This window comes from Enhydra lutris, unplaced genomic scaffold (assembly GCF_002288905.1).
Source record: "Enhydra lutris kenyoni isolate GAN:26980312 unplaced genomic scaffold, ASM228890v2 scaffoldscaffold66, whole genome shotgun sequence".
NCBI classification, from domain to species: Eukaryota; Metazoa; Chordata; class Mammalia; order Carnivora; family Mustelidae; genus Enhydra; species Enhydra lutris.
Genome location: NW_019154150.1, coordinates 3,378,111 through 3,439,058, shown reverse-complemented (window position 1 = coordinate 3,439,058; position 60,948 = coordinate 3,378,111). Strand labels below are relative to the sequence as shown.

Here is a 60,948-nt window from a genome sequence, read left to right as displayed (position 1 = left end):
CATCTAGGATTTAGATGGCACTCACTGATCCATTGTACAGGGAATTGGGGCACAGAGAGCTTAGGCAAATTTCCTGATTTCACACAATGGTTAGGTGGCACCTGCCAGGTTTGGAATCGGATTTTTCAAGAGCTACTATAAAACTGTAGTTCACTGCAGCAGCACCCTTTCCCACACACTCACACCGCTAAGTGTTCACGCAGGTGCAGATGCACACACACCTGCATATGGTATCAGCTGCACCCTTGGTTCCCTGTTAGCCCGACTTCTGGGCAGCAAGGCACTAGGGTCAGGCCTGATCCCTGGTCTCCCCACCCCACAGGGCTAGCTGGATGTTCATCGTTCAAATGTGGGACTTCACTCTCATCCCCACACACACAGGAGTCCTCAGCAAGCTGAGTGCGCTTCTGGAGTGCGGATTCCTTGCTGGGACCAGGTGAAGCACAAGAGCCCCAACCCCCAGCAGGGCGTGAACTGAGAACTCCCACCTCTCCTCCCAGAGCTGGCCAGGACCTACTTAAGCCAGAATTCAGGCGGGACCTGGAGACACCTGTGGAAAACAAGGCTACAGGGGGAAGTAAGAGGCATTTAGGCCTGGTACTGGGGACGGAAGATCGGGGCGGGGTGGGGGGAGGGTTATGTACAGAGGGCTTTTCCCCATACCAGCCCTTAGCCAGCCCCCTGGCATGCGAGGCCGCGAAAACACACCGAGGACACAGGGCTCTTCCGACCCACCCACCGATCTGCTACTTGGATGTCAAGGCTTCTTGGCCTCGGGTGGAGGATGGTACCCCAGGGCAAACTGAAGGGGGCGGAGCTTCACCGGCGAAAGGGCTCTTTCCACCCGGTCTCCACCCTTTGCGCCCTGGACCGCTGCCCCACTTGATGGGGTGTGTGGCGTGGAGGCCGAACGAGAGAGGCTCGCCACCCGCCGTCGCGCACCTCCGCAGTCCCCAGCGGTCTGCCGCCGCGCCACCCTGCCCCCCGCGAGCAGGGCCCTCGCACCCCCGTGCGGTGCCTTGGTACGCGCCGCCGGGCTGGCGGGACCCGGCGGGGCGGCTCCCGGGGCGGGTCCCGGGCCGGGCACTGTTGTCCCTGCCGGACAGGGCGGACTGCAGCCCCGCGGGCCCTGCACAGCATGGGGAGGCGCTGCTGGCCGCGGCGCGCCCTGGCCGCTGCGTGTCTGGGTGCCGCGCTCCTACTCCTGGGCGCCGCGCCCCGCGCCCTGAGCCCGGGTGAGTGCCCGTCGGGCCCCTACACGGGGGGCACCCGCTGTGTCCTCCCGGTCTTGGGGTGGGGGGGGCGGGCGAAGTGGGGGTGGGCGAGGTGGGGGTGGGTGGGTGCAGAAAGGCACTAGGCGCCCCCGTCCATGGCCCAGCTCCCCGCAAGGGTGTTGGGCCCCTCGGGAGTTGGTCTCTCAATGACCAAGAGATGTGATCCTTTGGGGCCTCATAGCCTGTGCGCAGGGACTGGGGTCAGTTGTGGGTGGCCGAGGGCATTGGGCCCACCCAGGAACGAAGCCTCATTTACCTTGCCCCAACACCCCTTGGCGCCCGGAAGTCCCTTGGCATAAGCTTGGGTGGGTTGGAGAAGCTTGGCGCTGCCTGGTCTTGAAGGTGGTCCCTCTGTGCCACAGTCACGGCTGCCTGGAGCACCCTGCTCCGCCCCCAAGTCCACAGGGGTAAGGACTTGGGGCTCCTCCGCACACATTGCATGGTCTGGTTGGAGAAACTGAGGCAGCTCGTCATGAGTCTGCAGTGCAAAGTAGCTGCTCTGGGCCAGGCGTGCGCTGAGTCTTACTTCACTTTGTCTCCTCCCCACTTAAAAGTGGGAAACTAAGGCCAGAGAGAGTGAGGGACAGGTGTGGATGGCTAACCCGCAGGCTACACAGTCTGCCTGGGGGCTGAGATGCCTAGTCAGCAGTGTGTTCCAGTCTCTGGCTCTGTTTGCCTTTTCTGGGTGTGAGTGTGTTGGGGTAGGGAGCAGGGACGGGTGGGTAGGGGGTCAGTCTCTACTCCCCGCCTCTACCCTGTGTGGGCTGTGAGAATCCTCAGAGCCCCATCTTTGGTGACTCCCAGACAGGGTCCCAGGAAGTAGATAACCATGACTCCCAGGGTGGGCAGGGACTGTGAGCCATGGGGTCAAGGTGGCCCAAGAGATGAGGCTGAGGAATCTATTTTTGGGGGACACTCACCCCCCTGGCTGGGTCTAGATTAGTGAATAAAGGTCATGCCACAGCCTTACCAGCTGGATGACCTATTCCCTCTCTTCCCAGGTCCTCAGTACTCCCATCTATCACATGGAGTGCTCAAGTTCTTCCTTATGGGGCTTCTGGGGAGATGAAGTTAAAGGAGTTAGGGAGACAGCACACAGAAAGTGGCTGGTCATGTTTAGGACTCATGATTAGTGTCAGCTGTCATGATTAGGGGTAACATTGTGCTCCCTTCATCCTGGGGTGAGGGGCTTCCTTCTCCTGCTTTCCCTCAAACCCCCATGCCTGCCTCCAGGCTGGAGGCCAGGGTATAGCTGGGGTCCAGGTGAGCACCCCTTGGAGAGGCCTCCCTAGTGTTCACCCAGTCACCCTGCTACTCGCACTGTTTCCCCCATGTCTGGACTCAGCCGCCCAGATCTGGAGCCCTCTCTAAGCCCGTGGAAGGGAGCTCTGGACAGTTTCTACCACCACCCCTTTCTGTGAGCAGGCTGGCCATCTGAGAGTGGTGCTCTAGGTTCGCGGCAGATGCTCCTGTGTCCTAGCTGAGCAGCGTGTCCCCTAGCACGGTGTGGGCTGTGATCCCAGGGTCTGTGACCGTAGGACAGTTTCTGTCCACCCAGTCATTCAGGGACGAATGTTTACTCAGGGCCTGGACTCCCAGCCCCCAGAGCTCAGCCCCTGGGGTGGGGTGTGAGAGAGAGAAAAGGCCAGAGCGTCTGGGTCCTGGTGTGGGGGGTGTGTCTCAGGGGTATCTACAAAGGAGTAGGTACGATTCAGTAGGCATCTGCATGTCTGTATCTCTGGGGTTGTATGGGTCTCCCCTCCTGGGACATATCTCTCCTGCTACCTCCTCTACCCAGGTTTGAAAAAAGAGAAATGAGCCAAGGCACTGGTCACTCTCTGCGCTTTGTTCCTTCTCCTTCTAACCCTTTCCTGCAAGACCCAGGAGAGCAGGAGCTAGAGAGAGGGACTTAACCAACCCCCCTCCAGTCTTTGCTTGGGCCATGTGCCCCGCTGGGCTTCCCTATTATTTGAACACCTTGACACCTTGGCCGTGACAAAAAGAAGGTTAATCAAACCAACCTACCCAACCACCCCTGCTGTCTCCCCCCACCCCCAGCCATGCTAAACCCCCTGAGCTCAGAAGCCAGTGAGGGTGTGCTAATGTTGAGCCCACAGGCACCAGGCAGATGCCAAGGGCAGACTGCTGGGTGGAAAGGCCTTCTGCCAACCAGCTGGAGGTGGATCCTTCTGTCCAGGGACTCTGAAAATGGCCTCAGTAGGATCCTCGGCATTTCTAAGCATGTCCCTAAAGCTGTGTTCCAAGTTGGAAGGGGTTGAAGGCAGGGTGGGGAGCGGGGTGGGAGGGAGTGAGTCTCTGGCCTGGGGATAGGGCTCCAAGGCACAGGGAGAGTGTCAGCACCTTACTCCAGGCAGGCAGGTCTGTTGCGGTCCCCTCCTTCTCCAAAGCAGAAGGTGTTGCCCCACATTGGACAGGGGACCCCTGAGGGGCTGCCACTATAGGCCTGGGGCCCATTTACTAGAGCAGAAGTCTGGAGCAGCCCACCCTGGTACCCCCTCGGCCCCCAGGATTCTACCAATGCTGATCTAGTGCCCAGTCACAGGGTCCTGGGGAATGAGGAAGATGCTGGGGGCAAGGTGGGACAGCTGCCCAGGATGCCACTGCCCTCAACACCCACCCTCACGCCAGGGTCCTAGGGGCACCTCCACTGTCCCCTCTTGTCCCCTTCTACCCCTTACTTCCTCTGTGTCCCTGCCTGGGCATGGCGATGTAACTCTGTCGACCACATATTTGCTGGGCACGTGCTCATGCGAGGTGCCTTTCTAAGGCTGGGAGCCAAACTTATTAATACCCCTGCCTGTGCAGACCTTACATTTTTTATATTAAAAATCCAAATTGCCAGTTTGCATCCTCTGTCCCCAGAGGCACCCACAGGGAGAGTCTCCATGCACCCCCTTAAATCTCCTACCTCTGGTTCACAGCGGTGGCACGGGGAGGGGCTGGACCCACTTTCTAGGTTTGCAGGAGTTGAGCATCTTCCCTGATGTTGTGAGGAGACTCTCTGTCCACTTCCGGGAGACCTGGGGTTGGGGGCAGGGAAGGGAGAGTACCAAAGAGGTTGGGGGGGGTGCTTATTCCCAGTGGAGCCCGCCCTTCCTTCCAGGCTGGACTGCGGCCTTCCTTTCTTCCAGCCACAAGCTCTTCTCTTGGGGTCCAGTGCTCCCTGTCTGAGGTCCAAGGGTGATGTGTGCTCACAGAGTTCTTCTCCCCTACCATCCTTCCTGTAAAGTCTCCAGATGGGGAAGGACTCAGGAAGCTCAGGTGGGGACCTTGGCTCTCCCTCCTACTCCCTCTCCATGCCCTTCCTTCTCTGGCACCACAGCACCTGGGGACTTGGGCCACAGAGACAACTGTACAGTCTAAATGCAGCGTGTCTGATAGGGTGCCCCTGCGGCCAGGCAACATAGTAGTCCCAAGGCAGCCATTGCTTTTAATGAAAAAAACGGTATTTTGGTTCTACACAGAATAAATGCAGAAATGCCCAATGACTACTGGGGAGTCAGGGAGCTGGGGTGCCAGGACTCAGGTGGGTCAGTGAGGCTTGGAGCTGAGCAGTGTCCCTCGAGGACCCGGCAGTGGCCCCTCAGTGCAAAAGCCAGGGATCTCTGCGGGGTAGCCAGAGGAGGCTGGAGCAGGCATCTTGCCCTCTACACCACCCCCACCCGCCTGGTGCCCCATGTCCCCTGCCTCTCACTGAGCCCCCTGCAGGACCCCATCCCATAGACTCTCCCTCCTCTCCCTTGCACAGCGGGGCCCCAGTCCGGGACTCTGCATGCTCCTTTCTCAGTCATGGCTCTTCGGCCCTCAACAGCAAGTGAGGAACCAGAGACTGGGAGCCACCCAGAGGACAGTGTCTCAGGGCGGACATCTCAACTCCTGCCCACTTAAGCCAGATGTGGCTGCCTTCAAAAATGGGTGGATCCAGGGGCTGAAACCATGTCTCCAGCTCTGGGTTTGGCTTTTCTCTATGGTTGCCTCACTTTTAGCTCCCTCAGTCCAAAGGAAGGGCTCTTTTACTGATAATGCCAGGCAGGGTCTCAAGGATGTGTCATATTGGCTGGAATTGGGTCACCTGGTGTCGACCTCTGAGCCAGTTGTTGTGGCAGAAGGGGATGGGATGCTCCGATTGGCTAGGCCTGGTCACATGTCTATCCCAGCCGCTGTGGGAGAAGGATGCTTATCAGAAACATGTGGATGGAAGGTAAGCAGGTTCCTTCCTGGAGGGAAATCACGTGGGCTAGCCAAAGGAGGGGAGTGGCTGCTGGCAGCCAAATAAATAGATGCTCACCAAACTGCTGTCCGTTCTCAGAGACTGCTAGAGTGCCCAGGGCTCAGAGGCACCTGTCAGGCCTCCAGAGAGTGCCATGAGAAAAGGCTAGCTGGCAAGACGGATGGCCCACTAGAGTAAGCATTAGTAATCCCATTTTGCAGAGAAAGAGACTAAGATCAGGAGCAGGGAAGTAACTTGCTCAAGGTCACCCAGCTAGGAAGTGTGGGGGACAGGATTTAAATCCTAGTCTAAATCCCTAACGTTTATGCTTCCTATTCTGCAGGACAGGAATATTTGGGTTGGGCTTTGAAGGCTGCATAGGAGTTCACCAGGTTGGAAAATGAAGAAGGGGAATTTTGGGCAGAGAGAATGGCACAGACAAAAGCATGGAGGAGTGAAAAGTCCTGCTGTGCTAAGGGCTGTGCTGTGGGTGGAGCTCTGGGTTCATGAGAAGAGGTGGTGGGGTGGAAGCCAGAAAGGTACTATAAATTGGGTGTTAATGGGTGGCCTTGAATGGCATACCAGGAAATGGGGTACTCTCCCTATGGCCATAAGCGGCTATCAGTCTTTAAGTAAATATTCACTGACCTTAGGTGAGCTGCAGGGGTTACAAGAATTACAAGAAATCAAGACAGTCCCCATACAGAGCTGACCTTCTGAAGAGGCAGCCAGAAATAACCACATTATTTCAGTGGTAATAAGTGCCATGAATAAATTAAAAGGAGAAATGGAAAGATCCTGGTGTGGAGTACGGCTCACTGGAGAGACCCTCTTTCCAGAGACTTCAGAGTTGAAATCTAAACATGAAGTGTTTACTCTAAAGTATAAGGGCTCCTGGAGGAGCATCCCAGCCAAGGAACAGTGCAAAGGTCCTGAGGTGGGAGCTTACCTAATGTATTCATTGCTTGGCAGAAAGACCAGTGTGGCTGGAGCTGGGGGTAAGTGGAAGGTGGGAGGTGCACCAGGAGGGCCTCTGGGAAGGAACAGGAATTTATTGTTAACAAGTAGGAAGCCATGTGGGTTTTAATATAACCAAAGTAGAAGGAAGAGAAATAAGAAGCTGAATGAGGAGACTCTAGTGATTGTCCTTGACATAGCCAAAGGGGCTTGCTGCCCTGAGCTGACTACAATGGAGGGGTTGGGGGACTGGGGAGGTTCCTGATCATTCTGGAGGCAGAGGTGATGAGATTATACCCAAGATCATCTGGCCAGATCAGGGGTTCCATTCCAGGTGGTTTATGGAGTTCAAAAAATTGAGTCTGAATTTTAAATACAAGTGAAGAAATCTCTACTTTTCTTCCGGGGGGTTGGGGGGGATGGGATTGTTTTTTTATTTTTGAAGGTCTTGTTAATGTGTTCCTCCATGGGCCTGATTACCAGAGGGAATGTCCCTGACCCGGAGACATGCAGGTCAGCCCTGAAGTCCCAGGTCACCCAGGGGACCGAATGGGCTGGGGAAACCCTCCCTCCCACTCCCCCAGCAAGGTCCCCAGGGCCTGTCGGTGCTGTTTGGGCCTGGCTGTCCCTGCCTGTCTGGTCTTGCAACACTATGCCCAGCTAGAACTTATTAACCAGAAACCACATGTTGTAATCTTTGCTCACTGGACTGGGAATCACCAAACAGTATTTTCCCCCCACAAGAGTGAAGTTTCAAGTTGCCCACAGAACGACTTGCACCCTGCCCGGCTCCAAGGGGCAGCCAAAGCCTTTCCTTAGGGGTGGGTGTGCAAAGGGCCATGTATTGGGTTTCTGCTTTCTGTTTCCCTGTGTGGTGGCTCTGCCACTTACCTGTAGGTTTTGTGAGGATGGACCAGGCTGTGCACTGGGCAGAATGGGTGCCCAAGAGATATGCCCTCTGATGTGTACATGTGCTCTGGTCTGGGGTGAGATCCTGTTCCTGGGCTTTACTTGCTCTGAGGCCTCAGGCATGTTTCTTTTCCTCTTTGAGCCTCAGTTTCCCTATCTGTCAAGCGCAGATAATAATAGTTTCTACCTGATAGGAGTAAGTGTGTCAATGTCTACAAAGTGCTGAGCACAGTGCCAGCTGCTGGCTGAGCCCAGGGCTGTGCCCCAGCTGCCTCTTTCCTGGCTCCCCGACCCTGCCAAAACACTGCCTCTTTTGCCAGCTGCCATGCTCTCTTAGGGGCTTCCTGCCCACATGCAGTGGGCCCTGCAGGGTGTTGGGTTGGTCTTCGCACTGGTCTCCTGGACTGGGACTGTGGTCTGCTCATGAGGCTGGGGTTGCCTGGTTTCCATGGCCTGGAGCCCTCTGGGCATGGGCACTGGGCTTTCCCAGACTGTGGGCAGCTCACCCCACATCGCTTCCTCCCCTTCAGCCCCAGCTGGTTCGCTTTGAGCTGTTCTACTACTATGATCTCCTTGTTTCTCCTTCTGCCAGCCTCTGTCCCCATCACTGTGTGTAGCTCTGTCTCTTTCTCTGCATCTTTGGCACCCCCTAGTCCCTCCCACCTCCCTTCCACCACCCTCTCCCCGCACCCAGCCCCTTCCATAACCTTCTCTATTTTTGTTTCCTTTTTCAAAGCAGAACCCCATAGAACCCCATTGCGGTTTTGCCTGTGGCTGCCCTGGGCGGGCCCAGGCTCCTCCCTGGCTGTGAGACTGGGCCTGCTGCCTGGCTCTCCCTGGCTTGTCTGCTCATTGGTGCCCTTGGCAGGGAGCCTGGGACCTGAAGCCTCATGGAGGGGCTGCAGGGTGGAGGACACAGGCCAAGAGAGGCTAGGGGCAACCAGAGTAGAGGTTGGGGAATGCCTCTTTGGGGCCACCCTGCCCTCAGATCCAAACCCCCAGCTTCCCAGAGTGGAGGGCTGGCTCCAGGGAACTTCAAGACAATCCCCTTCTGACCCTCCTAGACCCATCTGTCCCCTTCCATGGCCACCCTGCCCATCCCACTAGACTGTAGGTTCTTCTGATCTGTGTGGTAGAAAGGGTGGAGTGGGTGGTGTGGCCCAGCCCTGTAATCACTGGCCATAGCTACTCTATAAATAGGGCCTCCCTCTTGTGCCTGTTCCCTCTGACCCTCCACCCACTGGCCCCTGAGGTCTGGTATGGGATCCATTTTCCTGCAGGCTGTAGCTTGAGCAGGAAATGAGAGTCCCCACACAAGGGCTGGTGTTTCTGAAGGCTGGCTGCCTCCCTCCGAGTTGGGGGGTGCGGGGCTTGAGGCTGCCAGAGGCATTGCCAGGAGTCCCTAGACAGTAGGCTTCAGATGCACACAGAAGGTTCTGGAGGCCAAGGCGAGGCCAATCCATCCGTCACTTATTCATTCCTTTGACCAGCCTCTGCCAGGCCTGGCTCCAATACAGTGGTTCTAGAAGTGCGATCCTGGGCCAACAGTATGAGCATGACCTGGGAGCTGTTAGAAATGCAGATTCTTGGGCCCCACTCCAGCCCTACCGGGCTAGAACCTCTGCGTGTGGGGCCAGGTAATTATGTTTTCATTCATGCATGCCAAAATCTGAGAACCACTACTCATGGTCAGTTTGCCAACAGTTAACCAAATTTTCAGCTTATCAAATTTTCCAGGTTTATTTCTTCGTCAAAAACACATCTTAAAGAAAACGCCTGAATCTTTTTGATGAATATATTCTTGGCAGTGTTTTGAAGACTCTTCATTTTGTTGAAAGCCAAAGTTCATGGATATGTTCATCCATCTTATGAATATAGTCTCTTCCCATATGATCCTGAATTCTTGAAGATAGTCTTGTGAATAAGCCATAGTCTTATGAACTCAGGAATATATTATGCTAGCCATTGACTGAATTTGTAAGCTAGACTTACATAAAACGTCCTTGCATATATTCTTTTTTTATGACCAGTATTTTTATTTATTTTCATTGAGATCTAATTCTCATTCCATGAAATTTCACTTTTTTAAAGTACACAATTCAGTGGTATTCACTGTCTGTAAAAGTTGTGCGATATGACTTCTATATAATTCCAGAATATTAGCCATTAGCAGTCACTCCCCACTTTCCCAGGGACTCCGCTGCCGTGTCCCTCAGCCTCAGGCAACCACTAGTTTCTGTCTCTATGGATTTGCCCATTTTGGCTGTTTCATGTAAATGGCATCAAACAATACGTGGCCTTTTGAGTTTGGTTTCTCTCACTGAGTAATGTTACAAGGTCTAGCCATGTCAGGTACATGTCATGTACATGTCAGTACAACCTGGGTCAGTACTCCTTTCCTTCTTACAGGTGAATAGGTGTACACGTACCACAGTATTTAATCCTTCATCTGCTGATGGACATTTAAGGCTTTGGTTATTAAATATAATGCCAACAGAAACATATGTGCATAAGTTTTTGTGTGAACGTGTTTTCAGTTCTCCTGCGTATGTACCTAGGAGTGGAGTTGCTAGGGCATAGGCTAATTATATGCTTAAATTTTTCCCCCCAATTTTTGTTATTATGGTGAAATACATGTCAGATAAATTTTGCTGTCTTCATTGTTTTTGTATAGTTCAGTGATATCAACGCCTTCACAGTGTTCTGTGACCATCCTCTCCAGAGCTCTTTTTGTCTGGTAGAACTGAAACTCTGCACCTATTAAATGACTCCCCATTCTGCCCTCCGCACCCCGGCGACCATCCCCTGCTTTATAACTCGTTGGTTTTTACTACTCCGGGTACTCTGCAAGTGGAATCATTCATAAGTGGTCCTTTTGTGACTGGCTTCTTTCACTCAGCATAATCTCCTCAGGGCTCACCCATGTTGTAGCCTGTGTCAGAGTTTCCTTTCCTTCCCAGGCTGACTGTATGAATGGACCCCATTTTGCTTATCCATTCTTCTCTTGATGGCCTCTCGGGTTGCTTACACGTTTTAGCTATTGTGGACAATGCTGCTGTGAACATGGGTGTGCAAGTATCTCTTAGACATCCTGCTTTTTCAGCTCCTTGGGGTATATACCCAGAATTGGAATTGCTGGTCATATGGTAATTCCACATTTAATTGCCTGAGGGGCCTCCATCCTATTTTCCTAGAAGCTGCCCCTTGTTATCTCCCCACCAACAGTATACAGGGTTCCAATTTCTCCATATTGACAACACTCGTTTTCTCTCTTTTTTTTGATAGTAGCTATAATAATGGGTGTGAGGTGGTAATCTCATTATCATTTTGATTTGCATTTACCCAATGATTAGTGAAATTGACCATCTTTTCATGTGCTTCTTGGTCATTTGTATATCCTCTTTGGAGAAATGCTATTCAAGTCCTTTGCCCTTTTAAAAAATTTTTTGTTGTTGTTGAATTTTAGGAGCTCTCTATATATCCCTTATCAGATACATAATTTATAAATATTTTCTCCTATTCTTTGCATTGTCTTTGGGTGCACACATTTTTTTAAAATTTAATTTATTTTAATTCAATTAATTCACATGTACTGTACTGTTAGTTTCAGAGGTAGAATTCGGTGATTCACCAGGTGTGTATAACACCCAGTGCTCATTACATTATGTGTCCTTTTAATGTCCATCACCCAGTTACTCCATCCCCCTACTCACCTCCCCTCCAGCAGCCCTCAGTTTGTTTCCTAGAGTTAAGAGTGTCTTATGGTTTGTCTCCCTCTCTGATTCCATCTTACTTTATTTTCCCCTCCTTTCCCCTATGATCCTCTGTTTTGTTTCTTAAATTCCACATATGAGCAAAATCATATAATCATAAAAAAGAAATTTGCCCATTTCTTGACTGGATTATTTGTTTTTTGGGGGTTGAGTTTGATAAATTTTTTATAGATATTGGATACTATGGGTGCACAATCATATAATTATATGATTGACTTATTTCGCTTAGCATAATACCTTCTAGTTCTATCCACATCATTGTAAATGGCAAGATTTCATTCTTTTTGATGGCTGAGTAATAGTCCATTGTATGTAGTATACATATAATATCACATTTATATATATATATCAATTATAAATATATATATATGTGTGTATATATATACATATATATGTGTATATATATATGTATATATATATATATCACACTTTCTTTATCCATTTATAGGTCAATGGATATCTGGGCTCTTCCTGTAGTTTTGGCTGCTGTGGACATTGCTGCTATAAACATTGGGGTGCAGGTGCCCCTTCGGATCACTACATTTATATCTTTGGGGCAAATACCCAGTAGTGCAATTGTTGGGTCATAGAGTAGCTCTATTTTTAACTTCTTGAGGAGACTCCATGGTGTTTTCCAGAGTGGCTACACCAGCTTGCATTCCCACCAACAGTGTAGGAGGGTTCCCCTTTCTCCGTATCCTTACCAGCATCTGTTGTTTCCTTTATTGCTAATTTAAGCCATTCTGACTAGTGTGAGGTGCTATCTGATTGTGGTTTTGATTTGTATTGTCCTGATGTCAAGTGATGTTGAGCATTTTTTCATGTGTCTGTTGGCCATTTGTATGTCTTCTTTGGAGAAATGTCTGTTTATGTCTTTTGACCATTTCTTGACTGGATTATTTGTTTTTGGGGGGTTGAGTTTGATAAATTCTTTATAGATATTGGATACTATGGGTGCACAAAGTTTTTAAATTTCCAGCAAGTCCATTTACCTATTTCTTCTTTTGCTACCTGCGCCTTTGATCCTATCCAAGAAACCATTGCCAAATCCAATATCATGAAGCTATTGTCTTATGTTTTCTTGTTTTAGGTCTTATGTTTAGGTCTTTGACCCATTTTGACTTAAATTTATATATTATGTGAGGTGAGGGTCTGACTTCATTCTTTTGCCTGTGAATATCCAGTTTTCCCAGCACCATTTGTTGAAAAAAGTGTCATTTCCCCTTTGAATGGTTAAAATCATTTGACCATATATGTAAGTGTTTATTTCTGGGCTCTCTATTCTATTCTACTGATTTATATGTCTGTCCTTACACCAACCACTGTTTTGTTACTATAGCTTTGCAGTTAGTTTTGAAATTAGGAAGCATGAGTCCTCCAGTTTTGTTCTTTTTCAAGTTATTTTTGGCTATTTGGGGTCCCATACGAATTTCAGAATGGGTTTTTCTATCTCTGCAAAAAAAGGTCATTGGACTTTTGACAGAGATTTCATTGAATCTGTAGGTTGTTTTGGGTAGTATTGACATTTTAGCAATATTAAGTTTTCTAATCCACGAACATGGGGCATTTTTCCATTTCTTTGTGTCTTATTTATTTCAGCAGTGTTTTGTAGTTTTCACTGTACAAGTCTTTCACCTCGTTGATTAAGTAATTCCTAAGTATTTTCTTCTTTTTTACACTATTGTAAATGGAATTGTTTTTGTGCTTTCTTTTTCATATTGTTCATTGTTTTTGTGTGGAAATGCAACAGAATTTTGTATGTTGATATTGTATCCTGCTACTTTGGTGAACTCATTTATTAGTTCTAACAATTTTTGTGGGTGGAATCTTCAGGGATTTCTGCATCTAAGTACAGATCATCTGCAAACAGAGATAATTTTATTACTTCCTTCCAGTTTAGATATCTTTTCTTTCTTTTTCTTGTCTAATTTCTCTGACTAGAGCTTCCAGCATTATGTTGAATAGAAGTGGCCAAAATGGGTATCCTTGGGGCACCTGGGTGTCTCAGTGGGTTAAAGCCTCTGCCTTCAGCTCAGGTCATGATCTCAGGGTCCTGAGACTGAGCCCTGCATCGGGCTCTCTGCTCTGCAGGGAGCCTGCTTCCCCCTCTCTCTCTGCCTGCCTCTCTGCCTAGTTGTGATCTCTCTCTGTCAAATAAATAAATGAATGAATGAATGAATGAATGAATCTTTTAAAAAAATGGGCATCCTTGCCTCATTCCTGATGTGGAGGAAAAACTTTTGTCTTTCACTACTGGGTATGATGTTCGCTGTGGGTTTTTCATATATGGTTTATATTGTGTTGTAGTACTTTCCTTCTATTCCTTGTTTTTTGAATTTTTTTAATCATGAAAGTATGTTGAATTATGTCAAATGCTTTTTCTGTGTCAAGTGAGATAATCATCTCACTTGTTTTCCCCCCTTCATTCTCTTAATGTGATGTATGACATGATTGGTGTTTGTATGTTGAACTATCCTTGCATTCTAAGAATAAATCCCACTTGGTTATAATGCATAATCTTTTTAATGTGCTGTTGAGTTACATTTTCTAGTATTTTGTGGAGTATTTTTGCATCAATATTCATAAGAGATATTAGTCTGTAGCTTTCATTTCTTGTAGTGCCTTTGTCTGGCTTTTCCCCCCCAATCAGAGTTGTACTGGCCCCATAGAATGAGTTAGGAAGTGCTCCATCTTCTTTGGTTTTTGGAAAAGTTTGAGAAGGACTTGTATTAGTTCTTTAAATGTTTGATTGACTACAGCAGTGAAGCCATCTGTCCATGGATTTTTTTTTTTGTCTAGAAATTTTTGATTACTGATTTGATCTCCTTACTAGTTACAGGTTTTCTCAGATTTTCTAACTACCTATTTATTTAGTCTTAATACATTTTGTGTTTTTTAGAAATTTGTCTATTTCATCAAGGTTATCCAATTTTTTTTTGGCATACAGTTGTTCATAGTACTCTTATTTTTTTTTATTTCTGTAGTCACTAGTAATGTCCCACTTTCACTTCTGATTTTAGTAAGCTGTACCTTCTTTTTTCTTGGTCCATCTAGCTAAAAGTTAGTCAACTTGTGGACCTTTCCAAAGAACCAATGTTTGGTTTTCTTGATTTTCCCTATTTTTCTATTCTCTACTTCATTTATCTCTGCTCTAATCTTTATTATTTCCTTCTTTCTTAAAGCTTTGGGTTTATTTTTTCTTTTTCTAGTTCCTTAAGTTGTAAAGTTAGATTGCTGATTTTAGATCTTTCTTTTATTTTTTGATGTAAGCATATATAGCTATAAATTTTCTCCTAAACACTTTTACTGCATCCCATAAATTTGGTATATTGTTTTCATTTCTGTTTGTCTCCAAGTATTTTCTAATTTCCCTTGTGATTTCTTTGATCCACTGGTTTTTTAGAAGTGTGTTCTTTGATGTCTACAAATTTGTGGATTTTCCAGTTTTCCTTCTGTTACTGATTTCTGACTTCACCCTGCTGTGGTTAGAGAACATACTTTGTATGATATATGTCTTTTAAAATCTATCATGACTTATTTTGTGGCCTAACCTATAGACTATCCTGGGAAATGTTCCATATGCATTAGAGAAGAATGTGTATGCTGTTGTTATTCAATAGAGTGTTTTGTATATGTCCATTAGATCTAGTTGGTTTACTGTGATACATAAGTCCCCTGTTTCCCTCCTCATCTTCTCTCTGGTTGCTTAATTCATTATTATGAGTGGTATATTAAAATCTCCCACCTATTATTTCTCCCTCCTATTCTGTTATTTCTCCCTCCTGTTTCTCCCTTCTATTTCTGCTATTTCTCCCTCCTATTCTGTTAATTTTTGTTTCATATACTTCGATGGCCTACCATTAGGTAAGTAAATGTTTGTAATCATTTTCTCTTCTTGTTGTATTGAAACTTTTATTTATATATAAAGTCCTTCTTTGTCTCCTGTAAACTTTTTTTAAAAATTTTATTTATTTATTTGACAGACAGAGATCACAAGTAGGCAGAGAGGCAGGCAGAGAGAGAGAGGAGGAAGCAGGCTCCCTGCTGAGCAGAGAGCCCGATGCGGGGCTTGATCCCAGGACCCTGAGATCATGACTCGAGCTGAAGGCAGAGGCTTTAAGCCACTGAGCCACCCAGGCGCCCCCTCCTGTAAACTTTTGATTCAAAGTCTATTTTGTCTGGTATGAATATAGTCACATTTACTCTATTTTGTTATTACTTGCTTGGGGTATCTTTTTCCATCCTTTCACTTTCAACCAGTTTGGATCTCAAGTGAGTCTCTTGTAAACAGCATATAGAGTTGGGTCAGATATTTTTATCCGTTCTGCCAATTTCTGCATTCTGACCACAGAGTTTAATCCATTGACATTTAAATTACTGATAAAGAGGAACATCTGTCATTTTGTTATTTGTCTTCTCTATGCTTACAGTTTTTTTATTCCTCATTTCCTGTTATACTGTCTACTTTTGTGCCTAGTCAATTTATTTTTTGTAGTAAAATGTTTCAATTACTTTCTCATTTCTTTTGTGGATACCATGGAGATTACACTGAATATCCTAAAATTATACATTGTATTTTGAATTTATACAAGTTTCTTCATTTGAATTCGCCATACTTTTCCTGTTTCTTTGTATGACTTCTAATTTTTTTGTTGAACACTGAACATCTGAATCAAAATGTAGCTCTGGAAATCAGATTCTCTTTCTCAGCGATTGCTGTTTTTAGTTTCTGTTTTTGTTTTTCTGATTGTTGTAGTCTGTGCTGAGGTTCAGCCCAAGGTATAAATTTAAGGACTTCTTAGGTCTTTTCTGAGCTCTTCCTGGGCATTCAGTCAGTTTCTGTTTTTCCTCACCTATGCAGTTGTTTTGAATGTTTTAGTATGTAATATCTGGCTCCAAAAAGGGAAAAAGAGAAAAATGAAAGGTGGCGAAAAGTAAACCAGCTCTTCAAAGTAAACCAGACTTCTCCTGGAAGCCACTTTATGTGGAGGGGGAGGGGCTTGCAACAATGTTGGGAGGTACAACTAATCAAAGCACAGATCTCTGATATTTGGAGAACAGGTCTCTTTTGCCCATTCTGGCTCTTTTGCATTGTATGTAAACTGCTCCATGAACACATGCACAGCTGCATGCCATGTGGTGGGGGTGGGGGATGGGTAGCTGCCCTGTGCTAAGAGCTGAAACTGACTGAAATTTACCACTATTTACCATTTAAGCCTTCCTCTGGAAGTTGAAAGCCTTCAAAGGACTCCAGAATTCCAATTCTCTCTGATGTATCAGATAGATTCTACTAGTACAATTGTTGCCTAGGTGGAGGGACAGATTCTTGGTGTGCCTAGTCTGTCATCTTTCCAAAATCATCTAGGCTTAGCTTTTTTTTTTTTTTTTTTTAATTTTTGTATTTACTCATTTGAGAGTGAGACAGAGAGAGCACAAGCAGTAGTGGGAGACTCCCTGCTGAGCCAGGAGCCCCACATGGGACTCCATCCCAGGACCTAGAGACCATGACCCAAGCTGAAGGCAGACACTTAACCATCTGAGCCACCCAGGTGCCACTAGGCTTAGCTTTTTTTTTTTTTTTAAGTTTTTTTTTTTCTTTTTTTTGACAGAGAGAGAGATCACAAGTAGGCAGAGAGGCAGGCAGAGAGAGAGGGGGAAGCAGGCGCCCTGCTGAGCAGAGAGCCCGATGCAGGGCTCAGTCTCAGGCCCCTGAGATCATGACCTGAGCTGAAGGCAGAGGCCTAACCCACTGAGCCACTCAGGTGCTCCCCTAGGCTTAGCTTTTAAGGAATTGCCAAACTGTTTTCTGTGGCAAAATATCTCTATTTTTACATTCCCACCATCAAAGTATAAGGGCTCCAATTTTTCCACATCCTAACCAACACTTGTTTTTGTCTTTTTCTATTACAGCCATCTTGGTGGGTGAGAAGTTGTGTCTTAAGGAGGTTTCCTAACAGCTAGAAATGTTGAGCATCTTTTTATCCATTATTGGCAATTTGTATATTACTGGAGAAATGTCCATTCATATCCTTTGCCTACTTGAAAAGTTGGGTCATGTCTTTTATCATTTGGTCATAGACACTCTTTATATATTCTGGATACTAGTCCTTTATCAGTTATATCATTTGAAAATATTTTCTCCAAGTTGGCGGGTGGTCTTTTCACCCTCTTAATGGTGTCCTTGGAAGCAGAAAAGTTTTTAATGTTGTTATAGTCTAGTTTATCTATTTTTTCTTTTGTTGTTTGTGCTTTTGATGCCATATCTATGAAATCACTGCCAACTAAGAGATCATGGAAATATATGTCTATGTTTTCATTATGAGTCTTATATTTTTATCTCTTACATTTAGGCCTATGATCCATTTTGAGTTAGTTTTTGTATATGGTTTGAGGTAGTGGTACAATTTCATTCTTTTACATATGGATATCCAGTTTTCTCAGCAAAGTTTATCATAAAGACTATTTTTTCCCTATTGAATTTTCTTGGCACCCTAATAAAAAAGATCCTTAGATCTTAAATGTAAATGTTTGTTTCTGAATTGTGAATTCTATTTCATCAGTCAGTATCTCTCCTATCCCAGCACCACATAGTCTTAATTACTGTAGCTTCGTAGTAAGTAGGTGAAATTAGGAAGTGTGAGATCTCCAAGTTTGTTCCTTTTCAAGATTATTTTGGATATTCTAAATCCCTTGAATTGTCACATTAAGTTAAGGATCAGCTATCAATTGTCAACAACTGTAAATCTGCAAAAAAAAGACATCTAGGGGGGCGCCTGGGTGGCTCAGTGGGTTAAAGCCTGTGCCTTCGGCTCAGGTCATGATCCCAGTGTCCTGGGATCGAGCCCCGCATCGGCTCTCTGCTCAGTGGGGAGCCTGCTTCTTCCTCTTTCTCTGCCTGCCTCTCTGCCTACTTGTGATCTCTGTCTGTCAAATAAATAAATAAAATCTAAAAAAAAAAAAAAAGGCAGCTAGGGTTTTTATAGCAATAGTATTAGTAATCTGGGGAGGACTGCCACCTTAATGACATTAAGTCTCCTAATCCATGAACATGGGATATTTTTCCATTCATTCAGGTCTTCAATTTCTTTTAGTGATGTCTTGTAGTTTTCAGTGATAAGTCTTGCACTTCATTTGTTAAATTTAATCCTTAATATTTTATTCTTTTTATTCATTGTAAGTGGAGATTTTTTGTAATTTCAATTTCAAAAATATCATTACTAGTATTTAGAAATACAATTGACTACTGAATATTGATCTTTTATTCTACAACCTTGCTGAACTCATTTATTAGCTCTTAGCTATAATAGTTGATGGATTCCATGTATTATAGAATATATATATATATTATGGTGGATTCTATATAATCTATATATATTCATGTTATCTACAAATAGACATAATTTTACTTTTTCTGTTCCAATCTGGATGCCTTTTCTTTCTTTTTCTTTCCCAGTTACCCTGGCTAGAACTTCTAGTACATTGTTGAAAAGAAGTGGTAAAAGTGGGCATCCCTTGTTTTGTTCCTGATCTTAGAGGTAAAACATCTGGTTTTTCACCATAAAATATGTTTTTCCTAGATGGCCTTTACCAATTTGAAGAAGTTCCCTTCAAGTTCTAGGTTGTTTAGTGTTCTTATTATGAAGGGTATTGAATATTGTACTATACTTTTCCTGCATGTATTGATAATTATGTGGGTTTTTTCTTTTACTCTATTAATATGGTAGTGTATTACCTTGATTGATTTTTGTATGTTGAATCACTCTTGCACTCCTGGGGTATATATTACTTGGTTATATATAACCATTTCATATGTTGATGGGTTCAGTCTGCAGTCTGCAGTATTTTTTTTTTTTTATGTTCATAAGAGATACTATTCTGTCATTTTCTTTTCTTGTGATATCTATGTCTGGTTTTGATATCAGGGTAATACTGGGCTCGTATAATGAGTTAGGAGGTATTTTACACCCCAATTCTGTTTTGTTTTTTTGAGAGGGGTAAAGAGTTTGGAAGATATTGGTTTTAATTCTTCTTTAAATACTTGGTAGAATTCACTAGTGAATCATCTGATTCTGGGCTTCTCTCTTTTTTTTTTTTTTTACATTACTACTTCAGTGTATGTATACATATTATCATACATTGCATTATTATATATATTATTTTACACTGCATTACTATACATATTATTATACAGTACATTATTACACATATACATTATATATAAAATGGTTCTATGTCATTGGGATTTTCTATTTTTTTTGAGCCAATTTCAGGAATTCTCATCTTTTTAGGAATTGTTCATGCCTTTCTCATTTCTGTAAGATTCAATTCTAATGGTTTCTCTTTCATTCCTGTTTTTAGTAATTTGAGATTTCATTCTTCTTGGTTGGTCTGTCTAGCTAAAGGTTTGCCAGTTTTGGTGATCTTTTTGAAGACTGCATTATACTGTAGAAAAATGTGATCAAGAAGCAGAAGATCATGAGCCTATGCTTACCTAAATCAACTACATTATGTTAATTGAATATGTAGGAAGATATTCCTTAAAATGCCTTTAGAGTAAAAGAATAAATTTAGTAAGCAGAGTTTTTGGTAGTTTTAGGAAGATTGAAGAGTGCAGCAGTGAGACAGATTGTATACCTGCGCACTGTCTTCCAATCTGGGAGACCGTGAAACCTGCATTTACCACCAAGTGACATACACATTGGCCAGGGAATTACAGGCTGCTGTAGGAGTCCATGGAGGTCATGTGACCTGGTGGGCTGTCACTGGAGAACCTGCAGCTTGGCTGTGCTACCTCTATTGCTACCCAGCCCTTTCTGGCTGCCCACACCCAGGATCTCGGGAGGCTGCAATGCCAGCTAGCTTGGTGAGCCCCTTAGGGCCCCATGGACATGGGGCTGGTAGGCGTGGGGCATGAAATGAAGGCAGATGGAGATCGGTAAGTTTGGGTGGCCAGGTCTTTACCAATGGACCGTGGGCTGAGTTCCACCTTTCTTCTCATCCCTGCCGACCTGGTGTCCTCCAGCTCTGAAGGCGGGGAGCAACATGGGGCAGGAGCAATACCAAGTATCCTGCCCTGGTGGGTTAGGGGGCCTATCAGTGGCCCACACCCCATCAAGCCTCCTGGAGGCAGGTGAGACACAAGAGGGAAACTGAGTCCCAGAGGTAGATCAAACGTGCCTAAGGGAGTTGGCCAAGTTCCCCAAGGGCTACAGCCAGCCCAACTGATGTCTCTTTCATTATGCCCCATAGCATTTGAAAACAGCTTGGGCTCTGGCTGGCTTGGTGGGAAGAGGAGGAGTCCCCTGCAGATGCTTTATGACTTGGACCAGGTAGGTGGACAGACCCCTATCCAGTGATGCCTCCTCCCTCTACCTCCAGCCACAGGAAACTGAGAACTGAGTTTCCAGTGTAGACCTTCCATCTTGGGATTGGAGCCCACAGTTGGACTTAAAGAGGCTTCCTCTGCAAGTCAAGGCCCTGTGAAGAGAGGAAAATGCCTGTGACAAGGGCAAATCTTAGAACAAGCTAAGAGACCTGGTCTCCACCCACCCACCCACCCAGCCGCCTACCCATCCATCATCTACCCAACAACAGGCTGAAGTCACACGTGCCAGGCACTCTGCCATGTGTTGAGGATATAAAAGAATAAAGGACCTTCAGGAAGTTGACAGTCTAGTGGGGAGACAGGAATTAGGTGACCCCCCCCAGATCTTAATACCTGCTGTGATAGGGAAACATGCAGGGAGCCCTTGCCCTCGTGCTGTTCTCAGGCACCGGGACCAGGAGGCTTGCTGTCTCAGGCATTCCACTTCTGCTGTGAACCATGCATAGCCCAAACACACACACAGACCCCACTGAGAGCCACAGGCTCCTGGCTCCCACACACATCAGCAGGAACGAGGAGAGGCACCCATTCAAACAGCATGTATAGAGCACCTACTGTATGCAGGCTGTGCTCGGGATGCTGCTGATCCAGTGGCAAGCAGGTCAGCTGGGTCCCTGACCTGTGTAGCTGACCTTCTCAGGTGAGGAAGACATCATCCCATCATTGCCATCTGCACTAACCTGTGGCTGATTTGCATCTAAAGGGACAGTACAAGGTGCGGCAAGAGATTACTGGGAGGGTCCTAGTTTAGATCAGGGAGAGAGATCCTCTCCGAGTAAGGGACATTGGAGCTGAGACTTGCTGGGAAGGAGTTAAGATGCAAAGAGTAAGGGGGGGCTGCATGCCTGGTGGTGGACAGATGACAGAAGAGGCTGTGTGAGGCCAGGAGTGGGCATCAGTTTGGCAGGGCCTGGCAGGTGGGACAAGGGCCACAGGGAAGTCAGGTTTTGAGCTGGGAAGAATGATCAGACAGTTTGGGCAGGTAGCTGTTCACTGAATCCCAGAGGGCTGAGCCAAGGGGGTCTGTGGAACTTCTCTGACCCACGCCCTTGGATTGCAGGTATGGAGGCCTTGGTTCAGAGAGGGTAACAGGCTTGCCCTGGGCCACACAGCAAGCTGAGGGCAGGCTAGGCTCTCAGCAGGATCCTGGTTCCACTAGTTCCACAGGCTTCTGAGGGGCAGATGGGGCTGGCTCAGCCCCCTCACAGCCTGAGTTCCCACTGATTGTTGGGTGTCAAGGCCCTGGGAGCTTAGTACCTTGCAGCTGGAGAAAAAAAGAGTAATAAAAATAATCTGGCCAACGAGGGCTAACTGTGTACCAGACAGTCTAGTTCAGTGAACTTACTTAGTCCTCATGGCAACCCTATAAAGTGGGGCTGTTGGTATCCCTGTTTACAGATGAGGAAATTGAGGCACAGGGAGGCCAAGGGTACAGAGAAGGCCACAGAGTTCATAAGGATTAGAGCCAGGCTAAGAATCCAGGCAGCCAAGTCCAGTCAGGCGGGGAGAGATGAGGATTGTAGCTGCAGGGTTTATTCCTGTACTGGTGGGCATAGCCCAGCTTCTGAGTCCCAAGGGACCTGCATTGGGAGTCCCAACTCCCCTACTTGAGAGCTATAGGCAACTTATTTCTTCTAAGCCTCAGTTTTTTTCATTTGTATGGAGATAATATTAACTATCTTGGTATTTATGGGGCTTCAAGCAACAGAAAAGCTGACTTTAAGCCATTAGGACAGTCAGTGTTTACTTCCCAAGATGCCCAGAAATCAGCAGCCCTTGGTACAGCAGCAGCATGTTGCCCAATATCACCCTCTGAATGTTGACATATGGTATATCTTGTTGCCTCACAACTCCAAGATGACTGCCAGGGCTCTGGACATCTCACAGGATGGTACCCCAAGCAGAAAGGGAGGGGCTGAGGCAAAGATTTTTTTCCTTCAGGAGCCCTCTCTTTTTGTACTGAAGGTAAGTCTTTCCTGGGAGACTAGCAGACATCCCTGTACATCTCCTTGGCCCAAACCACGCCACATGTCCACCCCTGGACCCATAGCTTTCATGAAGTTGTGTGAGGCTGCTATGACTGGTTCTTCCCCAAGGCTCTGCACATGACCGTAAGTGGGGTCTGCTGGCAAGGAAGGAGGGTGAGTGACAGTTGGGTGGATGGCCAACTTTCCCTGTGACAAGAAATATGTGGGGATGTCTGGAAGCTGAAAGCAGACCTTGGCTGTGGGGCCACTAGATACAGCCTTCCCCTGGCACCCACGTGGAGCCAGGTTTTTGAGGCCAGTCCTGTGAGTCTGCCTTAGAGGGAAGGGAATCCTCCTAGTTCTCTCACACCCCTCACTGCTCTGAGGTTGGCAGCCAGCCCTCAGTAAGATTTTGAAAAAGAAAGATAAGCACATGATAGGGCATCCAACCCTTCAAAAGAGTGCATCCAGAGAAGAGTACCTTCCCTTCCCACCCTGGCCCTGGTTACCCCTGCAGGTGACCAGTTCATTCCCTGTGTGCCTTTCCAGGCATGTGTGTAGTGTCCAATGCTGTCAGGTGCTTAGATACTTTTCCAGCATCATACCTACAGGTATATATGTCCTCTTTTTTTCTGCTTCATGTTCAAACTGAGGCAAATTCAAACACATACAGAAGTAAAATGTACAACGAACCCCCGCATTCCCGTAACCTAGTTTAAACAGTGATCAACTCTTGTCCAATCCTGTTTCATCCAGACCCCTCTCCCTCCCTTCCTACCTGGGCTTATTTGGAAGCAAATCCCAGCCTTGTTCATTACAATATAATTTCAACATCTAAAAGAGAGGCTCCCAGGGCACCTGGGCAGCTCAGTCAGTTAAGTGTCCAACTCATGATTTTGGCTCAGGTCATGATCTTGGGGTTATGAGATGGAGCTGTGCTTTGGGCTCTGATCTCAGCAGGGCACTGCTTGGGATTCTCTCTCTCTCTCCCTCTGCCCCTCCTCACCATGCTCACTCTCTCTTCCCCCCATTCTCTCTCTCTTTCTCTGAAACAAATAAGTCTTAAAAAAAAAATTAAAATACGAGAGGCTCCCTACAACCTATCCTTTCTGAAACATTTTTTTTCTTTCTTTTCTCACCCTTTGTAAACCGAAAGTGTGACATGTCAACTCTTGTTCTGTACTTCAGCTTTTATCACTCGCAGGATCTTGGATTTCTGCAGGATACTTTTAAAGGCATGAGAAGCTCAAGTGAGCACCTCCTCACACACAGACACGTTCTTCCCCTTCCCACCCAGCAACAGCAGATACTCTTACATGGGCACTGGACCAAGTGTCCCACCATTTCAGGTGCTGCTTTGTCCTTCCCTGAAATGGAAACACAAGGCTTTTTTCATAATTAGGATATAACTCACATACTACAAAATTCACTCTTTTAAAGTGTACACTTCAGTGGTGTGTAGTGAACTTACAAAGCCGCATAGCCATCACCACTCTCTAGCTACAGAACACTTTCATCACCCGCAAAAAGAAACCCAGCACCCATTAGCAGTCCCTCCCCCTACCTTCCCACCTGCCCCTGACAACTTCCAGTCTACTTTCTGTCTCTATGGATCTATTCTAGACATTTCATGTAAGCGGAATCCATCATACAACATGTGGCCTTTTGTGTCTGACTTCTTTCACTTGGCAGGCATAATCTTTTTCTTAGGGTGCATCAGAACTTCATACCTTCTATGGGTGGGTAATATTCCCTGTTATGGACAGGCCACATACTATGTATCCAGTCATCATCGATGGACATTTGAGTTGTTTCCACCTTTTGGCTATTATGAATAAGGTTGCTGTGAACATTTATGTACAAGTCTTGGCCTGACATATGTTTCTAGTTATCTTGGGTATATACCTAGATGGATCATCTGTTTGTTTTGTTTTGTTTTGTTTTTTGAGAAGCTGCCAAACTGCTTTCCACAACAGCTGTATCATTTTACATTCTCACCAGCAATGAATGAAGGTCCCATTTTCCCACGTCCTCCACAATGTTTATTATTTTTTTAATTATATCTTGAAGGTTTTTAAGGCAATTTTGAGAAATTAAAAACACTTTTCCTAAGAAGTCTTGGATGAAAATCAGGAAGAGGAGGGGCGGGAGGGGGAGTCTTGGAAGTGGAGACCCTGTTTGGTGCAGAAGGGACTTGAAGGAAAGGAGCCACCATTCTGTAGCTTGGATCTTAGCACAGCTGAGACAGGCTGGGAGGGGCTGGCCCAGGTATACTAATACCACCTAATTTATAGAGTTGTAAAGTGCACAGCGAAGTGCCTGGCATACAGTAGGTGCTAAATAGTGGATGTTAGTATTTCACAGAAGAGAGATAGGCTTCAGAGAGGGCAAGTTTCCTGCCCAACTACTGAGGTTAGAATTTGTTGGTGGGGAAAAAAAAATCAAGATCCAAAGGAACATACCAATTCCTAAATACAGAATTCGCTAATTTTATTATTGAACAAAAAAGTATCTCAGTAGCCTACAGGTGGCTGCATTCCTCAACTCTTTATATGGAATTAACGCTGTTGTTCTTATACACTATCTCGCTTTTAGTAAACAGTAAGCAGATATTCAATTTGTGCCCACGCTCACCACTCTGATGACTTATTAATCAGGCTTACTATGACACAAGCATATGCATTACCAGGACCTCCTTGGTCCTGAGTGTCCAACCCTATTTGTCACATCCTTCCACCTGCCTCAGTGAGGTTAGAGTCACACACACACACACACACACACACACACCCCAATTCTGGTCTACGGCAGATCCCTGGGTCCCAAATCACAATGATGGGTGGCAGTGCCGGGGTTCAAATCCCCTGTTCCTTCTCCACGGGCTGGTGGGCGCAGGTCCCGAAGCAACGACCCACCTCCGCTGTCGCCCGCAGGGCCCGCCCTCTGCCCTGGCCGAAGTGCACCGGCAGCGGCGGGACCTGCTGCGCCGCGCCTGCAGTCGCCACACGCGCCGGCAGCGCCTGCTGGGGCCCGAGGACCTGCGGCACGTGCTGGTGGACGACGCGCACGGCCTTCTCTACTGCTACGTGCCCAAGGTGGCCTGCACTAACTGGAAGCGCGTGCTGCTGGCGCTGAGCGGCCGCGCCCGCGGCGACCCACTCGCCATCCCCGCGCACGAGGCGCATGCGCCGGGCCGCCTGCCCTCGCTGGCCGACTTCAGCCCGGCCGAGATCAACCGGCGGCTGCGCGCCTACCTGGCCGTCCTCTTTGTGCGCGAGCCCTTCGAGCGCCTGGCGTCGGCCTACCGCAACAAGTTCGCGCGGCCCTACAGCGCGGCCTTCCAGCAGCGCTACGGCACGCGCATCGTGCGGCGCCTGAGGCCGCGCGCGCACCCCGACGCGCTGGCGCGCGGCCACGACGTGCGCTTCGCCGAGTTCCTGGCCTACCTGCTGGACCCGCGCACGCGCCGCGAGGAGCCCTTCAACGAGCACTGGGAGCGCGCGCACGCCCTCTGCCACCCGTGCCGCCTGCGCTACGACGTGGTGGGCAAGTTCGAGACGCTGGCGGAGGACGCGGCCTTCGTGCTGGGCCTGGTGGGCGCGTCCGGCTTGCGCTTCCCGGCGCCCCCGCCCCGGGCCAAGGGGGCTGCCGCCCGCGACCTGGCTGAGCGCCTCTTCCGGGACATCAGCCCCTTCTACCAGCGGCGCCTCTTCGACCTCTACAGGATGGACTTCTTGCTCTTCAACTACTCTGCCCCTTCCTACCTGCGGCTCCACTAGGCCATGGAGCCTCCGCGGGGTCCGTCACACTAATCGATGCCCTGGGGTCTCAGGTGGGGCCCGACAGTGCGCGCGTGCTGGGGCTGCCTGCCCGGACTCCACTCTGAGCACCACGGCCCCCCGCGTTTCCCTGCTTGGCCGGCCCACCGGGGCCTCCATCCCATCTGGCCAGGTTTGGGTGCCGCCCATCTCAGGCGGCTGTACACCCGTGCCTGCCGGTCACTTGATGCTTGCTTCCTCTGACTGCGCCATCTGGCAGGCACTCCTCCAGTCCCCTGGGTGGGGAAGCATTGAATTACTAGTATTTTTTTAGCTTGTGAGAGACCGTTTTGGGGGGGGGGGGGGGTGGTCAGCTTTGATCCCAGACCTGTTTGTGGTGCAGCAGAGCAGAATGCTGGTTCAGTGCCATCTGCGGCCTCGCCTAGTGCCCTCTTCACCGCCCCTGCCCTGGCACCGGACAGCCGTAGCCCAGGAGGAAAGCCCTGTGTCTTTGGGCTCAGGCTCTGGCCATCCTGGTCAGTGGGCATGGCCCTGGAGCCCACCCTGAGCTGCCTTCCACTCTGTCACTGAGCGGTGCTGCCTCCCCCCGTGGCTGGCCCCACCTTTGATCTCCATCTGGCCAGATCCTAAGTCTTCCGTGTGTGCCCACAGAGCCCAGAGTGCCCTATGGTGGCAGGTGTTAGAGGACCTTGGTGAGCTGGGGAGCTCATGTTTTTGAAATAAATGTTTTGTTTTGTTTACTTCTGACGTTTTGGACTTTCTCTGCTTTGTTTTGCCATTTGCTCTGCTACTGAGGGTGTCGGATCTTGGGCATCTCAACAAACCTCCGCGCCTCAGTTTTCCTTTGCTGCCAAAGGGCACAAGAATGCGGGGTGGTCGCAAAGATCAGACGAGAGAGGTGGAGAGCCTGGCTTTCCTTCACAGCAGCCCACACAGGTGAAGGGCTCTATGGGGAGTGTGGTAAGGAGCAGGTGCACCATGACAAGGGGTGCTAAATTCTGGCTGGAGGTGCAGTGGTGAAAACTCTGCAGGGAGTGGGGGGGCGGTTGGAATCTGACCTTTCAGTCTGCCTGGGCTAAAGATAAAAGCTGAAACCAGCTCAGTGGAACCCCGGGCCTGGGGCTGCCTCCCACCCTTCTGTGGGTGTGTGAGTGTGTGGGGGTGTGTGTGTGTATTTGCATTGTGTGTCAGGCCGCTTGGCAGTGAGGATACCCCCTTGTGGCTTTGGGAAGACAGCCAGCCCTGGGAGTCCCTTAGGAAGGACTGAATGTCCCCCTAGTGACTGTTTGGATATGTGGTGTCCTTTCTCAGTTTCCCTGAATGTAAATCGAAATGCCAGAACTTTGGGAAGACCAGGGCAGGATATGCCTGAGGCTTTGAGAAACAGAAATCAGAGCACAGCTGAGGAATGGTGGTTTGGCAGGGCAGAGGCCAAACCTGGGTTGTGGTGCCCCCACACCCTGTGGTGAGAGCCCACGAGCCTGGTTACAGGACCCTACTGGCCTGCGGGGGCCAGGCTGGCCAGGGACTGGCAGCTCAGTCCCATTCATGCCTCGGCCTTTGCTGATGTTGTTACCCCTGCCTGCAATGGATGCTTTCCCTTTCCAGGCCAGTTCTAGGGCTCCTCCTTCTCAGAAGCCTGTGGAGGCCTTCACGGACGCCGTGTCCATGGGGCCTGCCAGCAAGGGTCAGTGATGGCTGACCCCTGTGGACCTGGGAAGGGGCTGCCCCTGGGCTCCCCGTGAAGACTCACCCTGCTGGAGAGCGGTGGAAAGCCCAGGAGCCTGAAACAGCACCAGGACGAGGGGGGAGGAGCCAGGCCTGTGACACACCCGGAGGCTTGTTCCCATGCTCCCTCGTATGCCATACCCACAGTGTGTCACGTGCCACCTCACAGTCAGTTGTTCCACACACTTCCATGACACACACCTTTGTTCCAAGCTCCCTCAGTGCCCACGCAACCTTTGATGCGACCTGTTTACTGAAGTTATTGCCCATCCAGTACCCCCCCGCCCCAGGTCGTCACCATCAGAAGTCACCCTCTGGTTCTGCAATCACAGCACCTACTGTCATGTCCTTCAGCGCCTCCTGCATCCTGAAGCTTATCACATCCACGCACACTCCCTCATACTGCACACCCCCCATTGATGGCACTTGATGTCACACCCTCTGTCGTGAGTATGAGGGCCACACGCCAGGCCCGGGGCCTAAAGGCGCCTCTTCTCCCTCGTGTGGGCCGCAGGGAATTCCTCCCACTCTGGTGTCCTCTGACCGGCTTCCTCTCCGGCTGGCGCCGGAATGTGTCTGTCCTCGCAGGCTGACTGCCCGCCCCTCAACAGCAAGGTTCCAGCCAGGTCATCAGATGGCCCGAGGAAGACAGGGTCTCACGTGAACAGCTGGACACGACAAGAGGGGGTCTGGAGGGGTGCCCACTGGGCACCCTTCAGTGATTTATTCTACTAACAGGCTCCCCCAGTTCCTGAAGGAATCAAGAGCGCAAACTGAAGGTCACTTGGCATTTTAGCTTACTGGCAGCTGTCTTCCATTTCGTGGTTTTCCATCTCAGAGCCGAGGGGTGCTGGCCAGCAGCCTCCCCAGCAAGGAAAGGACACTGGTGGATTGGGTTACAAAGACTTGTTTAAAATGTTTCAGTGTTCTTCTGCTGTTTTTGGCTTTGTGAGGAAAATGTTTCCCGGATTTTTGTAGTTATGGTGTTGGTTTTTGTTTTGTTTTGTTTGTTTTTCAGTTTTCTGTGGTGGCTTTGTCATCCAGGCAGCTTCCTGGGAGGCAGAGTTCCATGATTTAAAATTTTGCTAAAATAAACCCCTGGTTCTTTGTCCGAATGCTGCTTCATGCGTTATTCCGCTTGGGGGTCTCAGCCGGCTGCATCTGCCGGCCTCGGCCACTGGCTGCATAGTCTTGGTGGGTGAAGGTGGAGGCGGCCAGGCCTAGAGCTGCTCAGCCTGCCGGGCTGCTACAGCACCCCACGAGGTCCTTGGGCCAGGCGTCGGGGTGCCGGCCTTCCCCGCGGGGCTGGGGAGCTCTTCCTGGGGTGCAGGCGCTGCTGTCTGTGGCAAAGGCTCAGTGACAGTGACAGATCATCTGGGTTCTCTTTGCGCAGGACAGCTCCCCCATGGAGCCATTGGGGGCACAGGTCCCTTCTCTCCCATGGCTCCCCCACCCCTAGGCTGTATGTAGCCCTTCTCCACATGGTCCATGCAAGTGAGCCATTCCCTTCTCGGGCAGCAGAATGTTGAAGACACAGACTGTGGACTGTACATTCCAGAGCCTTCCATTCTGGCGATGCTCCCACCACAAGGGAGACTGGGCATGACACCAACCCCCGCAAGCCACATCCCTGTGGCAGTAAACACTTCCAGGTAGCATTCCTGAAGGCTCCCAGCGGCTCCATCTGCCACCCTCCTAGAGGTTCCCTCTGGCCACCAGACCTGCTTGGCCTGAGCACAGGGATGTTGGGTGTGCAGGGAGTCAGTGTCCCCGAGCAGCCCTCAACCTACATCTGCTAGAAGATGGGGAGAGAAATACTACAGCTTTGGCCCCTCAGGTAGGAAACTATGTGCATCCATATGTTTATCTCCAGGGGAACTCATGATTCCATTGCAGACTTGCTGCTTTTATTTCATTCGTCCCTGAATTATGGGCAATTAGATTACTTTGTGTCCGTTAGTGTTACAGCGCAGCAGTAATATCCCTGCGTACATCCAGTCCTGCCTGGGTGGGGTATGACCGTCGGGTACATTCCTAGAAGACAGAGCCACACCCTGACCACACTGTTCACTGCTCTTGGTCCGCAGGAGGCTTCAAGCATCTGCTCATGTAAGTTTTACTGTCACTGCGCTCAGGGCACGAGGACAGTTGGGGATCAGGATGGCCTCCCTTAAATGCTGGCAGCGTGTCCCAGGTTGCTGTCTGGGCTGCCGTGATATGCTAACTCATCCCTCTGTTATCCAACATTCAGGGGTCGCCCATGTCCCTGTGAGGACTTCTGCAATGCATGTTCCTGAAGGGTTGGTTTTCTTTGAGGCATCATGTACATAGAAACATTCAGGACATAGCAGGACCAACAGATAAACCACCAGAGACCATGCATGTTTTAGGACTCACTCTGGCTGGGTGACTGGTATGAGTTTTACCTACAGGTCCAGCTTTCCCCACATGCATACCCTCCCGCCTACTTACTGAATGCTCAGGGGCCACAGCGAGAGTGGTGCAAGGGGGGACGTAAAGGGGCTCCTTTCTATAAGGGGCTGGTGGCCACAGGCAGTGGGACCCCTCGGGGAAAACAGGGTGGTGCTGGCTGGCATTCAGGAGCCTTCTGGCCAGTGACACCACTCCAGGGGAGAACGTGCGCCCAGGACGGGGCTGCGATGCTCAGAGCAGCTGTATCCACAACAGCAACAACTGGAAACCAAGCATCTGTCAGAAAGAGGATGGACAAGCTTCGTTTAAATGACTAAACGATTAAATGACACGCACCTACCGTCAGGTGACTTGTAGCAACTTGCTGTTGAAGACAAGAAGTTGCATGGAGCATAATACAATCTTACATCACTAAAAAAAAAAGAAAGAGAGAGAAGCAAACAATGTATTGTTTCGAGATACGAGTGTTAGAAGGATAGGAGAGAGCTGTGGTTACCCCGGGGAGAGGAAGGAAGAGGGGGGCGGCTGGAAAAGCAGCTCCTGGGCAGAGGGACGCATCGGTCACGTGTGTCACTGCACTCCTATCCTGCATCACAGGCATACGGTGTTGTATTTTGCAAATATCAAGTAGGACATAGCTGTGAACATTGGAGGAAAAGTCCTGAGACTTAAACACACTCTAAGTGGAGATTAGCCTGCCTCCGACCCCAGTGGGAGGAGATCCTGGGGTGTCTGCTTCCTTCTACCAACAGGCCAATACTGCCCGGTGCACAGTACACCCGGTTTGCTTCCCACCAGAGCCTGGATGGACAAGAGACCCAGGTCCCCCGACCTCCGCTCCCCATCCCCCAGGGGCAGTCCTCTGCCTCGAGCAGGCTTGAAACCACCATCCTGTTCCTCCCCAGGGCTTGGGGAGGGCCTCTTTTCAATTCTCACCAGGTACCTCATTCCACCTTCTTTCCAAGACAATAGGGCCACTTCCCCACCTTACTCAGTGCAGCCCCCTTGGTCATCTTCAGAGCCCCCACACCCTTCTCTCCTAGCAAGGGGGCTATCGTTACCATCCCTGATTGTATTTACCCTCCCAAGGACTCCAAGATGAACTTCTGGTCCCTCTCTCTGTAAAACAGAGAAGTGGGAAACCCTTACATCTCCTGCAGGCACCCTCCTCCAGGGGTGCTGCTGTGACAAATCCCAAAGCAATCCCACCATTCTCTGAATGATTCCATGCTACTTCTCTTTGAAGACTTTGTAATACACCAACAACGTGGTATTAGGCTCCTGTATTAAAATTTCAGAAAATAGGGGCACCTGGGTGGCTCAGTGGGTCAAAACCTCTGCCTTCAGCTCAGGATCGATCGCTGGGATCGAGCCCAGCGTTGGGCTCTCTGCTCAGCAGGGAGCCTGCTTCCCTGCTATTTGCCTGCCTCTCTGCCTGCTTGTGATCTCTGCCTGTCAGATAAATAAATAAAATCTTAAAAAAATTTTTTTTCAGAAAATATTAGGCCTGTCCCCAGGTTCCCCATCTACCCAGAGACACTGATTATTACCTACCACGCACACACAAACACATACACACACATGCACACACGTGCACACACACAATTTCCTAATGTACGTAAGATGGGAGCATATCTGACACACTTCTGTAGTGCTTTAAAAAAATCTGAATACACTTTGTAGATTGTTCCAGACCAGCATGTAAAGAGCTGGTTCTTCATTTCTGTGGCGGCCTGGCAGTTCAGGGTCTAGCCGTGGAAGATCAGTGAACAGCCCCCTAGTAGGGGACATAGGTGGTCTCCGATCCTTTGCTATGGCGCTGTAATGAATACAGTTGTCCACATATCCTTATCAGGTGTGTGAGTGCGCCCTCAGCAGAACTTCAACCTCTGTGAAATGACATTCCTGCTCTCTCTAAACCGCACACCAACCCCTCGAGGTTGAGCCTCACCTCATTTTATAGATGAGAAAATGGATGCTAAGAAAACAAAACACTCAGTCCAGGCGGAAATAGGATTTGAACCTGAAAAGTTTATTCAGACGGTGTGGCTGATGAGGCAATGAAGAGCCCCGTCAGAGCGGTTCCCCTCACTAGAGTTCACCTCTGTCAGTGGCTGCTGCCTGGAGCACCAGGGACCGGGGGCCGAGAGGGAGGCCACTGGGAGCCGGGCCCTGGGAGAGGCTTCTGGAGGGGTGGGTGGCGCGGGCACCTGGCCCGGGGAAGCGGCGGCTCACTAGCTTGAGTTCCCAAAGTTGGCTCTGAGGTGGCGGTGGTGGTGGAGGGTACAAGCAGGACGATGATGTAAAATCTGGGGCCCCAAGTCTAGAAAAGACACACAGAACCCCACGGGTCCAGAGACGTCGGCCAGGGCCACGACCAAGACTCTGCTCCCAGCCCAGACCTGTCCCAGGACCCCACACTGAGCCTCTGCTGCCCTCCTAGCCACCACCACGCCCCACCGATGTCCATGTCAGAACCCCCACAGGGTTCCCATGCGGGGCCTCAGACATGGCCAGGACTTGACCCACGAGGCCTGCACAGACACCGAGTGAGTGTCATCCTCATGCCTTCCAGTAGCTGCACAGCCTTCAGCAGGGGCACAAGCGCTGTATGGCCATTTCCCTAGTGATGTCATTGCTCCTCTCCTAGTCAGTTTTTTCCAACAGCTACATCAGGTCTGGGCATGCCACTGTCCTGATCCCTAGACTTCAGTGGCTCCCTCAGATTAGCATTCTCTGTCACCTGTCCCCTCACCATCCTGAAAAGGAGAACTTCAAGTTCCCTAAAGGGGACATCATTCTATCCCACCTCAGGACATTGGCACTTGCCTCCCACTGCCTGGAGTTTCTCCTCCTACAAGCTCCCTGCTTCTCACCTGGGCCCCCATGCCCTCTCCTGTCCTCTCTCCCCATCCCCTCTCTGCCCTACTTTGGCATCTGCGGAACATGGCCCTCCTGCCCGACCGTTCCTGCTCTGGTTGATTCCCCAACAGAAGGCTGGTGGGAGTTCCAAGGGTGGATGATGAGGTGGGGGATCTCTCCCAGCTCCCCACTACTTTGATACCTTTGGCAGAGGCCCCGCAGCCACAGCCCCCTCCCTGCCCTAGGGCTCTTGGCCCCTGCCCATCTGTCCCACCCAGGGGAGGGATCGGCTCCCCGCCGGTGCTGGGCCCTGGTGGGTCGAGGAGCCCCCCTGCCTCCTGAGCTCCCTGACACATTGCCAACAGCTTCAGTTTGTCCTCCAGTTCTCAGCTCCGTGTCACCCTCCAGAAGTGCTCTTCCCATGACAGTCCCGCCGCGGCAGGCCCCAGCACTGAGTCTGGGCCTGTGCGTATAGTCTGACTGGTCCCCGCCGGACCCCGGGCTGGCAGCTGATCCCATTCTGAAGAAGCAGAAGCTGAGACTCAGCCCTCAGCCTCTGCAGCTCAGCATCCCGTTCCGACATTTGGAGCAAACCCACAGCCAGACGAGGGAGGGAACGTGAGACCCAAGACAAGAGTCAGGGCCAGTGTGGGCAGAGAAGAGGCATGAATCTGTGTTCCTGCACATGTGTGTGTGCGTGTGTGCACACACGCACACAAGTGTGAGTGTTTATGTTGCCTTTCTGGGTCTCAGGTGTGGGTCTTTCCAAAGGTGTTTGGGTGTTTGAGTGTATGTATGCCCATGGTGGGGGGGGCATTTGTGAGGACATGGTCAGTCTAGAAATCGCTAGCATGAGGGTCCCCGTCCGTGCCTCCGCCTCAGAGCAGGCTGCAAGGAGACCAAAAACTTGCTGGCTCTTCCTCTGTTTTGCCTCTGCTGTGTGGAAGGATGGTGGCTAAGCTGCCTCCTCAGGCCTGTTTCCACATGTGTGGAATGTGTACAGGGGCATCTCCAGGTAAGACCCTCTCCGAGGGTCCTGTGCAGCCTCTCCCACAAACTGCCTTGCTGTGGGAGGCACCACTGGAATTTGGTGTCTCTTTTCTGAGCCTCAGTTTCCTCAGCTTGGAAGTGCAGCCTGCCAGGAGAGGCACGTGTGTGTGTCCCTGTGCAGATACGGGGGCAAGGGCCAGCAGCTTGAGTGTGGGCGGTGGGCAGTGGGCTGCAGCGGATGTCGGCATCCCAGCCTGTGACTCACCCTCTGACTGGGATGGATCTCGTTGGCACCAGCGTCTTCTGCAGGGGCAGCTGGTCCCTCAGTGAGGTGGTCATCTTCGTGACCTCCCAGGGCTGCAGGAACTCTGTAGTGGGTTCCGTCAGCCAGGAGAACCTGCAGTGGGCACCTGGCATCTTTAGGGAGCTTGCGGCCACCAGCCGTACAAATAGCTCTTGCTCGTCTGGAACTTTCTACACGCCAGTCATCATTCCAAGTGCTTCATCAGCACTAACCTGACGCCAACTCATAACCATTCATAGATGAGGAAATTAAGGCACAGAGAGGTCAGGTGATTGGCCCAAGTTCACACAGCTAGGAAGCCCTCCAAAGTTGCTACATTTTTTTCAGGACCCATCAGTGCATTGATGCTGCTGGCCGAGGCCCCAGAGCTGCCCAGTCTGGGGTTCTCTGCTGGTTCCCGAGTGCCCTGGGGCTTTACAAGCTACACCCCACTCCAGTCTGACCCCATAACACCTTTGGAGGGGCAGCTGTTCATGAATGTGCTCCTCAGGTGGTCCCGTGAGGCCACTGGCTCAGAGGGAAAGAGCCGGCTAAGCTCTGGAATGGCCCCAGCGGTTCCTGGCACCTATCTAGAAGCCCTCAGCTCAGATTGGGAAGGAGGTGAAGATGAACCCCAGACTGTCACAGAGCTGCTGAGGGAACTCTCTGTGGATGAGAAACCTCCTCCCGGGTCCACTCTTTACACCCCTGGAATGCGCTTTTGGTGTGGTCTTCGGGGGGAGGCAGGACTTGACCCTAGGTGTGTCGGGATCTAGTACCTGTACGGAAACTTCCTGGCAAATTCTTCCTGGGCCTTGTTTCTACTCTTCTTACACTGGGGGCACTTCTTGGGGTCCTTTGAGTTCATCACGGAAGGGGGTTAAGCTGTGGCACACTTTTCAGCCATGGCTGGAAGGCAAGAGGAGGCCCGTCAGAGCAGGGAAGGAGGTGGGAAGAGCCAGGCTGGACCCAGACCCAGCACTCAGCTCCCCCTCAAGACCACAAAGGGAACAGAGGATGGGGCCCCGGCCCACCTCCCAGGGCTGAGGGAGATCTGGGTCATGTTGGCCTGTCACCCATGCCCGACCTCACCCACTGCAGCAGTCATACACGCTCTCACATGTGAGTATGAGTGTGTGTGTGTGTGTGTGTGTGTGTGTGTGAGAGTGTGTGTGTGTGTGTGTGTGTGTGTGCGTAACCACCACTTGGGATGGTTCTCAGCTGAACAGCCCATCTCAAACTCTGGCAACCATGAATCTGTGCTCGTCTCTCTATTGCTGTGACTTTACAAGTGTTAGACCAATGGAACCACCCAGGAGGTATCTTTTAGAGCTGGGCTTCTTTCTCTCAGCATAAGCCCCCCACCCGTGGGAACCCACCCAGCTGTGTGTATCAGCAGGTGGTTCTTTTTCAGGGCTGAGTAGTACTCCACGGTGGGGCTGTGCCACACTTTGTTCAACCCTCAGCTGCTACAGGACATCTGGGTAGCTCCTGGTGTGGGGCTATGGCAAATAAAGTTGCTGGAAAAATTCATGTCCAAGTGTGTGCATGCAAATAAGTATTTGTTTTCTGGAATATAGAAGTGTGCTATCGCTGGGGCATATGGTAAGTCCATTTTTAGTTTCGAAAGGAGCTGCCAAAAAACCTTCCAGAACTGCTGTGCCATTTTCCGTGCCCACCAGCACACACAAGTGACGGTCTTCTTAAAGCAGCTGGTGCAGAGGCAGGCAGGTCAGGGCGAAGAACAGTGGGGTTAAGGCCTGACTGCTGGTGTTTCCTTTGCCATCAAATTGTGCAACCCTCACCCGCCAACGGCTGTGCTAATACATCTTCGCTGTGGTCTAAACAGCCATCGTGTTGTGAACGTGTGACCTCAGAGCCTCTTGTGACAGTGCCAGCCTCCTGCCAGAAATGCCAACAGCTCCTCTTGTGGCCCAGGCCCTCAGGCCCACCAGGGAGCTTCCTGCCCCTCCACGTACTAACCACCTGGCAAAGAGCTTTGCTCACAGTGCAGCCCTCTACACCAGTGCTGGCTAGTGGGGGCCTCTGTGGTCTCTGACCCTGGACCGTCGTGGCTCTTATAAGGACCTTGGGATCCCCTTCAAGGGCCTGGCTCCATAGCCCTTCACTATCAGGAAACCCGGGCAAGTCCCTAACCCCGGCCCTCCTCCTGCTAAGAAGCCAGGAGAGGGTCCTGGTCCAGGACAGGTGCCTGTGTCACAGTGGGACGCACAGGCCCTGGGCTCAGCGAAGTGTCTGCTAAGCTCCATTGCATGACCTCATTTAATGTTCTCCCCCTGATGGAAAACAGATTATGGTCATCCCTGTTTTCTGGGAAAGGAACCTGAGGCTCTGAAAAGTTAGGTGCTTTGCCTATACCCCCACCCACCTGGTGAGTAGGGAATGAGGTGCGGTCCAGAGTGACCATTAGAGCACTGCAGCCTCAAACAGTCCTGAACGGGGCTGGGAGAGGTGACCATACCAGCAACTGACCAGAGGATACGTCACCATTACAGGAACCCAGTGGTCTGGAGGAGGTGGGGAAGGGGCACCCCTCAGTCCCACCCCATACCTACCTGCAGATCCCTAAGCCATGGGCGTGACCCCACAAACTGACATGGCTGAATCTGTCTCCCTCAGGGGCAGAAGGGCCATTGCAGAAGCCAGGGAAGGACTCTGACACCAGGGCCATCTGTCCCTGGTGCCATCTTGCTCCTGCTTCCTAAGCTGATCTGGGACTGTCCTTCCCAGCCACCTAGGCTGCCTCCCCAAATCCTGGTATGACCATTATGGGGGCTTGGCTCAGGGTGTGCTGGCAGTGTCAGGAAGACACCAGATATGAGAGCTGTTATGCCCCTTAACACCCCCCTCCAACGCTGTCCCCCCACCCCCGCCACAGCTACAACACTGTCTTGGTTCAGTGATATAGAGAGGCACAGACCTGGGTATACAGAGCCTCCAGCCAGGAGGGAGTGGGTGAGTGGATCATCCAAGCTGCAGGCTATTTACAGGCTGGCTTATGTGACACCAGAAGGGCAGGAGCTGGCCATGGTCCTGGCTGGCATGCTACCACAGGACTACTGGCCCTAGGGCCCCACTGGGCCAGGCCCACAGGGTCATTGCGACATCAAAAGCCCCTGAAGTCACAATCAGTGACACTGCGGTTGCTGAACCATGTGGCTTAGCCCAGAGTGGCTGTAGAGAGGGGAGGGAGTGCACAGGGCTTACTGGCATTCCCACACCCAGTACCCTGGGCTGAGCATCCACCTGAACACATTCCACAGCAGGGATGGCTCCCATGCAGATTCTGGGAACAGAAGAGATGCCCCAGAAATAGCTAAAACCTTACTTTGGTTGCAGAAAAGTGATCCTGGCCGACTCTGACCTGAGCCCTCGCCACAGCCCAGCAATCATGGGGGTGAGGGTATGAGAGTTTAGGGCAGGACCTCAAAGACCAACTTCCTGTCTCCCAGTCTGGGCCACTGCCTTCTGTGTGGCCTCAGGCAAGCAATTCAGTTTCTCTGTGTCTGTATCCCAGACTACATAGGTGTTTTGAAAAAAATCGCTCTGGTGGCAGTGTGGAGAAAAAAGTGAATGGGGCCAGAAGCAGGTGTGGGTAGACCAGGCGACCACCAAAGGCAGTAACATGGATGAGGGATGGTGGCAACTTGGAATGAGGTGGTGATGGAGATGGAGTGAGGGGCATGGATTTGAGAGATTTCAGGAGACCCAGTTAACACAGACTGGTGGCAGAGGCTGTGGGTGGGCCAACGAGGACTCTGGGTTTCTTTTATTGCCATGGGATGGGACTGGAGTAGGCCTTGGAGGGAGACCACGGGTTCACCCTTGGTCAGGTTGAGTTTGAGAGGCCTTTGAGGCCTCCCTCCACTTAGGCACTTATATATCTGAGTCTGAGCTCCAGAGAGGTGACGTCTGGGCATATAGTATGTTTTGGTGTCACTGATGTATCAGTGGTAACTGAAGACAATCATCTGAATGGGAGGTGGTATGCAAGAAGTGAAGAGGGCATTGGGATGAGTGTTAAGATACCCAATATTTAATGATCAAGTAGATATTCAATGCCTGTGACCCAGACAGAAGCATGGATAGAGAGGACAAAGTCAGTGGTGTCATGAAAGCAAGGGGATGATCCCAGGTGCTATGGGCATTTCATCTGTGCCACATGTCCCCAAGCCACTCTCCATTTTCTCTTTTGCTTTCATTCTACTAATGTGATGCATTACATTGATTGATTACATTGCTTTCTTATTATAAAGCACCCTGGCTTTGTGGGCATAAATCCCACCTGGTCATGACACATAATCATTTTAATATGATGCTGAATTTACTTTGATAGTATTTTGTTGAGGATTTTGGAATCTATATTCATAGTTTTCTTGTCTTGTAGTGTCTTTTTCTGACTTTGCTATCAGGGTACTCACGACCTCATAAAATAAGGTTGGAAGCATTCCCTCCTTTTCAACTTTTTGGGAACTTTGATGAGGACTGATGTTAATTCTTTGTAAAGTTTTGGTAGAATTCACCAGTGAGTCCATCTGGTCCTGACATTTTCTTTGTGTGTGTGTGTGTGTGTGTGTGTGTGTGTGTGTGTGTGTGTGTGATTCTTAGGGGTTTGTCATTGCTCTGGATAGAACTTCCAGTACTATGTTGAATACAAGTGGCAAAAGCAGGCAACCTTGCCTTGTTCCTCATCTTAGTGGGAAAGTTTTCAGTCTTTTTACCACTGAGTTGGACATTAAGTGTGAGGTTTTCATATATGGTTTTTATTATGTTGAGATAGGTTTTTCCTATTACTAGTTTGCTGAGTGGTTTTTTTTTTCAATCAGGGAAGTGTGTTGAATTTTGTCAAATGCTTTTCCGGCATCAGTTGAGGTCATTGTGTGGGGTTTATTTTCATTTTTCTTTGGGGTGGATTTCATTTTTCTTTGGATATATTTGATTGCTTTTCATAAGTTGAACCATCCTTGCATTACAGATGTAATTTTCACATGGTTGTGGTGTATAATCCTCTTATGTTGCTGAATTCAGTTTGCTAGTATTTCACTGAAGATTTTTACATCAATATTCATAAGGGATTATCAGTCATAGCTTTCTTGTAGTGTCTTCTGACTTTGGCATCAGGGAAATGCTGGCCTCATAGAATGAGTTAGGAAATATTTCCCCCTTTATAATTTTTTTGGAAAAGTTTGGAACGGATTGATATTAGATCTTTAAATCTTTGGTAGAATTCAGTGAAATCATCTGTTCCAGGGGTTTTCTTTGTTGGGTGGTTTTTGATTACTGAATTAGTCTACTTACTACTTAAGTCTATTCAGATTTTCTATTTCTTCATGATTCCGTCTTGGTAGGTTGTGTATTTCTGGGAATATGCCCATTTCATCCAGGTTATCCAATTTGTTAGCATATAGTTGTTTATGGTATTCTCTTCTAATCCTTTTAATTCTGCATAATCAGCCATCAGTAGTTAATAGCAGCAACAGGCAGTAAAAAAAACAAAAAAACAAAAAAACAAAAAAAAAACAAAAAAAAACAAAAAAAAAACCTGAGTTTTGAAGGACAAGGTCCTATTGCCTCAGTAAGCCACACCATGAACACAGGCCCCTGTGCCTGTGGCTGCCTGCCATGGTGCTGGAAACATGGAAACATAGAAGTTCACTAAAATTTACAAGCCTCTTCACCAAGCTCTCCCCTAGATGTTGTTGGTGTTTGATTAAATTTTAGAGCTCCCAAACACTTGCTTCAGACCATTCCTGCCAGCTCAGTTATTCTTCCAGTAGAAGGATGGATTCCTGGAGTTCCTACTCTACCATTTCCATAATGCCACTTCTGTTCATGTATCTTTATTGTTGAGTAGCATGCATCACTGTTTAACCATTCACCCATTGTAGGACATTTCAATTGTTTCCATTTGGGGGTTATTATGAATAAAACTGCTATAAACAATCATGTACACACAGAGATGAATACAAGTCTTTGTTTCTCTGGGATGAATGCCCATCCAATGGGTTTTTAATTTCTGCCATCATATTTTGCATTTCTAACAGGTGTGCTATGGTTCTCAGAATGTTACTTCCGAAGGGATGTCCTAGTCTCTGTTCCTGAGTGCAATACGTTATCTTTGAGCATATATGCAATCTCTGTTTCTTTCAAGACCTGTGCTTTGTATGATTTGTATGTTCATGTTAAATGTTGGAGATTAAGAAGACATTTCACGTGGAGGTTGATGAAACTGTTCTTTATCCTGATTCTAACAGTGGTTTTACAAATGCTTGAACCAAAAAAAAAACAAAGAAAGAAAGAAAGAAAGAAAGAAAGAAAGAAAGAAAGCTTCATTTTGTTGTAAGTAAATTATGCTTCAATTAAAAAAATTTTTTTTCAAGTTTGAAAGCCCTGAGCTTGTGTTTATAGCTTACTGAATCTGGACATCACTGTTCAATTTTCTAACTGGGAAGTTCATTTGGGGACCCTTATCAGTATCTTTAGGTCTTTTTCTATGGACTTGTCAGAGTCCCCTGAGAAATCAGACTCTACCAACCTCTGGCCAGAGAAGAGTGAAGAGCTGGTTGCCAGAGTTCTGGCAGCTCAGTGGGCAATGTGTAGGATTCCATATGTATTTGCTAGGATGGCATCCACACCTTCATTTGATCCCAGATGCCCCTAGTCAAGAGGCCTTTGGTCTTAACCACCTCTAGAAAATAACCCTCCAGATACTTGCCAGTGTGTGGAAAATGCTCTGTAGAGTGCCCGGAGGTGAAAGCCTCACTGTTTCTTAAATGGATTTTGGGTCTGCTTGATGTCAGCTGGCCCCCACACCCCCACCAGACAAACATGGTGTCACTAACCTTTGATGACTTTGATGAGAAGCCAAGCTTCTTGACTTTTCCCTTACATGCTTATAATTTTTTTTAAAACCCATCTATGTACTTTTCTTTCCAAAGTTTCATTGTTATTTGCCTCTCCTGCTATTCTGAAGGAAATTAAATAATACCCAAGTAAATGAGGAGACAACCACCCTGTTTCTGGACTGGAAGTTTTTTTAAAAAAGATTTATTTATTTATTTGACTGAGAGAGAGAGAGAAAGAGAGAGAGAGAACACAAGCAGTTGGAGTGGCAGAGAGAGAGGGAGAAACAGGCTCTCCGCTGAGCAGGGAGCCTGATGAGGGGCCCAATCACACAACCCTGTGATTGTGACTTGAGCTGAAGGCAGATGCTTAATGACTGAGCCACCCAGGTGCCCCTAGAATGGAAGATTTAATATTACTAATATGGCAATACTACCTAAAATATTTCACAAGCTCAATGCAACCCCTATCAAAATCTCATCAGATTTGTACAGAAATAAAAAAGCCGATTCACATAGAATTTCAAGGGGCGCCAATTAGCCCAAATAATCTTAAAAAAGTAAAACGCACTTGGAATACTCATAGCTCTTGATTTCGAAACTTTCTACAAAGCTACAGTAATCAAAACAGGTGGTACTGGCCCTGGGAGAGACACAGATCAATGGAATAGAATTGAGAGCCCAGAAACAAACCCACAATTACAGTCCACTGATTTTGACAAGGTGCCAGGACCACTTGGTGGGAAGAGCAGTCTCTTGGACAAACGGTGCTGGGACAACTGGAAGTTCCACATGCAAAGGAATGAAACCGGCCCTCATCTTATATGATATACAAAAATTAACTCAAAGTAAATCCAAAACCTTAATATATCTAAGACTCTTATGAAGTGTCTTCTAGGGACATCTGTGTGGCTCAGTGGGTTAAGCATCTGCCTTTGGCTCAGGTCATGATTCCAAGGTTCTGGGATCAAGCCCTGAGTGGGCTCCTTGCTCGGTGGGGAGTCTGCTTCTCCCTCTACCTCTGCCCCTATACCCCACTCTTGTTCTCTCTCTCTCTCTCATAAATAAATAAAAATTTTAAAAAAATAGTCTAAATTATAAAACTCTGAGAAAGAAACATAGGTTTAGCTCTTTGTCACCATGGATAGGGAAAGGGCTTCTTAAATATGACACCAGTAGAATAAGCAACCAAAGAACACACAATTAAATTGGACCCCATCAAAATTAAGACCTTTTTCTTCAAAGGACACTATCAAAAAATTAAAAAATAACTCATATGAGGGGAGAAAATAGTTGCAAAACAGGTATCTCATGATAGTTTAACATCCAGGATATGTATGGAACTCTTATAATTCAACAACAAGACAAACCATCGGTTTAAAAATGGGTAAAGGACTTAAATAGATGTTTCACCAAGCAGAAGTACAAGTAGGCATCTAGCACCTGAAAAGATGCTCAACACCGCTAGACATCAGGGAAATGCAAAGCCAAACCACATGAGATACCATTTCAGGCCCCTTCGGATGGCTATTACAAGAAAAACAGAGAAAGGAAAACAAGTGTTAGTGAGGATGTGGAAAAATCAGGACCCTTGTGCATTGCTGGCGGGAATGTAAAATGAGGCAGTTAAACATCAAGTTATCATATGACCCAGAGATTCCACTTCTAAGATATACCCCCAAAGAGTTGAAAACAGGGACTCAGAATGATACTCATATGCAAAGGTTAACTGAAGCATTCTTCACAATAACCAAAACGTGGAAATAACTTGTGTCCAACAAGAGATGAATGGGTAAACAAAATGTGGCATATCCATACAATGGAATCTTACTCAGCCTTAAAAGGGAATGAAATTCTGATCCATGCTACCACACAAGCTTTGAAAACATCAGGCTAAACGAAATAAGTCAGTCACAAAAGGGCGAATATTGTGGGATTCCACTTTTTTTTTTAAGAGAGGAAGAGAGTGAGAGTGTGTATGTGCAAGTGGAGGGGCAGAAGGGAGAGAGAGAGAGAGTCCTAAGCAGGCTCCATACCCAGCACAGAGCCTGATGTGGGGCTCGATCTCACAACCTTGAGCTCATGACCTGAGCCAAAATCAAGAGTTGGACTCTCAACTGACTGAGCCACCCAGACACCCCTGTGTGATTTCACTTACAGAATCTATAATAGACAAATGCCTCGAGGCAGAAAGTAGAATAAAGAGTTCCAGGGGCTAGGGAGGGGCTAGGAGTTGGGAGTTACTGTTTCATGTACGACATGCCACTGAACTGCATGCTTTAAGGCGGTTAGTTCATGTTATGTGAATTTATCTTGTTATTAACACACGCACACATACACACACATGCACGAAAGTCTAGAACATCTTGTTTGCCAGAAAGGAAGTGATCAAAGAATGATGAGGAGACATCAAAATGACACAGAACTAGTTCCAACCGGTCAAATCGGAACCACTGTGTTTTATTACTCCGATGGGCTGTCACTCAGCTCCAACAGCCGAGAGCCACAGCAGGAAGAGTCTCACATACAAGGTGTTAGCTCACAAAGTGAGCCGGTGAAGACTAGGTACACTCCGAATCTGTCCGCCAAACTGTTGTGACGGGAACAGGCCAGTTGCTGCTAGGGCTCAGCACTGGGGAGGAGTAGACTGGTTTCAGATGGGCACAGGGAACACTTTAGGACTGTGGAATTATTCTGAATAATGATCACGGTGGCGGCAACCTCGGTGAACCTGATGGTAAAGGAATTTGTTGCTGGTATTTGAAGGAGATTCACTTAGAAACGCAAATTCCTCATTTCTCTTAATTCTTTGTGGGCCGTTGGTGGTGGTGGTGGAGTGGTGGCTTCCCTGCAGGCCAGCAGTACCAGGGTGGCAGTAGTGGGCCAGAGACTGGAACCTGCCTCCGGTGTCTGGGCACTTCCCACTTAGCACCTGGCCCTGAAGACGCACGAGGTTGAGACTCCTGACTTAAAGAGAATTTTGCCTGACTCCTGAGTGGATTACTGGGCAGGACAGAACTGAAGCGGCCCAGGCTCTGAGAGCTGTGTCTTGAGCCGAAGGCCAGGGCAACTTGCGGGAATCTGCAGGAAGAGCACACTCATTACTTAGAACCTCCACCCCTGCACCGGCCTTGCTCAGCCCTTAGCAGGTAGCGGCGAAAGCTGGCTCTCTGGTGCCATCGTGTGGGCACAGGCGGAAGAGCAGCAGTGGCTCCTAGGAGATTTACCACCTCCCTTTGGGACTTTGCCGGCCCTAGAGATTTTGAGCTTCTAGAGAGGGCAATAAGCCTAAGGGTGCATACATCTTTCTGAATTTGTGTTTTCATGTTCTTTGGGCAAATACCCAGCAGTGGAATTACAGATGGCAACTACACGTACTGTGGTGAGCTTTGCAGAGTGTACGGTTGACCCCCTGGACAACACAGGTTTGAACTGCATGGGTCCATTTGTATGTGGGTTAGTATTTTCTCTTCCTCATGATTTTCTTAATATTTTCTTTTCTCCCATTCACTTTATTGTAAGAATACAGTTTATACTACATACAACATACGAAGTACGTGTTAACTGTTCGACTGTCGATGTCAATTGTTGATGTTGTTGGTCAATAGTGGGATATTAGTTGTTAAGTTTTGGGGGAGTCGGAAGTGGGGTTTTGTGCATTTTCAACTGTGCAGGCCATGGGCACCCCAACCCCTGTGTTGTTCTAGAGTCAATTGTATATAATTGTTGAATCCCTATGCTGTGCACCTGAAACTTGTATGATACTGTAGGTCAATGGTACTTCAGTTAGAGGGGAGAGGGGAGAGTCTGCCCCAGTAGCCCGGCAAGCCTGCTTGTCCACAGGCTTGTCTGGGCTGGAGGGATGAGCCGGAGCTGAAACCACATTTGCCCTCAGAGTTTCTGGAGCCAAGAGCTTCTGGATGTTTACATTCCCAGTGTGGACAAAACCCTCTTTGTCCTGTTCAATATCTTTTCCTTTAAAATTCCTTCTTTCTAACATTATGATTGTGACCGAGATTTTGCCTGGGCAATGAGGTTTCTTCCGGGATAATGCAACCATCCTCTCCTTCTCCCACCTCCAAGGCTGCCCGAGGGGCAGGCACACCCAGATCTTGGGACCTTGAATCCTGCTGAAAATTGGGAGTCTGGGGCCTGAGAGTCCATTAAAAAGAAAACCTGGGACACCTGGGTGGCTTAGTGGGTTGGGTGTCTGCCTTCAGCTCAGGTCATGATCTCAGGGTCCTGGGATTAAGCCCTGCATTGGGCTTTCTGCTCAGCAGGGAGCCTGCTTCCCTCTTTCTCTCTGCCTGTCGCTCTGCCAATTTGTGATCTGTCAAATTTTAAAAAAATAAATCTTAAAAAAAAAAAAGAAAGAAAACCCAAACTGCATGTTATTAAACACAGAGACCCAAATTCATCTCTGCAAGTAGAGTGCTGTGTTTGTGGGGTGCGGGGCCTGCAGGGTGAGAGAATGCTTCCCCGCCTGGGGTCTGGCTCGTGACTACTGCCAGAGCAAGGAATTTGATATCGGTGAAATTTCACTAATGTGAAATCTACAAAGCTTGTGTCCTCGCCCTGAGTGCTTGTTGTGGCCAGGGCCTGTGGTGGGAGTTGCAGCAGTGGGGAGGACAGTGGTCCAGAGACTGCATCTTCTCAGGACAGCAGCGATGAGCACTAGGGCCCTGGCACCACAGGTAGCTGTGTGAGAAGCCAGGAGTCTGACGTCTTTCCCCAAACCCCCCAGTCAGGTGGCCCTAGAAGGGGGAGGCATATGCCCACAGGGCTCTCTGTGGGGCCATCTTTGTACCTGGGGCCATGGGGACAGGGAAGCTCGACCAGCAGGGGCAGGTGAAGAGAGGGGCTGTCCTGAAAGCTGGGGTGATGAAGGTACTGGCGAGCTGCTGAAGTAGGAGCACCCCCCACCCTCTCCCCACCCCCACCCCACCCCGCGCCTTGCCCCAACCACAGGCCAGTCCCTCAGGCCACTCGCGGCCGGTCTCTGGGCCTGTCTCTGGGTCTACACACCGTCCTCAGCTATAAAGTGCACAGTGCGCTGCTGAGTCCGACAGCGCACCAATCCTTTCTTCCCTCCCGGGCTCAGGCATCCTGACTCTCTGCTCCAGGGTTTGCAGCGCAAGGTTCCATGCAGGAAGGGAGGCGGGTGCTGATAGTCAGATGCTGGAGAGCAAAGACCTCCCGCCCACCCCGACGCGCTCCAGGCCTGGGCCAAGCTCACAGGGCAGGGCCTGTGCGATGCAGGGATTCCTAAGGCTTGGGGGCAGGTCATCCTCAGTCTCCTCTGAGACTGAGCGACTGTGGCAAGTGGACAAGGGACCCCTCCGCATCACTTGGCCAATATTACAGAAGAACCCAATGTGTGTGGAGAAGATTCCAGAGTGCTCTCTAGAAGGCTCCTTGAAATAAAACGCCCCAAAGCCCCAGGCCCTCCCCTCCCACCACTAGGTTCTGGTAGGAAACAGGAGCTGGCCTGCTCCAAGGGGCTGGGAGAGTCCCAGGGGGAAGGTGCAGGAAGATGCGGTAAGGTGATGGGAACCGAGGGTCACAGTGGGGAGATGTTTGCACCCACAGTGGGAAGGGAGGGGTGCTGCAGCTGTGAGAGGGCCCACGGGTGGGTTCGGGGCTCTCAGCCCCTCTGGTCTCTTCTGAATGCCTCCCATTCTCTGCACCCAGCTAGAGGTGAGGTTGGGGTCCTATCAAAGAGGCCCCCATCACCTCCCAGGACACAGGGCAGGTGGAGAAGGGTCTGGAAGGGCAAACACGATACCCAGCACAATCATTTTGCAGCAGGACTTCCTTTGTGGGGCTCGACCAGGTGCCAGAGCAGCAGAGAGCGGCTAAGTCCTACCCTTTGCTCCATCACACCCACGAAGCAGCAGCGTTCTCCCCGCTAGCTGCCTTCAAAACTAAGCTCCAGACCTTTCTCAGCAGGTGTCATCCTTCAGCCCCTTGGGGTGACAGCCATCCCCTTCCCCCCACTGCCGTGACTGCTGTCTGCTTTAGCTCTCTGTTCCAGCATTTCTACCTCAGCAGGTGGCAAGCCATTTGGGAGCAGTGCTATCTCTGGATTCTTCCATTTCACTGACACTCTGTTGGTGCCTGTGTCGACAGATGAAGGCTCCTCTGTCCCAGATACGCCCCCTCCGTGCTGCTCTTCCCCAAAGTTGTTCCCTGAGAACTTTCTGGTAAATCAAGCTCACTGTCTACATTTCTAAGCTTGAGCAAGTATTATCTTTTCTGATCCTTTCCTTTACTCCAGGGCCAGAATCACTTCTCCAGGCCTTTCCTCCCAGCTGCTCAGGCCCCCAGGAAGGCTTTTTCCAGTCTCCTCGCTGAAGAGGAAAGGCCTGGAGTTGAGCAGCTGAAGAGGGCCTGATGTCAGCCTTGGTCGTTTATTTCTGGACTAGTCTCTCAGTCCCTCCCAGAGGCTGGACCCTAGTCCAGAACCCTTTGTTCCACACTCTCCAGAGAGCACAGGTCGGCACTGATGGGGACCAGCGCTTAACTCCTCATGACAAGGAAGCCAGGGTGTGACTGCTTCTCCACACTTTCCCCAAGTCCCCTTTATGCCCAGTCCCCGTCTCAGCATGACAGTGTCTGGGCCTCTGAGTCCGCATGGCTTCTGTCCCTCAGCTCTCACCTCTGGCCAGGGACTCTGGAGGAAACTCCCCCCCAACACCCCCACCCCCCAAACCAGACGTCCTGGAGTTAGTCACAGCTTGTCCCTCTCAGCCTCTGATGCTCCAGCTCCACAGTCAGGGCCTAGGGCCTCCTGTACCTCCCAACCCCTGGTGAGTCTGCGCTTTAGTGAAACACCCCTTTACTGCAGCTTGAGCAGGCTTTGAGCAGGGAGACAGAGAATATCATTACATTTGTTTTCAAGCCACCATCTTAACCCAGAAGTCATTTTACTTTTATGCTAGAATAGCTTTTCTTTAGTGCTTTGACTATTATAATTACTTCCTGTTTAAGGCAAATAAGACTGGTTTCTATTTGTAGTGGTAATAGGAAGTTTCCTTTTGAAAGACATATACTTAATTACTTATTTATTAAATGTGAGTTGATTTACGAAGATGTTATCAAATAAATAGTACAAGTAAAAAGAGACTATGGCAAAAGTCATGAGTGACAGAAATTCAGAAAACACAGGGCTTAATGAATTTCAAGATTTTTTATATTTCTGAAGTTTAATGATTTTTTTACTGATCAGAAAGATAAAAAACATACTTAGAGGAGGAGTCAAGATGGCGGAGAAGTAGCAGGCTGAGACTACACCAGGTAGCAGGAGATCAGCTAGATAGCTTATCTAAACATTGCAAATACCTACAAATCCAACGGGAGATCGAAGAGAAGAAGAGCAACAATTCTAGAAACAGAAAATCGACCACTTTCTGAAAGGTAGGACCAGCGGAGAAGTAAATCCAAAGCGACGGGAAGATAGACCGCGGGGGGAGGGGCCAGCTCCCGGGAAACGGCGGAGCAACGGAGCACAAAATCAGGGCTTTTAAAAGTCTGCTCCACTGAGGCACATCGCTCCAGAGGCTAAACAGGGGTGAAGCCCACGCGGGGTCAGCATGGCCCCAGGTCCCGCTGGGTCACAGAAGGATCGGGGGTGTCTGAGTGTCAGAGCTCGCAGGTATTAGAGCGGGGAAGCCGGCTACAGAGACAGAGCCGAGGAGTGAGCTCTAAGCTCGGGGTTACCTTGAACCAGTTGCAAGCTGGGTGAGCTCGGAGCGCGGCCGGAGGCCAGGGAGACGGGAGTGATTGGGCTCTTTTCTCTGAGGACGCACTGAGGAGTGGGGCCCCAAGCTCTCGGCTCCTCCGGGCCGGTTGACTGGGAGGCCGCCATTTTCATTCCCGTCCTCCAGAACACTAAGGAAAGCGCCCAGGGAACAAAAGCTCCCGAAAGCAAACCCGAGCAGATTACTCATCCCGGCTCCTGGTAAGGGCGGTGCAACTCCGCCTGGGGCAAAGACACTTGAGAATCACTACAACAGGCCCCTCCCCCAGAAGATCAACAAGAAACCCAGCCAGGACCAAGTTCACCTATCAAGGAGAGCAGCAGAATTCCAGTGGAGGAGTAAACAAAGCACGGAACTCATGGCTTTCTCCCCATGATTCTTTAGTCTTGCAGTTAATTTAATATTTTTTCTTCTGCTAAATTTTTTAAAACTTTTACCCTTTTCTTTTTAAACATTTTCTTAACTAGTTTATCCAATATATATATTTTTTTCTTTTTTATATTTTTTCTTTGTTTTCTTTTTTTAATTTTTTTTTTCCTGAACTTCTTTTTATCCCCTTTCTCCCTCCCACGATTTGGGGTCTCTTCTGATTTGGTTAAAGCTCATTTTCCCAGGGTCTTTGCCACCCTTTCAGTATTTTGTTTGCTCCTTCATATACTCTTATCTGGACAAAATGACAAGGCGGAAAAACTCACCACAAAAAAAAAAGAACAAGAGGCAGTACCGAAGGCTAGGGACCTAATCAATACGGACATTGGTAATATGTCAGATCTAGAGTTCAGAATGACGATTCTCAAGGTTCTAGTCGGGCTCAAAAAAGGCATGGGAGATATTAGAGAAACCCTCTCTGGAGAGATAAAAGCCCTTTCTGGAGAAATAAAAGAACTAAAATTTAACCAAGTTGAAATAAAAAAAGCTATTAATGAGGTGCAATAAAAAATGGAGGCTCTCACTGCTAGGATAAATGAAGCAGAAGAAAGAATTAGAGACATAGAAGACCAAATGACAGAGAATAAAGAAGCTGAGCAAAAGAGAGACAAATAGCTACTGGACCACCAGGGGAGAATTTGAGAGATAAGTGACACCATAAGATGAAACAACATTAGAATAATTGGGATTCCAGAAGAAGAAGAAAGAGAGAGGGGAGCAGAAGTTATATTGGAGAGAATTATTGGAGAGAATTTCCGTAATATGGCAAAGGGAACAAGCATCAAAATCCAGGAGGTGCAGAGAACCCCCCTCAAAATCAACAAGAATAGGTCCACACCCGGTCCCCTAATAGTAAAATTTACAAGTCTTAGCGACAAAGAGAAAATCCTGAAAGCAGCCCGGGAAAAGAAGTCTGTAACATACAATGGTAAAAATATTAGACTGGCAGCGGACTTATCCACAGAGACCTGGCAGGCCAGAAAGAACTGGCATGATATATTCAGAGCACTAAACGAGAAAAACATGCAGCCAAGAATACTATATCCAGCTAGGCTATCATCGAAAATAGAAGGAGAGATAAAAAGCTTCCAGGACAAACAAAAACTGAAAGAATTTGCAAACACCAAACCATCTCTACAGGAAATATTGAAAGGGGTCCTCTAAGCAAAGAGAGAGCCTAAAAGTAGTAGATCAGAAAGGAACAGAGACAATATACAGTAACAGTCACCTTACAGGCAATACAATGGCACTAAGTTCATATCTCTCAATAGTTACCCTGAATGTAAATGGGTTAAATGCCCCAATCAAAAGACACAGGGTATCAGAATGGATAAAAAAACAAAACCCATCAATATGTTGCCTACAAGAAACTCATTTTAGACCCGAAGACACCTCCAGATTTAAAGTGAGGGGGTGGAAAACAATTTACCATGCTAATGGACATCAGAAGAAAGCTGGGGTGGCAATCCTTATATCAGATCAATTAGATTTTAATCCAAAGACTATAATAAGAGATGAGGAAGGACACTATATTATACTCAAAGGGTCTGTCCAACAAGAAGATCTAACAATTTTAAATATCTATGACCCTAACGTGGGAGCAGCCAACTATATAAACCAATTAATAACAAAATCAAAGAAACACATTGACAATAATACAATAATAGTAGGGGACTTTAACACTCCCCTCACTGAAATGGACAGATCATCTAAGCAAAAGATCAACAAGGAAATAAAGTCCTTAAATGACACACTGGACCAGATGGACATCACAGATATATTCAGAACATTTCATCCCAAAGCAACAGAATACATATTCTTCTCTATTGCACATGGAACATTCTCCAGAATAGATCACATCCTGGGTCATAAATCAGGTCTCAACCAGTATGAAAAGATTGGGATAATTCCCTGTATATTTTCAGACCACAATGGTCTGAAGCTAGAACTCAATCACAAGAGGAAATTTAAAAAGAACACAAATACATGGAGACTAAACAGCATCCTTCTTAAAGAATGAATGGATCAACCAGGAAGTTAAAGGAGAATTGAAAAAATTCATGGAAACAAATGAAAACACAACTGTTCAAAATCTGTGGGACACAGCAAAGGCAGTCCTGAGAGGAAAATATATAGCAGTACAAGCCTTTCTCAAGAAACAAGAAAGGTGGGGCGCCTGGGTGGCTCAGTGGTTTAAGCCTCTGCCTTTGGCTCAGGTCATGATCCCAGGGTCCTGGGATCGAGCCCCGCATCAGGCTCTCTGCTCAGCAGGGAGCCTGCTTCCTCCTCTCTCTCTGCTTGCCTCTCTGCCTACTTGTGATCTCTATCTGTCAGATAAATAAATAAAATCTTAAGAAAAAAAAAAAGAAACAAGAAAGGTCTCAAATACACAACCTAACCCTACAACTAAAGGAGCTGGAGAAAGAACAAGAAAGAAACCCTAAACCCAGCAGGAGAAGAGAAATCATAAAGATCAGAGCAGAAATCAATGAAATAGAAACCAAACAATAGAAGAAATCAACGAAACTAGGAGCTGGTTCTTTGAAAGAATTAATAAGATTGATAACCCCCTGGCCAGACTTATCAAAAAGAAAAGAGAAAGGACCCAAATAAATAAAATCATGAATGAAAGAAGAGAGATCACAACTAACACCAAAGAAATACAAACAATTATAAGAACATACTATGAGCAATTCTACGCAAACAAATTTGACAATCTGGAAGAAATGGATGCATTTCTAGAGACATATAAACTACCACAACTGAACCAGGAAGAAATAGAAAACCTGAACAGACCCATAACCAGTAAGGAGATTGAAAGTCATCAAAAATCTCCAAACAAACAAAAGCCTAGGGCCATATGGCTTCCCAGGGGAATTCTACCAAACATTTAAAGAAGAACTAATTCCTATTCTCCTGAAACTGTTCCAAAAAATAGAAATGGAAGGAAAACTTCCAAACTCATTTTATGAGGCCAGCATCACCTTGATCCCAAAACCAGACAAAGATCCCATCGAAAAGGACAATTACAGACCAATATCCTTAATGAACACAGATGCAAAAATTCTCACCAAAATACTAGCCAATAGGATTCAACAGTACATTGAAAGGATTATTCACCATAACCAAGTGGGATTTTATTCCAGGGCTGCAAGGTTGGTTCAACATCCGCAAATCAATCAATGTGATACAACACATTAATGAAAGAAAGAACAAGAACCATATGATACTCTCCATAGATGCTGAAAAAGCATTTGACAAAGTACAGCATCCCTTCCTCATCAAAACTCTTCAAAGTGTAGGGATAGAGGGCACATACCTCAATATTATCAAAGCCATCTATGGAAAAACCCACCGCAAATATCATTCTCAATGGAGAAAAACTGAAAACTTTTCCGCTAAGGTCAGGAACACGGCAGGGATGTCCGTTATCACCACTGCTATTCAACATAGTACTAGAAGTCCTAGCCTCAGCAATCAGACAACAAAAAGAAATTAAAGGCACCCAAATCGGCAAAGAAGAAGTCAAACTATCACTCTTCACAGATGATATGATACTAGATGTGGAAAACCCAAAAGACTCCACTCCAAAACTGCTAGAACTTGTACAGGAATTCAGTAAAGTGTCCGGATATAAAATCAATGCCCAGAAATCAGTTGCATTTCTCTACACCAACAACAAGACAGAAGAAAGAGAAATTAGGGAGTCAATCCCATTTACAATTGCACCCAAAACCATAAGATACCTAGGAATAAACCTAATCAAAGAGGCTAAGAATCTATACTCAGAGGGTTGCCTGGGTGGCTCAGTGGGTTAAGCCTCTGCCTTTGGCTCAGGTCATGATCCCAGGGTCCTGGGATCGAGCTCCGCATCGGGCTTTCTGCTCAGTGGGGAGCCTGCTTCCTCCTCTCTCTCTGCCTGCCTCTTTACCTACTTGTGATCTCTCTGTCAAATAAATAAATAAAATCTTTAAAAAAAAAAGAATCTATACTCAGAAAACTATAAAGTACTCATGAAAGAAATTGAGGAAGACACAAAGAAATGGAAAAACATTCCATGCTCCTGGATTGGAAGAACAAATATTGTAAAAATGTCTATGCTACCTAAAGCAATCTATACATTTAATGCAAACCCTATCAAAATCCCACCCATTTTTTTCAAAGAAATGGAACAAATAATCCTAAAATTTATATGGAACCAGAAAAGACCTCAAATAGCCAAAGGAATATTGAAAAAGAAAGCCAAAGTTGGTGGCATCACAATTCCAGACTTCAAGCTCTATTACAAAGCTGTCATCATCAAGACAGCATGGTACTGGCACAAAAAACAGACACATAGATCAATGGAACAGAATAGAGAGCCCAGAAATAGACCCTCAACTCTATGGTCAACTAATCTTCCACAAAGCAGGAAAGAATGTCTAATGGAAAAAAGACAGCCTCTTCAATAAATGGTGTTGGGAAAATTGGACGGCCACATGCAGAAAAATGAAATTGGACCATTTCCTTACACCACACATGAAAATAGACTCAAAATGGATGAAGGACCTCAATGTGAGAAAGGAATCCATCAAAATCCTTGAGGAGAACACAGGCAGCCACCTCTTCAACCTCAGCCGCAGCAACGTCTTCCTAGGAACATCGCCAAAGGCAAGGGAAGCAAGGGCAAAAATGAACTATTGGGATTTCATCAAGATCAAAAGCTTTTGCACAGCAAAGGAAACAGTTAACAAAACCAAAAGACAACTGACAGAATGGGAGAAGATATTCCCAAATGATATATCACATAAAGGGCTAGTGTCCAAAATCTATAAAGAACTTAGCAAACTCAACACCCAAAGAATAAATAATCCAATCAAGAAATGGGCAGAAGACATGAACAGACATTTCTACAAAGAAGACATCCAGATGGCCAACAGACACAATGAAAAAGTGCTCCACATCACTTGGCATCAGGGAAATACAAATCAAAACCACAATGAGATACCACCTCACACCAGTCAGAATGGCTAAAATTAACAAGTCAGGAAATGACATATGCTGGTGAGGATGCGGAGAAAGGGGAGCCCTCCTACACTGTTGGTGGGAATGCAAGCTGGTGCAACCACTCTGGAAAACAGCATGGAGGTTCCTCAAAAAGTTGAAAATAGAACTACCCTATGACCCAGCAATTGCACTACTGGGTATTTATCCTAAAGATACAAATGTAGTGATCCGAAGGGGCACGTGGACCCAAATGTTTATAGCAGCAATGTCCACAATAGCCAAACTATGGAAAGAACCTAGATGTCCATCAACAGATGAATGGATAAAGAAGATGTGGTATATATATACAATGGAATACTATGCAGCCATCAAAAGAAATGAAATCTTGCCATTTGCGACGATGTGGATGGAACTAGAGGGTATCATGCTTAGCGAAATAAGTCAATTGGAGAAAGACAACTATCGTATGATCTCCCTGATATGAGGAAGTGGAGATGCAACATGGGGGGTTAGGGGTGTAGGAGAAGAATAAATGAAACAAGATGGGATCGGGAGGGAGACAAACCATAAGTGACTCTTAATCTCACAAAACAAACTGAGGGTTGCTGGGGGGAGGGGGGTCAGGAGAGGGAGGTGGGGTTATGGACATTGGGGAGGGTCTGTGCTATGGTGAGTGCTGTGAAGTGTGTAAACCTGGTGATTCACAGACCTGTACCCCTGGGGAAAAAATACATTATATGTTTATAAAAAAATAAAAAATTAAAATAAAAAAAAACATACCTAACTGGATCTTTAAATTTGGTTGCTTTGAAAAACTCACACGATCTCTTTAAGAGACAGGGGAAAGCTTTTGACAAAATCCGACACTCCGTAATGATAAAATCTTTCCATGAACTAGGTACAGAAGGAAACTTCCTCAACCCACTAAAGTGAAAATATGAGAAAACTACAGTTGACATAACACTTATTGGTGAAAGACTACATGATTTCCCCTGAAGAACAGGAAGGATGTCTGTGCTCACAACTCTTATTCAACATTCTACTAGAGGTTCTAGTCAGTGCAATAGAGAAGCAAAAAAGACACACAGATTGGAAAAGAAGAACTAAAACCATCTTTGTTTGTTGGCCACATGATCCTATATGCAGAAAGTCCTAAAGGACCCATCAGAAAAACCTGTAGAACTAATAAACCAGTTCAGCAAGGTTTCAGAATACAAGATCAATTTTTAAAAAATCAGTTGTACCTCTATACGCTAGCAATGAACAATACAGAAACAAAATTAAGGAAACAATGCCATTCACAATAACATCAGAAAGAATAAAATATTTGGGACCAAATTTAACCAAAGAAGTACAAGACTTATAGGCTGAAAACTACAAAACACAGCTGAGAGAAATTAAAGAGGTCTCTATAAATCTCATATTTATGGATCCTAAGACTCCATTTCTAAGATGAAAGTACTCTCCAACGTGATCCATATATTCAATGCCATCCCTATCAAAATCCCACAGCAGACAAAAAAAATTTTTTTTCAGAAACTAAGCTGATCCTAAAATTTATATAGAAATACAAAGGATACAAAACAGCCAAAACAATCTTGAAAAAGAAGAACAAAGTTGTAGGACACACACTTCCTACTTTCAAAACTTCCTACAAAGCTGCCATAATCTGGACAGTGTGGTGTTGGCATCAGGAGAGATATACAGAACAACAGAATTGAAGGACAGTCCTTCCGTACTTACATGCATGACCAATTGATTTTTGACAAATGTGCCATGCAGTTCAAAGGGGAAAACACGTGGTGCTGGAACAACGGGTCATCTACAGGCCAAAAGAAGAATTTAGGTGTTGACTTTGCATCGTATACAAAAATTAAAAACAGATCATACATTTAAATATAAGAGCTGAAACTATAAAAATTCTAGGGAAAAAAAAAAACAGAAGAAAAATCTTCATTATAGTGAGTTGAGCACAATTCTTAAATAAGATTCCAAAATCACAAGCCACAAGAGGAATGAATGATAGATAATAGACTTCATCAAAATCACACGTTTGCACTTCCAAAGACGACATCATGAAAAGGAAGAGATGAGCCACAAACTGGGAGGAGATATTTTCAAATCACATGTATGCTAAACGACTTGTATCCAGAATATATAAAGAACTCTTACAGCTCAGTAATAGGAAAACAAACCAACTACAAAATGGACAAAATATTTGAATAGCTATTTCATCAGAGAAGTTATATGATTGGCCAAAAAGCACAGAAAGAGAGTCTCAGTGTTATTAGTCATTGGGAGACTGTAAATTTAAGCCTCAGTGAGATACCCCTTGGCACCCACTAGATGGCTACAATAATGATTGGCGAGGAAATGTCACACATTGCTAGTAGGAGCATGAATTGGTTTAGCCACTTTGAAAAATAGTCTGGAAGTTTCTTAGAAAGTTACACTGACCATATGACCAGCAATTCCTTTTCTTATTTCTTTCAAGAGAAATGGAAACACAGGTGCCCATGCGGACTAGTGCATGAATATTCATAGCAGCCTTATAGACAGTAGCCAAAAAGTGAAGACAACCCAGTGTCCATCCACTAATGAGAGGATAAATAAAATGTGGTCTCTTCAGACAATGGAATATTACTCAACCATAAAAAGGAATCAAGCACGGACAACATGGATGGAACCTGAGGACATGAGGTTCAGGGGAAGAAGGCAAATACATAAAAACTACCTATTGTATGATTACATTTATACATGATGTCCAGAATAGGCCAATCTTTGTAGCCAGGAAACAGTTGAGCCCAGGGGGAGGTGGGAATAGGAATTGACTGCCAGTGGGTTCGCGGGATCTTTTGGGGATAGAAATATTCTAACACTGGATCATGCTGATGGATGCCTAACTCTGTCAATGTATTTAAAACCATTGAGTCGTACCCTGAAAACAAGGTGAATTTGACAGCTTGAAAATTATACCTCAATAACGTTGTTGGAATATTTGTTTGCTTCAAAAACATCAGCTTGGATCTGAACTCGACCTTGCCTGAGTCAAAAGGTATATTTGATGATAACAAAGCAGGGCCATTTCCTGCGCAGGTGTGTAGGGGCTGGGAGGAAGACTGTGGGAGAGGCAGGTGACAGCACATGGATACACCAGGTGGCAGCATGCCTCAATGGAAGGTGAGACTGCAAAACAGAGTCATCACAACTCTTTGTTCAGGTGACCTTCAGTGCAGAACTTTCAGACGATACAGAATGTTAGCTATTAGAACACACCTTAACTAACCAAAGAAAACCAGCAGCACACTGGAGACTGGCCTGTGACCTCAGAGACTCCTGGCCTTGGGCACAAACAGGCTAGTGGTGACTGTGGACGTGCTACTCACCCTTCCAGTGCCTCAGCTTCCTCCTCCATAAAATGGGGCAATAACCAGTCTTGGGGACGACAAAGTAACCACATGCAGGTGCTCTGCTTCCGTGCTTGCGCACAGGAAGTGCTATGTGGTGCTTGCTCTTACGTGGCCCAGGAGATGCAGTTGTCTTTGGCAGATTTTAAGCAGGAAAGTGCCACCCACCATCAGGTATGTGGACACATGGAGGGCAGGTGGAGAGTACAGGGCACACTAGGAGGGACTTAGGAAGCGGAAGAGGGATGGATGTGGAGAGGGAGGTGGAAGAAATGTCAAGGACAATATGAATTTGGGAGCTGGTTGGGGTGCCATTGGCCGAGATGGGGTTCCTGGGAGAGAATCAGCCACAGATAGGACAAGAATTAGTCTAGGCCAGTAGGCCAAGATGATGAGTGCTGAGGGAGGCCAGAGCTCTTGGGTCAGCTCTGGAGACTGAGGCAGGTAAGTGCTGGGGACCTTGGCAAGGTTGGAGGGTCCAAGAAGGGTGGTGCAGTGAGGATTGAGGGGGTCAGGAGGAATGGGAATCTTTAGCCTTGGCAACACTGACATTGGGCCATGACCCCTTGCTGTGGGGAATGACCTGTTTGCCTGCATCTCTGTCCTCTGTCGACCAAATGTCAGCAGCAGCTCCCCATTCACCAGTTGTGACAACCAGAATGTCTCCAGTAATTGCCAAATATTCCCCGGGGGCAAAATCACCTCCTTCCTTATTCCCCCTACTCCCCCTACTAGCAAGAAACATTGCTACAGGCCTGTGGGCCAACCCGCTACCCTCAGGCAATCCTAGACTCCCAGCATACCCTTCTCCTGACACCGTAGCTGAACACACCAGCCTTTCAGCACACAAGCCAATCTTCACGGCACCAGCCTATTAGCCCCTCCCATGTTACTGGGTTCAGATTGGACCCTCTACTCCCTGATCCCCAACCCTCTAGCCATGAGCTAGAAGTACCACTCTATAAGGGCAGCCCACACCCACATCTCATTCAGAGGCCCTGGGAGCAAGGCCTTCCCTGCCAGGTATGGTCAGAGGCAGAAGACTTTGCATAAAAAATTAACACAAAATATAGCTCCAGGGCCAGTGGGACCTTCCTGTGGGTGCACCCCAGCAGAGAGGGCATGTGGAAGGTGAGATCTGGCCTCAGCTGGCCTGGGTCTGCTTCTGTCCTGTTGCTTACAAGCTGTGTGACCCCAGGCAAGTCCTTCATCTCCCAGAGCCTGTTTCCTCAAGTGGAGATGGGGAATATGCTATTCCACCTTGCAGTCTTATGGGGTTAAAGCAGACAAGTGCAGTACCCAGGCTGGGTGCCTGCTAGCTTAGCCACTCAATGACACAAGGCAGGGGAGAAGGCTGCCCTCATTGGGCCTTAGAGTGTCAGTGTCCAGTGACTTCCATCACTGTGCTCAGGAAGGTCCTGGGTCACCTGTGGTCCAGTTTGGGGGCTGGAGGCAGGAAGTGAGCTATAGAAAGGACTTCAGCCCCTGACCACCCTGTCCAGCTGCTCACAGGCCTGTTTCCAAATTGCTTTCTCTAAGATCTTCTTGTGGTCTCAGCAAGAGTTGTAAATATTGCCTTCCCAAGAGAAGGGACCCAGCCCAGAGGGGGTGCTCTATTCCCTCTCCCCACCCATGCTCACCCTTTCACAGGCCAGACCCAGAACTGTAGGTCTTCTCTCATCATGCCTCTGGTTCTGAGAGTCACCCAGAACCCTCTCCTCTTCACCCTCTCCCACTCCCTCAAACCAGGGATCAAGTCTAAGGGAGAAGGGCCCTTGATCAAGGGTCCACAGCATGGGATCAGAAGACAGAAGCTTGGGTTCAAATCCCATCTTTCCCACCTACTAACTCCAAATTTTGAGCAAATTTTTAAAATCTGACTCTGTTTCCTCATGTATCTCATGGGGATGACAAACCTAGTAGACTTCTGGTGAAGGTAAGTGAGAAAAACACACAAAATGTGTGGAGCTCAATAAATATTAGCTATGTTGTTGGTGAATTGAGTAGGAAATTTTTTTTTACTGCTTCATCTTAAAATATTTTGATTAGTGTGATCATTCCTGTTTCACCATGATGGGGAAATGCAGGTTGTGTGTCCCTGCACCAGGTAAGCTAGCGGGCACTGCCCAGATCACCTGGAGGACAGCCAGCTCAAAGCCCAGCGCTCACACTTGGTAGGGTTCTTCACTGCCTGCCTTCCTCCAGAGGGGATCCCAGGACTGAGAGAAGTGAGGCGAACTGCTGTGACACCCAGCAAGCAAATTAAAGGGCTAAGTTTCTGATATCACTTCCAGTGCTCTGAAGGGACCAGTTTATGCGGGACAAGAAAGCTTTGGCAAATAAATATTTGTTGAATGGAGAAAGTAACAAACATCACCATTTCTACCCTAACAGCAGAAATGATCTACTTAAGCTACAAAAAGATCTTGTGTTTTTAACCCACCAGAGAGCTGAGAATGCCAAAACAAAAAGGGGAATGAAAAATACCCCAAAACAAAACAAAACAAAAATAAACTAAAATAAATTCCAAAAAGTGATAAGGCCTTATGAGGAGAGAAGTCTCAGAGCTGCATTCCTCCAGATGAGGTGGTAGGAGGCAGAGGAATACACCTGGTGGGCCATGTGGGGACAAGCCACACTCTCAACAAGCTTCTGAGGCTACATGAGAGTTGTGAGATGGATTAGAACCCCAGCCACAGGTTAAGTCTGTACCCCCATCCCCCAGGAACCACCAGTGAAGCCCATGCCAAAGGCTGAGAGAAATCCCTCTGAGGCACTCCATGCCTTACTAAATGCATATGGTTGTCCATTGGAAGTGGAAGGCCACAGAGGAGAGTGAAAAGTGTCTTTCCAGAGACAAAACATGAGAGGCAGGGCGCCTGGGTGGCTCAGTGGGTTAAGCCGCTGCCTTCGGCTCAGGTCATGATCTCGGGGT

General features: G+C 47.7%; 2 protein-coding genes across 2 annotated transcripts; one reads left to right on the top strand and one right to left on the bottom strand.

Moving 5' to 3' along the window:
- The first annotated feature begins 1,138 nt into the window (after positions 1-1,138).
- LOC111158983 (carbohydrate sulfotransferase 13) lies at positions 1,139-26,272 on the top strand. The gene is made up of 3 exons (XM_022521329.1): positions 1,139-1,235; positions 20,394-20,473; positions 25,427-26,272. The coding sequence occupies exons 1-3, from the start codon at positions 1,139-1,141 to the stop codon at positions 26,270-26,272; spliced, it is 1,023 nt and encodes a 340-aa protein (XP_022377037.1).
- A 2,850-nt stretch (positions 26,273-29,122) lies between these two features.
- Positions 29,123-35,436, bottom strand: LOC111159007 (chromosome unknown C3orf22 homolog). Its single transcript, XM_022521369.1, has 4 exons — positions 35,348-35,436; positions 34,551-34,682; positions 32,644-32,756; positions 29,123-29,190 (listed from the first exon to the last, which is right to left on the bottom strand). The coding sequence occupies exons 1-4, from the start codon at positions 35,434-35,436 to the stop codon at positions 29,123-29,125; spliced, it is 402 nt and encodes a 133-aa protein (XP_022377077.1).
- Between the last annotated feature and the right edge of the window lie 25,512 nt (positions 35,437-60,948).

Coding starts and splice junctions, on each gene's coding strand:
- LOC111159007 (XM_022521369.1), bottom strand. CDS start 35,436: ATGAACTCAAAGGACCCCAAGAAGTGCCCCCAGTGTAAGAAGAGTAGA. Junction 34,683..35,347: donor GCCAGGAAGTTTCCGTACAG/GTACTAGATCCC, acceptor TGCCCACTGCAG/GTTCTCCTGGCTGACGGAAC. Junction 29,191..32,643: donor CCGCCGCTTCCCCGGGCCAG/GTGCCCGCGCCA, acceptor TCACCCACCAAG/ACTATGCAGCCAGTGGCCGA.
- LOC111158983 (XM_022521329.1), top strand. CDS start 1,139: ATGGGGAGGCGCTGCTGGCCGCGGCGCGCCCTGGCCGCTGCGTGTCTG. Junction 1,236..20,393: donor GCCCCGCGCCCTGAGCCCGG/GTGAGTGCCCGT, acceptor TATGCCCCATAG/CATTTGAAAACAGCTTGGGC. Junction 20,474..25,426: donor TGCTTTATGACTTGGACCAG/GTAGGTGGACAG, acceptor TGTCGCCCGCAG/GGCCCGCCCTCTGCCCTGGC.